Below are 72,089 nucleotides of genomic sequence, written 5' to 3' on the forward strand. Positions count from 1 at the left end.
ATAACAAAGTTAGTTAAAGCATTAAAGAGGTCAACCAAGGTAAAAGATAGGAGGGTCATAAGGAAAAAGAAGAAGTCAACTCAGATTGAAAGAAGCAAACCCGGAGTGGGATGATGCACATGAAAAGCCAAATGAAGAAAGGAAGAATTTAAGTTTATGAGGGAGTTTGTTGGGATAAACTTAAATTTTAGGGTTTTATTAATAATTTTGTTTAAATCTTATTTTATTAGTTTTTAGGTATAGTAATATTTAGTTTGATTTGATAGAGATAAAATAGGGATACGTAGTTATGATTTTCGGTTTATCCAAGTACAATATTATTTTATGATAGATGAAGCAGATTTTATTTTTAAGATAGTTGATATTTTATTTTTATTCTCCGTAATATTGTAAGTGTTATGGCTATTTAAGCCCTTCAATTATCAATGAATAGTAAGACTCAATTTCAGAAAAATATCAGAGTGCGTATATTGTGAGATTTTCTTATTAGTGGTATCAGAGCCGATGGTTTGTCTTGGTGACCGGCTCAGACGAGTATAATGATCCCTATACCGAAAGTCTTCCTGACAAAGGGTATCCAGGTAAGTAAGTTCCGTTAAGATACGACGGTTGGAAAGGGTTACTCGTGGTTGTGGTTGATTGAGAATGCTTTCGCTGGAAGGATAATGTACCTATGTGGAAGGGACTCACCCTTGAGGGGAAGATGTTGGGTATCCAAATCTTGAGTCCAAGTCTCACATTAGATAAAAATGAGAAAGTAGAGTAGTATATAAAGATGAAAGACCCATTAACCTATTTTCGTATGTTTTTTTTTTTTTAAATATGTAGATCCCTTATATATTTTTAACTTTGGTACGGTATATACAAAGACGAAGGATTAACTGCTTCTGTAGATTGGTACGTTGATTTGTTTGGAGCCACACTTAGTGGCGATTTTCTTTTTCTTTTAGGTGGCATGTGTCATCGCTTTCCACCCTCCACTGATCCACTTAGTCTTCATTCACCATCAACCATATTCTTTTCTTTCTTGCATTTCTATCACTTTAAGTTTATATATCTTCATCAGCACTATACCCACCAAACCCAATATCCCAAAACAAGAAAATTTTCAATTTTCAAGAAAAGGGCCAACTCGTAATTTTATAAAAAGAGATTTTGTTCATTTTAAGGGAAATTACTTTAGAAGTAAGAGGGGGGAAAAATGGAACATTGCCATTAAGGAACTGAAAAGGCTAAGGAGAGGTTCGGTCTAATATTCTGAATAGATGTTTCTAAAAACTAGCCAACTTAACTTATATATATATAATGTTTGAAAATAACCTTTATCAGAAATTTAATGACACAATCTTTAAAATAAATTGCACACCATAACAACTTAAATTTTAAAAAAATTCAGTTAAAATGATTAAATAATGTATACTTTATTTTACAACTATTATTTTAAACTTTAACTAAATAGAACAAATCAACTAAACATAACCTTAATTTATTATATGTCAGTTATTTAGCTCTATAGCATTTGTTTAGGACAGAGATGTTAATTTTGAATAAAATAATCATCAGGAAACATTCTCCTCAAACATAAGATAAACTGCTGTAATATTTAATAATTCAATTTTTTTATTATATATCTAATTCACTATAAAAAAACCTCACAAAAAAATGAGAACATTTTTAAAATATACTTCTGTTAAGCAAGTCACATGATTTCTAATGCATTAAATATTTGATTTTATTTTTTATTTATATTTTTGTTCAAATTGTACTACTTCTATTTTGTTTTCAATTTTAATCTGGTTTAGTTTTTACCAGTGGTTGTTTATATTAAGTCCAAAATATGTTTATCTTTTATATTTTATTTTAAAATGCCATATTGACTAAAACTTGAATAAAAAGTAGTAAATATTTGAAATTAAAGTTTTAAAATAAAAATATTTTTAGTATAAAAATTAATAGAAAATATATATGAATATGGATATCATTTTATTAAAAACATAAATTAAGTAATTACCATTTAGTAAAAATATGATGATACTAAATATTTATTAAACCATGGTATGTCCTTTTATTAAAAAAATACAAGAAAAATAGGTATTTATTTTAACACTACAAAAAAATTATTAAATAGCAACCAATTTTATATACAAAAAATAATTAATTATTATATTGACCAGGGTAGGTAATATTTTATAAATTAAAAATTATTGATATCTAAATTATGAATAGAAAATTATAATTATTTTTTGTAAATTAAAGTTTAAATCGGTTTCAAACTTTAAACCAAAGTTTTAGTTACTAATCAATAATAATAAATATAAATGAATTAATGTTTAAATTAGTTTCTAATTTAAAATTAGATACTCTAAGGGCCTTTAAATGAATAAGGGGACACTGGGCCTTATGTGGAGCAGCCAAGCCCATCAGCCTAAGGTCAGCTTAACCTTAGGAAAGGCTCCTCAGAGTTCTTTTTCACTTTCCTGAGCTCTTTCTCTTTCTCTCTCTAAGCAAAAACCATTTTTCCTAAATAATTCCTCTGCCTTCGCTCTAAAAGATCCAAACACTGAACCGTTTAAATTTTAATTTGAAGGTGCCTAAATGATCGCGGTGGCAAGAGCTTCATTTTGAACCGAACAATTTCCTGTTTCGACCGGTAAGTTCCCTTTTCCCCTTCTCTTTCACTGTTCTAGAACCTAGGGCATGCAACTTTGCTGGGTTCACGTGCCTTGTACGTTTTTCCTTCCATTCTCTGTTTATTCGAGCTCTAAGAGCTATGTTCTATCACCAATTTGGTGATCTGTAGGTTCTGTCAAGTTCCGCTCTGTATGGAGGGTACTCTTAGGGCATCTACTGTGAATTGTATTGAGCAACCCAAAAGAAAAAGGTAAGGGGAGCTAATTATTTTTGGGTGTGTATTGATGCAAGAGAAGAGAATGATCGCTTATGCCTCCAGACAACTCAAGGTGCATAAGAAGAATTATCCCACTCATGACTTAGAATTGGCCGTAGTTGTTTTTGCATTGAAGATTTGGAGGCATTACTTGTATGGGGCTCAATTTCAGGTGTTCAGCGACCATAAGAGTTTGAAGTATCTATTTGATCAGAAGGAGCTAAACATGAGGCAAAGGAGATGGATGAAGTTCCTCAAAGACTATGAATTTGAACTCTTATACCACCTTGGGAAAGCAAATGTAGTAGCAGACGCTTTGAGTAGGAAGTCGGTGCATGTTTCTTGCTTGATGATTAAAGAGTTGGAGTTGATGGAGAGCTTCAGAGACCTGAGATTTCAGGTGGAGTTAGAGCCTGACAGCATCAAGTGTAATAGATTGGTGGTGTCTAGTAGGTTATTGGAGCGGGTTAAAGAAGGGCAATTACTGGACCCCGAGCTTCAGAAGACAGTAGCCCTGATTGGTACTGAACAAGGAAAGTACTTCAATACAAGGACGGATGGACTATTACGATTCAATGGTAGGACGTGTGTTCCTAATGATGGAGAGCTAAAAAGATTGATACTAGAAGAAGGACACCGTAGTCGTTTCAGTATACATCCAGGCATGACCAAAATGTACCAAGATCTCAAGCAGTCTTTTTGGTGGTCTGGAATGAAGAGGGACGTGGCCCAATTTTTCGCTTCTTGCTTAACGTGTCAGAAAGCTAAGGTGGAGCACCAAAGACCTGGAGGTTTACTGCAGTCGTTGGATATCCCGGAGTGGAAATGGGATAGCAAATCCATGGATTTCGTCACCCATTTACCCCACAAAGTGCGAAGTCATGATGCTATATGGGTGATTGTAGACCGGTTGACCAAGAACGCTCATTTCTTGGCAATCAACCTGAGAATGTCTATGGCGAAGCTGGCGCAACTGTATGTTAAGGAGATAGTGAGGTTACATGGGGTGCCTTCGAGTATTGTATCAGATAGAGACCCGAGGTTCACATCCAGGTTTTGGAAAACCCTTCAGAGTGAGATGGGAAGCAGACTACAAATGAGTTTGGCTTATCATCCCAGACGGATGGACAGTCTGAGAGGACGATCCAATCGCTTGAAGATTTGTTGAGGAGTTGTATTTTGGATCACCTAGGGGTATGAGATGAGGTATTGCCACTGGTTGAGTTCACTTATAATAACAACTATCAGGCCAATATTGGTATGGCTCCATTTGAAGCTTTGTGTGGGAGGCGTTGTAGAACACCCCTTTGTTGGTTCCAGGATGGAGAGGCAGTGCTGACCGGGCCAGAACTTGTATAGCAAACTATGGATAAAGTGAAGTTGATTCAAGAAAGAATGAAGGCGTCTTAGAGCCGACAAAAATCATATGCTGATCAGAGGCGGAAACCGTTAGAGTTCGCAGTTGGGGATCATGAGTTCCTCCGAGTGACTCCTACTACTGGTGTAGGAAGAGCCATTCGTGCTAGGAAATTATCTCCTAAGTACCTTGGTCCTTATCAGATTCTGAGGCGTATAGGATCGGTCGCCTATGAGATAGCCATGGCGCCTCAACTTGCAAATCTCCATCCAGTATTTCACGTTTCTCAACTCAGAAAGTATGTGCCGGACCCTTCACACGTATTGGAGGCTGAAGATGTTCAAGTTAAGGAAGACTTGTTTGTGGAGGTGTAGCCAGTTAGAGTTGAGGAAAGCTAAACCAAACAACCCAGGGGGAAGACTGTCAGACTCGTCAAGGTAGTTTGGGATGCTAGAACAAGCGACTCTACTTGGGAGCTAGAGGACAAGATGAAGGAATCTTATCCCCACCTATTCTCTGGTAAGTCTAATTTTCGGGGACGAAAATTTCAAATTGTTGGGAAGAATGTAAGGGCCTGTAAATGTATAAGGGGCCACTGGGCCTTATGTGGGGCAGCCAAGCCCATCAGCCTAAGGCTAGCTTAACCTTAGGAAGGGTTCCTCAAAGTTCTTTTTCACTTTCCTGAGCTCTTTCCCTTTCTCTCTCTAAACAGAAACCCTTTTTCCTAAATAATTGCTTTGTCTTCTCTCTAAAAGATCCAAACACTGAACCGTTTAAATTTTAATTTGAAGGTGCCTAAACGATCGCGGTGGCAAGAGCTTCATTTTGAACCGAACAATTTCCTGTTCCGACCGGTAAGTTCCCTTTTCCCTTCTCTTTCACTGTTCTAGAACCTAGGACATGCAACTTTGCTGGGTTCACGTGCCTTGTACGTTTTTCCTTCCATTCTCTGTCTATTCGAGCTCTAAGAGCTATGTTCTATCACCAATTTGGTGATCTGTAGGTTCTGTCAAGAGTCGCTCTGTGTGGAGGGTACTCTTAGGGCATCTATTGTGAATTGTATTAAGCAACCCAAAAGAAGAAGGTAAGGGGAGCTAATTATTTTTAGGTTGAATCTGTTTTATGTATATGTATGCATGTTAATTTCGGAAATGATATGTTTCCTACAACGCGTTTCTATTTTATCAAAGATTTGTGCATCTAATATTTAAATTATGTGGTTACCAAATTTGAATGATTTGGGGTATAAGAATTAGGAAGTGTGAGCGGACTGTATGTGTGAAATATAATAATGAGGTACATTGGTTGAGGGGTTTTATTCCTGTAAGAGATACATGAACGTGTGGTCTATGGGTATATTAAAATATTATTTTTAATTGCATTGGAATTGGCATATGGGTATGTGAATAGAAAGGAACGTAAATTAAGCATTTCCATATAAAAAAAAGTGGGTTACGTAGGTTGAGTGGAGAGAAACTTGGAGGAATGTTGTTGTGTGCGTCAGGACAGAATAGAAAGGAAGAAGGGGTTTCTTTATAATAATATTATAGGTATGTTAGTGGTGGGGTCCATCCTTTTTGTTAGTAAAAGAAACTTTAAGAAATATTGGAAGCATGAAATTTTGCATGCATAGGAGGGGTGTGTGAGTAGAATGGAGCCATGCAACAGTGGTTAGTTTATGGAAGAAGTGGTGGAGTTAGAAAATATATAGTGTGATATATATTATATTAATATAATAGGAATATATATAAGATGCACGGGAGTAAGTTTGATATATATATATATATATAAAAGAAAGTATGAGATAGATTATATTAATATATTTTATACAAAATATGCAAGAGTAAGTATGATAATAAATTATAGGTTTAATGTCTCAATATGTTCCTATTTTCGTCCAGAATCTCAAATAAGACCCTTTCTTCTTTTGCGTCTCAATTAGGTCCTTATTTTTGTAAAATTGAATCAAATAGGGCCTTTTCGTCAAATTGATCAGACGGCGTTAAGGAAGGTGATATGTGACACGTTGACGGTATAGTTTTAATTGACGTGGCATTAAAAAGGTGTGTGAAGTGTATTTTTTTAATTTTTGAATTAAAAAATAAAGTGCACATTAGGAAAATAAAATTTAAGGGTAAAGTTGAGATAATAGATGAGTTTTAGGGTTCTGGGAAACTTCATTCCCTTTCTCTTTGTTTCAGCGAGCAAGTTGCTAAGGTAGCACCTTTCTTTTCTTGAACCAAAAACTCCTGCAATGGGAGTTTGGCGACGCACACAAGAAAATTCTTTCTCTTCCTCTTCTTGATTCTTCGTACCATGGTTGCAGCCTTGTGGGGAGAAGATCTGATTGTCGTTTTCAGCAGTGGCGCGTTTCGCTTTAGAGCTTGTTCCTCCTTTTGACCTTGTTCGAACTCGCGGAGTAGGAAGAGTAGACGTCTTCCTTCCTTCTCTTCTTCTTGGTTCTGCTAAGGGTTTTGTAGGTAAGGGATAAGCTTACCGATGGCTACGACGCGAACCCTTCCACGTGGCACGGTGAGGGTGCGACAGCGATGGCGTCCCGGCAATGCTCTAAGCGTGGGCGTTCTCTGGGCGATGGGGGTCGCGGAAGCTTTCCTCCTTCGAATCAACCCACAATGGTGGACGCGGGTTCAGTTCTGACCGAGCCTATGTGAGATCGGCGTTGCGGTGGTGAGAGAAGACGACGACAATGCATCAAGAGTGATCTTCGGCGACAACAGCGAGGGCGAGTGACTGCCTTATCCGGCGACGACAACGTCAATGACGAGTTGTGATTGGGAAATTCTTGACTCTGCGATTTAGGTTCCTTTTGTTATCTGATTTTGGAGATTAGGGTTTGTTGAAATTGGGAAATTAAGAATTCTTTGGTGTAATTGAAATTGCAATTTGAATTGGGATCTTGATTTCTGTTTTCGTTTCTGAGCTTCAAATTGATTTCTCAGTTGCTGGGTTGCACTTAATTTATTTTTTTTTGCCCACTTTACCCTTTAAGTAAATCTGATTTCCCCTGTCTAAATCTGATTTCCCCTGTTTGCAATCTTTTTAAATACAAAATACAATTCAAACACGTTTATAATGCCACATCTAATTAAACAATATATTGTCTATGCCACATAATTTAATATTAAACGGCCGTTTTCCCAATTTAACGGTAAGCCTGTAATTGATTCAATTCTACAAAAACAAGGATCCAATTGAGACGCCAAAAAAGAAAGGGTCCTATTTGAGATTCTGGACAAAAATAGGGACCTATTGAGACATTAAACCTAAATTATATTAATATAATATCATTATGTATATAAAATTAGTAACAGAGAGTACATATTCTATTAATATAATATAATTATATAAAAGAAAAATGGGTTAAATTTGTTTTTGATCCCTTAACTTTTAGCGAAAATTGGAATTAGTCCCTCTTCTAAACTTTGGCCTAATTTAGTCCCCAAACTTTAGAAATGTGTGAATTTAGTCCTTTTAACTAAATTTTGTGAGGTTTATTTGATGTTTCAAGTGTGTTTCATGATAGTATTTGAGTTGTTTACACCGTTTGACACATTTTTGCTTTAATGTTCACTGAGAAATGCGTTTAAAACATCAAATAAAGTTAACAAAATTTAGTTAAAAGGACTAAATTCACACATTTCTAAAATTTGGGGACTGAATTAGTCCAAAGTTTTGAAGAAGGACTAATTCCAATTTTCGCTGAAAGTTAAGGGATCAAAAACATATTTAACCCAAGAAAAATTAATAGGTACGTATGATATGTATAAAAGAAAATGGTGATAGTTGGTGATGTTGATAATAGTTTATAATATTATAATATGAATGAATGTTATTGTGTTGGTTTAATATGAAAATTAGGAATGCTTGGTACACTTACTGATTTAATATAAATATTATAATAGAATTATGGTTAATATAACTATTATAATAGTACTAAAGGAAACATGTTTTCAGTGTATATGAGTGTAGGCATTGAAAATAAATTATAAAGATTCTGATATTGATAAATTTAGATTAAATTTATGGAGTTGTTACTTTTATAACTTCTAACGAATGAGTTAAAGTATATTGTTGAGATTATGTATATGTTGATTGTGGCAAAAAGTATATGATTACAAAGTTATGAAAGTACAATCCAAGTGGTAAACCAAGTTCCACCTGTGTAGAATCTCTTGGTGAGATTCTTAGTGGTTTAGAATGAAAGTAGGAGCTCAGTCTTGGGGGTCTTCCTGACGCTCCAATGGTCTTTCTTCTCACGTAGGGAGGATTGAACCATGTGGTGAGGAGTAGCAGGAGGTCTTAGTCTCGGAGGCTTCCAATATGCTCCAAGGCGCGAAACGGACTAACCTCGTGATTGTGGCAGGGTGGGGAACCCAAGTTTCATAAGCCACCACGGGTGCATGACCCGCCATAGCTCGACTCTCATTCTAAAGTCCGGACGAGTCAAGTCTAGTGTTCAACATGTTAGGATACCTGTCTTAATCTATTTTGATTTGAGAATAACTCTTGTAGATTCTATGCTTCACATGATGCATGTTTTTTATATTTAATTAGCTCACCCTTGCTTGCTTGTGTTTGTGCATGTTGTATGTGTTTCCTTTTGCGATGATCATCCACTTGGGTGAGAGTAGATGGCGAGGAGGATACTTTGGAACTAGCTCTTGATGGGGACGGCAGTGCTGCAGCTTAGATTTGCTAACATGAACTCATATCATTTTTGAAGAACTTTAGTGCATTTAAAGTTTTAAATTCTCTGTAATTTTCAGGGAGGAACTCTAATACTGTAGTTTTCAGTTTCACACTATTCTAAGGATGAGTGTAATCCTAATTACTCTTGACTGCTTTCCTATATTATGCATGATAACGTTTTTATTATATGTATGTTTTTTCTATATGTTTTGGGACGTCACAGATACTATTTTAAAATTAATAATGATAATTGGTTAAGACTTTGATAATTAATATTAAAGATTAATTTAGATTGTAATTCAGAAATTAATTATATATTTTTTATTCATAATAAAGATATTAGAAATACTAATAGTTTTTATTTTAAAAAATGACATTTAATATAATTAATATAATAATTAATCATTTTGTTTTATAAAATTTATTGCAATTTAATATTTTTAATGTAAATTTAGAAGAGATATGACGTTAGTAAAAATGAAGAACGGGTGTGTGGTTTCTTATTGAAATTAAATGTTAAAATGAAGTCTTATTTAACTAGTATAAAACTATTATATATTAATAATAATTAAATAACAATTAAAACTATTTTTACCTTCATTTTATATAGAAAAATTTATTAAACTAAATATGTTTTTAATTATAAACTTTGAAACAGAATTAAAATTCGTTATATTTAAAATTTTAATATATTTTAATCTTAAACTTTAAAAATAATAAATATAGTTCTTTTAATTTAATTATTTATTTTAAATGTTATATTTAAGTTGTTTATACTATTTTACACAATTTTATCTAAATATCATCTAAGAAAATATGTTTAATATGTCAAATAAATTTAATATAACTGAATTAAGAAATTAAAATAATTATATTTATTTATTTTTATATTTAAAAAGATAAATATATCAAAATTTTATATATAAATAAATGTTAATTCTACATTAAAGTTTAAAACTAAAAATATATTTATCTTAAATTATTTAAAATTTGTAAAACATTCTTAAAATAAAATAAAATATTTTACTGTGCCATTTGCCATTTATGGGATCAATGGTGTGAGTGTGTTCCAACACTATCTATCTCTCTCTCTCGTGAATATAATTTTAGTATTGCAAGGGAAGGTACACTTCAACGCGGTCAGATAACACTTTAAACGAGCTTTTTATCCTTTCGCTTTCTGTATCATGCTTTAGATCATAAAAAACAACACGTTTATTATTTTTGTCTAAAAAATCTTACACAATTTGTCATGTCATGCACGTTTATTTAATCTCAACCTTCCACGCGGAGAGGATAAATAAAATAAATGGATGAAAACAAATAAAAGAATTAAAAAGAAAAACTGTTTTTTTAGAGAGATAAAAGAAATCAGTAAATAAATAAAGGACTTAAATACTTACTTCGTCTTCATGTTAAGAGGTAAATTTCTGTCAATTTTAAAAATGAAGACATTGCGTCTCTATGTTATGAAAAGTGTATGAATAAGGTCCTATCCGTTAAGTTGACAACAATGACGTTAAGTCCATGCTGATGTGGTCGTACTTTTTCTTTTTTCTTTTCTGCTGTCCAGCTTTTTTTCTTTTTTGTTGAACTTGTTCTCTCTTTGTGTATTTTATTCATATACTTTTCATAACATAAGTACCCAATATCTTTATTTTTAAAACCGGATACTAAACAAAAATTCAACTCTTAACGTAAGGACGAAATAACTATTTAAGCCATAAATAAAGTTTATAGTATAAAATAGGAATATAATCAATTATTTATTTATTTTCTACCTAATATGCTAATTCAAATTTATCATCTAATTTATTTTCGGAATCAAGGATTTGGCTGTAGGAGAGTTGCATCCATTTAAAGTAAACATTACAGTTCACTTCACCGTCAGTCTTAATTAATGCTAGATACAGATTTTACTGCCAAACTTAGTTACATAAATTTTCAGGAACCCTACAATTTATTTCAATGCAATGGTTGTTATCCAAATAGTCTACTCAGCACATATCGAACAGATTGTATCAATAATCTGGTTTTGTATCGTAATTTGTGTCTATCCTTATCCATTAATCATAACTACTCTTCAATGTGTATTTCAATTTTTAAAATTTGAGAAAATATTATTTAAATATGGTTTTTTCATTATTTTTTTACTAAACAATAATTTTGTTTTAATTTAGTTTCCTTATCCATTAATCATAACTACAATTTTCAATAATTTTTTTACTAAACATTTATTAAGATTACAAAAATATTTATTCCATCTTAAAGAATCATAAATAACAACTTAAGAAAAATGAAGAGACGTTTACAAAACAACTGGAGAATAGGGAGGAATTATAACCCAAATAACCTCATTGGTTATGGTTGATTAGCCAACCGCGTGCCACATGGCTTAACTAATTCAAACACAACTTTTTCTCTTGTTTATGTTTCCAATTTTTTTCTTCTCTTTTCCCTATTTTTATTTAATAATGATACTTTAACCATATTTTTTTTACAATTTATATGTTATCATGTTTATTATTATTATTATTATTATTATTATTATTATTATTATTATTATTATTGACAATTTATATGTTATCATGTTTATTATTATTATTGATTATAAAATAATTTTATTATTATTGATTGTAAAATAATTTATTAACATATAATAGAATAAGTATATAGATTATGTTAAAATATTGATAAGAAAATATTATTATCCTATTTTTATTGTACTTTTAGGTCATAATTTTCAGAAATAGTACCATAAGATACTTTTACATCCATTTAATACATGATACAAAGATAAAATAGTCTACAAAATATAAAGTTTTATATTTTTTTAAAAAAGAAAAAGAGTGAAAAGTAATATGAAATAAATGTTATGGATTTAAGTGTGTCAAAAGAACAATTTTTTCATAACTTTTTTATATTATATTTAGTATAAGAAAAATGATTCTTTTACGCTTCTAAATAACTTTTTACTCTTTTTTTTTTTAAAATACAAAATTTTATGTTTTTAGACCATTTTATATTTATATTATATGTAAATGAACGTAAAAGTTTCTCGTATATAACATCAACCACCGAGTATCTCAGACTACTTCACAGTTAGTGGGAACATATCCGACCAACGATCCCTTCTCCATTCTGTGTTTCCTATATAAACAAGTTTCGACTCAACTCAAATCACTTCACCACCCTTTTACTCTTCAGAAAATTTCTCACTACCGAGGAAGCCAAAGTGAGCTTAAATTTAGAATATTATAACTAAATTAATATTAATTACTGTTATCATGGTGGAGCAGGGTGGCAGCGAAGATCAGACCACGACGTTCAACAAATATGCCTTTGCTTGTGCTATAGTTGCTTCAATGGTTTCCATCATCTCTGGTTACGGTAATTTTGCATTCTCTCTCAACTTTTTTATTCTTTTTCTCTGCGATATTTCCCCCTTTTTTTAGTTTCCTTACTGCAAATTGAAGATGTATATATAAATGAAAGGAAAAGATAGAAAAAAAAAAGATGAATATAAAGAGAAGTTAGGTGTAAAATACATGTATAGTTTAAACTCTGTTTCATTGTTTCAGATACTGGTGTGATGAGTGGAGCAATGATATTCATCAAGGACGATATTGGAATCAGCGATACCCAGCAAGAGGTTCTTGCAGGAATCTTGAATCTATGCGCGTTGGCAGGATCATTAGCTGCAGGAAGAACCTCTGATTACATCGGTCGTCGATACACGATTTTGTTAGCCTCCGTTCTGTTCATGCTGGGTGCAATTCTGATGGGGTATGGCCCCAACTATGCAATATTAATGGTTGGAAGGTGCGTTGGTGGTGTGGGTGTGGGTTTTGCTCTTATGATAGGACCGGTTTACTCGGCAGAGATTTCCTCTGCATCATCCAGGGGTTTTCTAACCTCTTTGCCGGAGCTTTGTATCGGCATTGGCATCTTACTTGGCTACGTATCGAACTTCTTCTTGGGAAAATTGACCTTGAAGCTTGGATGGAGGTTGATGCTTGGTGTTGCTGCGCTTCCTTCACTTGCATTGGCTTTGGTTATTCTGGCAATGCCAGAGTCGCCAAGGTGGTTAGTGATGCAGGGTCGTTTGGAAGGTGCGAAGAAGGTGCTATTGAAAGTTTCAAACACCACACAAGAGGCGGAACTTCGGTTCAGCGAAATAAAAGTGGCTGTAGGGTTTGATGAGACGTGTGGCAAGGTCCCTGAGAAGTCACAGGGTGAAGGCGTTTGGAAAGAGTTGCTTGTGAGGCCCACACCGGAAGTTCGTTGGATGCTGATTGCAGCAGTAGGGATTCATTTTTTCGAGCATGCAACTGGGATTGAAGCTGTGATGTTGTATAGTCCGAGAATCTTCAAGAAAGCTGGTGTGAGAAGTAAGGATAAGCTCTTGCTTGCGACTGTTGGAATCGGCCTGACTAAGATAATTTTCTTGTTGATGGCTTTGTTTTTGCTTGACAAAGTTGGTAGAAGGCGGCTCTTGCAAATAAGCACTGGGGGGATGATTTGTGGGCTGACACTTTTGGGTTTTAGTTTGACCATGGTTGATGAATCCAGTAAAAAGGTATTGTGGGCATTGAGTCTTAGCATTGCGGCCACATATGCTTATGTTGCTTTCTTTAACATTGGGCTTGGGCCTGTGACTTGGGTCTACAGCACGGAGATATTTCCTTTGAAGTTGAGGGCGCAAGGGGCTAGTATAGGAGTTGCCGTGAATAGAACCATGAATGCTGTGGTTTCCATGAGCTTTCTTTCAGTCTCCAAAGCATTCACCATTGGTGGCAGCTTCTTCATGTTCGCTGGTGTATCTGTACTCGCTTGGTTCTTCTTTTACTTTTTTCTTCCTGAAACCAAAGGCGTGCCTTTGGAAGACATGGAAATGGTTTTTAGCAAAAAATCCTGCCCTAAAAATGTAGTAACAAAACCTGATCCCAGATAGAAACTATTGTGTTGTGGCAAGAGTTATAATATTCTTGAAGCCCAAAGGTGGGACAGTGTACCATTTTGAAGTAAATGTTGTTAAATTCAACAGACAGGGTTCTATATTTAAATCTCTTTTTAGCTTATTATTTTCTATCATCTTTAACAGTATAAAAAATACTTACAAAACCTAAGTGCCTAAATAGTTAAAATAAAAATTCTGCCACTCTGGCTCAAGTGGAATTAGCCATATTCAAATTTCAGGCAAAGTAGGGTTAAGTGAAATTCAAATTAAACCTCATCATTAGGTTTTAAGACAATAAATAGTGAGATGAATAACTTAACAATTCGGAATTGGTTAGGTCTTGCTTACTTAATAAGATTAATGGGACTTTGTATTGTTTTGCATGAGATAAAGAGTATATAAATTGATGAAGATGAAACTTGAAAGGCGATGATAGAATGAAACGATTTTTTAGATCATATTTTAGGCATTTTCTAAATAAGAAAATTTAATTTCATTCAATGTAATAAAGCTCAAACATGATCAAACTGAACAAGTCGAAATGATAAAATAAATTTCTATACAAAAATATAATATAAAATAAATGACCTACTATAAATTATAATAAAATTCCTAAAACAAAAAGTAATCTCAAATTAAAAGCATTGAATCAAGCTGCCTAATTAAGAACTGGTTTAATATCCAATTTTTAATTAAAAAAAAACAACTTAAAATCCAGGAGAAAAAAAAAAGTTCCAAAGCTTACGTATTTGATACAGTTTATGCTATCTGATTAAATTTTATTTGTCTCATCTTAAATGGGCTACATATTTCAAATATAAAATTCTAAATTTAATTGGAAAACAGTATCAACTATTTAAAATAGTTTTCTCCTTAGAAAAAACCGATCTGTTGAGTCTAAAATTAGTAAAGGAACGATATATTAAATTTATTTGAAATAGTTTTTTATTTTATATTTAAAAAAAATATATATTTATAAAATATAAAAATCAAGATAAATAAAGGTGGATGTAGAAAAGTTATTTGCTCAATTATTATTAATTTCTAACAATACATAACATGTACTTGTATTTGCTTTTTTTTTTCATAACACTTTATCATTTATATAAATTTTCAATTTTACGATTCTAATTTCTCAAAGTTTTAATTTTAATTATTATACTGATATTAAATATTGAATTGGTGTATTTAGTGAGGAAAAGTTTGTGTAGACTACATTAGACGAAAGAGGACTCGACTAAATTTGTAGTTTTAGCATTTAACTAATCGTTTTAAGCCCTAATTTAAATGTAAACTAATTTGAACTTTAAGCACGATGAAGCACTTGGCAAAGTGGAAATGGTTAATGGATAAGTGTGACGAAAACGGTGTCGTCTATGTGTCGGTTGCACGCGGTATCGATGTCGGTGGCTTAAGTCTAATCAACGGTCATCATTGATCCATCTAAAACAAAGGTCAATTTATCTTAACGAAACACATATTATTGCGGTATCCCACTCTCCAAACATACCACGATTTCAGAATTCTTTTCACTAACTAAAATAGTAATAATCACTGTTCAGTGTTCTTCTTCAGTTTAGATCGGCTTCATTTCCCCTTTGGACAAATCTGAGTCTGAACGATGAAGCGAATGCAAAAGCACCCACCACAATGTTAGAAGAAAGAAGAAAAACGTAGAGCTAAATTCCATACCCAAACAAAACCCGACCAGTTTTTTTCAATTGAAATCCAAGAAATGAAGGATGAAGAGACACTCCCAATTGCGAAAAAGGAAACCCTAACTTCAGATTCAGGTTTATTCGGAAGAGGAAGTTACAAATTTTGGGCACTGGCGGCCATTTTGCTCCTCGCACTGTGGTCCATGTTCACCGGCACCGTCTCGCTCCGGTGGTCGGGCACGCTCAACACCTTCTCCCATGACCTCCACGTGCCGCTCCACGACCACCTCGACGTCCTCGTAGGTTTCCCTTTTGCTCTTTCCGCATCTGGGTTTAACGGCATGTGTGACCTAATAATGGGTAAATGTGAGTGCAGGAAATGGAGGAGAGAGAGAAGGTGGTGAGGCACATGTGGGACGTGTACACGAATAACCGTAGGACCAGGTTGCCTCGGTTCTGGCAAGAGGCCTTCGAGGCTGCGTACGAGGATTTGAGCAGTGACGTGGCGGAGGTTAGAGACGCTGCCATCGCCGAGATCGCTAACATGTCTCTAAGCTCCTTTGATATTCAATTGCCTCCTGTCACACATTCTACGGTTTTTACTTCTCCTCCTTCCTATTAAAATTATTGAACTCGATTTATCTGTGCCACTGCTTTTTATTATTATTATTATTATTATTATTATTATTATTATTATTATTATTATTAAGTATTATATAACGAGTGATCTTATGAAGTAAAGATTGGTTTGAATTCCGATCAAAAGTCGTGTCAGATATAACTTTTCAGGCAGTTGTGGTTAAAACCCTATACACTAATGGTGCATTTATTGTTTCCTCTTTGAACCGTGTAAACATGTTTTACATTATCATTCACTTTCCTTAATTTTGTTGACTTTTATTTTAACTATTTTAATAACATAATTTCTTATTAGCAGTAAAAGCTTTTTTATACTAACAATGATGCTTATTGTCCACGTATCTTTTATCCTTATTAATTGAAATGAATCCTTTTGAGGAGGAACTTTTCTTCAAGTAGATGGTTTACAACGTGGCCCCCTGTCAGGGGAAGAAAGTTTTGTTTTGTTCATTTTGTTGGCTTGATTACATGTTTTGTTGCTTGTCTTGCAACAGTTCTTTGATCTCTGCTTTGATTCCATTTCGACTCTCTTGGTTGTGTTCAAATGTGCAAATTGAATTGCCTCTCGTGGCACTGCTGTTTTTTAACCAAGTCTGAGAATTTTAGCTTAGAGCTTAATTCCACCCCTCGGAAACTAACATATACGGTGAGGACTGTCCACGTTTTGTATACTTATTTACACTATATCTTAGTCGATGTGAAACTAAATAACCTTTCCAACATAGCAAATTAGGCAGCTCAAAGTAGCCACAAGGCAGGGGTGACCACAATTAAGGGGACTTTCCAATCACTGAGATATTGCTACGTAGGGAACATTTACTGCTACTGAAAAATTATCTGTTAATGGGGGATTTAATTCCCATCAACTTGAAAAGCTGGTGCATAGCATTGTTGAAATAGGAACTGGGCGTCCACAATAATTAAAGGAGACAGATACGTAGGCCTCCCCTTTCTGCCCTGTCCCGGTGCTCCTTGCCTTGCTTACTCGTGCAAGAATTGAATCCCATTCCGCGCATTAGTAAGAGACAAAATTGGACAGTATATGGATTGTTGAATTATTTGATACAATTAAGATAATGTGGAACTGGTGTGGTCAGGAGGAAGGACTGCTTGGAAAAGAAAATAAAATGAAAAGGAAAAGTATCTTGATAATTGTTGAGATTGAATTTCTTATTTAGTCTAGTTGTTATTGAATTTCTATTATTACTGGTTGAAAGAGATCCTTGGTGCGACCATTAGAGTTGCTGCCATGTGACTAGGAGGTCAAGGTTCTGAGTCGAGGAATTAATCTCTTGAAAATGCCAAGTAAGTCTGCCTGCGATATACTCTTAGTGGTGGGAGCCTTTAGCACTGTATTCTGTAGCCTCTTTTTCATATAATTATTAGTTAATTTAGGTAGATTGTTTGAGTATCGTGACTGGTGGTGACTCTCAAGGATGTAAGCGTTTACAGAAAACAGACAGCTGTCTGCAATTGTAATTTGTGATTTAGGTTAGCCGGCATAACATTGATATTTTAGTCTAAATTAAGTGTCCCTCCTTGTCTGAATATGTTGAGGACATTCAACATTAGAGTATTATTTCACATTTTTCTTCCACATAAAAGGGTAAGTTAATGGGTGAGTTTTACGAGTGAACTTGTTTGTATGAACAATGTGGGGATCATATATGATCAGAAGTGTTGGTAAGGCTTATAAATAAGACATAAATTCACTTGTGAGTTTTGATGTTGTTGGTAAGTTGGTTTGATGTTTTTCTCTTTGTTTACATTTTTTGGGTATTAAGGACGGGTAAATTAGCTTGTTTATGTTTATACTGAATTTTTTAAGGGAATGTTGAAAACAACATAAATTTATATTTTATACTTCTTTAACAAAATCAAGAAAGCAGGAAAAGAATGTAAAAGTTCATCAAGAAATGCCCCAACACCCTTGTCTTAACAGGTTTCTTTGACTTCTTAGAAGCTGGGGCGTGACAGAAATTGTATCTATTAATGCTTCAATCTAGATGTTTTTCGAATGCATGTCTCACTGCATTTATGTACCATTTCAGAAAGCACAGGAAGTTGATAAGAACCGCGAGCAATTGGAGAAAGGTAAAGGTGTAACCTCCAAACGTGCATAGATATTGGAATGTGAAGCAACCAAAGGGCCGTGTTACCTGAAGCTTATCTTGTGGTTCCCAGGCGGAGTCATACTCCGGTTTTCATGCATCCGTAACACGGAAAATTATGTACTTTATTTGGTTGTGATTCTTTCAAATTTTGCAGTCAACTTCATAATGTTCACTGTACTAGTAAATTGGAACGTGATAAATCAGATTAAAAGTATATTTCTGGTTTGATTTCATTTATATACTTGGTTTCTAATTTGAAAAAAATTGTACTAGGTTTCAAAAAATGAAGAAAACAAATACTCATTTCAATTTATGGTTATCCATGTGCAGTACTTCTGACCCATACTTGACACTCAGGGTTCCAAAATAGAAATAGATCAAAAATTATTTCCAAGTTCTTGCTTAGGAAATAATCATTTCAAATTGATTAAAAGATTCTGATGGTCTTCGTATAGAAATCTCAATTTGTTTTTTTTTTGTTCTAAGTTGTTTTAATTGGATTTTCAATTTAAAAAATGTGACGCAATTTAATCTTTTCTGTTAAACGATGTTAATGCAATTTGATTAATTTGATTCTTTCTATTAGATGACATTAATTCAATGTCATGTGTCAATGGTTTTTTATTTTTTTTAATTTTTAATTTTATTTTAATTCTTTTAGAAAAGAAAACTTTGTTACATATTGAATGAGATTCTGACCTGGCACAGATAGTATGACATTATGAAAAAATGTCAAGTATGGGAAAATGTCAGTGGAAAATCTTAGTATTTTTATTTGAATTTTGTCTTATTTTAATTCTAACTTTTTAAAATTAAAACAATTTTCTTTTTTTCTAAATTAAGATCAAATTTAACTTTTTTATATATGATAATTTTATTAAAATTGATGTTTTCACTAAATGTTTTCGATTATATTAAATTTATATTTTACATTAAACTTTATTTATATTTTGTTTTACATATTTAAATATTAATAAATTCTATGCAAATATTAGGGTTAGTTTAACTATTTATATAAATAAAGTTCGATGTAAAATATAAATTTAAATATTATTTAAATAGATTTAATATTGTTAAAATTTTATATTTAAATTTATGATATTGTTATTTTAAACAAATTCTAATATTTTTGAATAAAATTATTAATATATAATAAAATTCACTATAAAATATGAATTTAATATTATAAAAATATTTAATAAAAATATCAATTTTAATAATAATATACATTTATATAAAAGTTAAATTTAGTCTTAAAAATGATATAATTATTTTAATTTAAAAAGAATTAGGACGAGATTAAAACAAAATACAAATAAAAGGACTAAATTGAAATTTTTCATATGACATTTACTATGTGACCGTTTGATGGTAAATCTCCTAGCCATAGTCAAACACTTTCAAGAGAGTGGAAGCTATGTATGAAGATGATATCAACTTTAGCTTGTGGGTCACCTTTGGAGCCATCATAGAGCATGAATTGAAGAAGAATGTAGAACATCTAGGTCAATGTATTCGACCATGTAGTGTGGGTTTGTTTAAAGCTTCTATTAAGGTCTAAGTAGCGTATGATTTTTCCTAAGTTAGACATCTAAACCAAGTGAAAAGTGTGTGCCATGTGTCATGCTTTTTAAAAGTGGCCACATGACACCTAGGAATGAAGATGATTTCTTTTTGGTAGTGACCATATGTCTGTGTGTTTTTTCAAGGATTTAGTCTTAATTGATTCTCTATTGTATCAACTCGATGTGAGTTTTTCTTTCACATAGTCAACAAACACTCATTTTTCAATTTAACTAGAGTGTTTTCACGTCTAAGTATTAAGGAAAGGGATTAATTTCACGTAAATTTTACTAATTTCATGAACAAATTTCATCCAAACATTTAATGAATTTGATCTCCCTTATACTTCAATTTCAATGAGAATCTCGTGTATAAAGTTTGTTATTTTTTCTTTTGGGTTTCTTTTAATGTAAATGGAAATGAAAATGAAAATGAAAGAACATTGGATGAAGTGCAATATAAAGATGGTAAAATTCAAGTGGTAGTAGGTGAGATGATAGAAGAAGTAGAAGAAGTTATTGTAAAGTAACAAGAACACTTAAATAAATTGCAAAAAGTAAATTACAAACGAAAGTAAAGGAACTTGTAATAATAAATCAACAAAAGTAGTGACCACAAAAATTAATAGGTTTAATTGCTTACTTTGTCCTTAGTTTCGTTACAATGTGTCAAGTTGGTCCTCCCTTTAAAAAAATTTACAATTTCCTATATACCTGGTATAATTTGCCTGAATCAAGTCTCTTTTGTGAAATATAAAGAAACAGAGTTAATTGTTTCTTGATGTGGCAAAAAAGTACGGTAACATTTGATTTAGGGTTTCGATTTGAGATTTTTTTGTTGCGTTTTGATTTGGGCTTGGGGATAACCATTTCTTCCTCTTCTTTCTAGATTCAAATTGGATTCCTGCTTTTGGGGTTTTTGCATTTTGCTCGTATTTGAGACGTGGGTTTTCTGAAATTTGGAATTTAGGGTTTTTGATTATGCGAGTTAGGGTTTTAATTGTTCTCTAATTTTGGGCATTTCTGTTTTGTTATCTGAGTTTTGTGAATTGGGATGTAGGACTTTCATTTCAAATAGTATTTTTGGGATTTCTGTCAATGCAAGATGAACAACACTGATTCAATGATGTACATACTTGACTTAGGGCATCACATATACCTCCCCTTTGTAATCACTTTACATTACATTTAAACATCTGTAAACCTTAAAAAATTAGTTTTGCCATGTTATCATACTTTTTTACCACATCACAAAACAGTTAACTCCGTTTGTGCATATTCAACTGAAAGAATTTGATTGAGACAAATTATACTATGTGTGAATGAAATTGAAACTTTTTTAAAAGGAAGGATCAACTTGACACATTGCAGTAAGGCTAGGGACAAAGTAAGCAATTAAACCAAATTAATATTGGATTAGTCATTTTTCCTATTCGCGACATTTTAAAATGTATATTTTGTTCCACAATTTGTCACAATTGTAAAATACAAAATAAACCCTATTTATATTTTCTGACATTCCTCATACACTTACAATATTTAAATTCAAATTTGAACAATATTTACATATAGTTGTCCTAAAACTAACCTTACCAGTTTCAAAGTTCATGTAGCTTGGAAATTTGATATTCGCTAAGTTTTCTAGAGTAATCGTTGCTTTGTCCATTTCTTCGATTTTCTTCTTGGTTTCGATCAATAGTTGCTCCATGACTTTCATTTTCTCTCGATCAACTTTTAAACAAGAGGTTAGTAACTAGCTTTTAACGAGTTACTTACCTATTTTATGACATTCATCTCATTAAGAAGCACTTGATTAATTGTGTCTTCACTCACCCCATCTTTGTAGAATATAATCATTTCTGGTTCACAACTAGTGAAGTTCGGAAAGCACACAATTTTTTGATAACTCCTGAAGACTTTATTATCCTTCACCAAAAGTGTCTCTATAAAATTGGGAACTAACAGCAGAATAAGAATCTGATTAGCTTTGAGACCTACATTCACTAAGGGTGCAAATCCCAGACTTGTGTATAAGCAAGAATATCTCAATGGTATTGACTACACTTTGATAACATTATTAGTGTTTGGGAGATAATATACTTGAAAATGTTTGGCAGCACCCCTAACAATGTTTACCTGAAAGAGTCGAAAAAGAAAACAGTTATACTTAGATAAAGATTACGACTCAAGCTAAATGTAAAAAGAGGTGTATAACTTAATATACCAAAGCAAAAACAAAATCAGCAAAAAAATAAAAAATTCCATCTAACCCTGTAAAATACAAAAAAAAAAATAAGAGACAGCAAAGCAGCATTACCTTCACAATATCACGATCATTCCATGGCCTTTTACTAGATCTAAGACATCCATCTTCTCCAAGACATGTACACGACCCACCTAAAAGTTCTGGCAACTGGCAGTGTACATATTTACAAACCACAAATTATTAGACAACAATTTGATTAAAAATTACATGTAGACCCAGGTTCAAGAACCTGCAAATGGTTTTCGCATCAAGAAACTTCTGTGTAGCAGGCCAGAGCATCTTCTTAAAGCCCAGACCGGCATTGCTGAGATACATTCGGTTTAATGTCTGCAATGAATATTGATGATTCTAATGCACACATGAAGATGAGGGGAAAATAAATTGCTTTGGGAAAGGGAAGGATGAAAACCTCACGATAGTAATTGTATATATTTTTATGGCAGCTAAAAGACTTGCAGCAATAGGAGAGAAATTTTTTATTGCCTATATTACAAACATCATCAAGTTAAAATTGAAAAATGTACAAAAAACGATGAAGATACTGAAATTGTGAAATACCTTATTAAGTACAACAAACTATAAGGAATAAAAACACCTTAACCATGTTTCATTGATGGGTCACATAATTTCAGAATAAACTTGAGTGATACAATACGAGTTACCAAGCTCTGTACGTCCAATATTGTTGTGGTTGATGAAATCCTTCTTTTGGCTGCAATGGAACATGCTGAAAACTTTTCTTATAGAGCCCTCTCAAACTCTTGGACATCGCATTTCAAATATATATCTATTGTGGTGATACACATCAACCTACTTGGATGAGCTTTCCCAAGCCTTTCAATGTAAACTGGTCTACCTTCCTTATTAACTCTGTGATACCCGTGAGGGTAATGCTGCAACACTTCTTCCAACTCTTCAAATTCAAAATTTAGTGATTCAATTGGCCAAACATTGGTGACTCAGATAGCTACAAATATAAAACCAAACTAGTTAATTCATGTAACTAAATCCGCCAATTTCAGAAAAAAAATTCAAATAGGTCCAAGCAAGGATTATTGAAAACTGGACTAGGAAAGAGGAATTGGTTTGCAGATGCAGCTTTGGATTCTTGTCAAATAATTAATTTGGACTGTACTAGTTACAATGCAAATCTCACAGCTGCAGGGTGTATGTAATATGTTGATTTTCAATGTTTACTCAAACTGATATTGCAAAGGCAGCAAATCAGATTTGCTTGCTACAGTCCAGTTCTGTCTTCGTGCTGGTCGTTTATCATTTTCCTTACTTCCTAAAACTCTACCAGTGATAGATGAGGTCTCTGAACTGACTACGCCTCCAAAAAAGCTCACAAGAACACAATTACCACAATATTAACAACAACTAACACTACCGTAGCACCAAATAAAAACTAGAAGGACTGCACCAGCACTGACCTTTGATCAAACAGTTTTGGTGCTCGAGTTTCAAGAATTTGAAAATAAGCAATGAACAGGTTATGGAACAGGAAGGTACTTAAAATGATCTTAAGATAGACTTTAGAGTGGATTACAAAAGCAATAAAAGACAACAAGTTGCAGCTGAAACGAAAATTAAACTCACTTTTCAGATTTCCCAAACTGTTTGAGAAAATGCTTCAAAGACAAATCAGTTTAGGAGTAGAAATTCTGGTTCTTGTATGTCAGATTTCAAAAAAATGGGTTGCACTGGTCCAATTAGCTTCTTACTTGTATTCCATAATCTTTTGAATGTATTGTTTATGTTATTGGAACCAGGATTTTGCTACAACCCTTACTCAAAGATCAATGCACATATCAGCTTTAGGAAAATCTGTTGCAGCAACTTGTGTTTACCAAAATTTGCATAAAGTGGATGAGTTGAGTAGTGAAAATGCACAAGACAGTATAAACTCAAGTTAATTTTGTATGAACATGTTTATTTTATGAAAACAAAGTTGTTTGAGCAACTTTTGAGTTCAGATTCACCTTAAGTGACATTTTGACTTATCCAAGTCCTTATGAATTCAAAACAAGAAACATTACTATCCAAATTTAGGCACAGAAATTCAAATGCACTTTTTACAATTAATTTGACTGTAAAAAAGCAATTTAAAATTGCTCGATTCAGCAGAATGATACAATAGATGGTTAGCAATGATTTGAGTGCTAAAACCAGAATTGAACATAGCAATCAGATTTAACAAATATAAAGGAGATTGGCCAACTGTTATACCAACAACTTTGAGTGCTTTTCTCAAGGTGCAACCAAGCTCTTGCTTTAGCAACTCCTAGCTTAATTGGACTGCACCTATTAAGTACTCAGACCAAAAGAACAGAACCACTTCTGTAGTGATGCTACTGGTTTGAAATTTTTTTTTGAAAACATATTATAGAAATTATCCAGCAATTAAATCTGATGATACTAGTTAGGCATCCCTATATACGAATATATTAGAAATTTCTTCCATGGAGCAAAAGTATCTTTCTTCTAACATTCACACCCTAAAAATAATGTAAGTGGGTGTTAAAACATAAAAAAAGTGAAAATAGCCAATAATTCTTAATAACATCAAATAGACAGTGAAGATAATTTATATATACATAGGCAATCTTACTTATCAAATACCTCAACTGAATAGAATCATTCTATCACGTTAAATCACTTACATATTAGTCTACACCATCTAAAGGGGCACCTAATTTTGGCAACTAACAGCAGAATAACAATATGATTAGCTTTGAGACCTACATTCACTAAGGGTGCAAATCCGAGACTTGTCCAATAAATTCAAATTTTGACTCAGTGAGTCACTTAAGGAATACTTCACCTTATTATGCTTGAAACCACATAAAAAGCATAAGAGGTATGAAAAAAAGAGAGAAACAAAGCATGTAAGAAAAGACTAGGACACTCATATCCTAAACACACCATATGTGACTTTCACCTTCATTTCTTCTTCGTCCTTTTCTGTAGATTTTGCGATGTTAAATTTCATGAATAGCTATTTTTTTTTATTTTGAATTAAATGTAACTCACTATATTTATATATAATATTATATTACTCTTCTCATTTATGTTTATTTTTTATTATGTTCTGTTCAACCATAAATTAGTCCAAGTTATAAGAGGTTACAAAATTTTATGAACATCTAATACGAGACAATCAATAAATTATTTTTCTAAAAATGAATAATAACTTAAAACGTTTCTTTGTTTTTGAAAGAAATGGTTCACTTTATCTCAGGTTATATATTGGTTGGGGAACTTTTAAAAGCTATTATTTTTTTCAACTTTTTTTTTTCTGCATGTGGTAACTCCTCTTTACATTTTATAAAAAGGTATTCACAGAGTATAAATGTGTTTAATATCTTCAAATATATAAAAAATGAACACTTTTCTATTACTTGCTTTACTTCCGTTGTTGCAAAATGAACAGGTAGAGCTCTCTCTTCAACTGGGAGGAAGAAATTCAATTATGAGATCTGGTTTTGGCTGTTAGCAAATGTTCTGGTATGAATTTTTTGTTTTAAAATTAGACATTCCAATGAATTATAACTTTTACCATTTTTTTTTGAAAATATTTATTTACATTTCATCTTTACTGTTGTTTAGATTATTTTAATTAATATTTAAATATTTATATTTTTAAATTTCTCTTTTAGTATACTAACTCATTGTTTTTATGAAAATCAATGTGGCTTTAATACTTTTGTAATACATTGTCTCTCCAACAATTGAACGTATAGGAGCTGAAAGATTGGTATATGAAAAAATTAAGATCAGAATGAATAGTTAGATTGAGATTAAATAGTTTTATTTAATAGTTAGATTGTTTTGGAAATCACAATTTTTATTCTTTATCCATTTGTATTTATTTTCATTACTGTATTTATATCTATTATAAATAAAAGAAATTACATTATAAGTCTCATTTTTTTTACTAGTACATAATCAAACCAATTTTAATATTTAAAAAGATTTAAAAAATTACGTCTTACAATTATATTTTTTAATTATATGATAATTTATGATGATAGTAAAGTCCAAAACATTAGAAATAATTAATTCAATTTAATATAAATATATAATTTAAATTAAATTAATTGATTAAGTAAGAAAATAAAATAAAAAGATAATAATACATAAAGTTTTCTCCAAACGCTAAAATATTATAATATAAAATATACAATTTTTTTATACTATATAGGAGTAGTAAAATACTGATTTAGAAAAAGAATGAAAATAAAATAATATGAAATAGAAAAAAACTCTTAATTTTAAAATTCAGCAATAACATAAATATATAAATAATAAATAAAATAAAATAGTCACATGAGATGGGTTTTTAAAGTCTGTAATACTGCAAGCAGACACTCGAATTCGCCGTGAAAACTGTCCATTGCTTTTTATTGGAGAGCCAAAACCAAAGAGATGATAAGAGAGAAGAAATTTGATCCTTTTAAGGTACCCAATAGAAAAAAAAGAAAAGTAATATCTAAATATGAATTTTGTATATCTGATTCAGGCAGTTCACGCTCCGCGTGAGTGGTATTTTGGTAAATGTGGTGCCCAAAAGATCCAAATATGAAGCCTTTTTCCGATATTTACATAATCAATGACGTGTTTGAAAATTGCTAGTCCAACGCGCTACACCCTTCTCGAAAACAAACACAGAAACCCCCAATCTGAGCCGTTCAATGTTTCCACGTCATCGATCCCCGTCTCTCCGAATCCAACGGTGGGTATCGCTACAAGACAAAACGCCCCGAACCACAAAGGCTAAGCCCACCTGAACCCTAGGTCAGACCCAAACCGCGAGCCCGTTTGCCCAGACACAATGAGAAAGAGGTTTATCCCCCCAATTCGCCTCCTCTCTTACCAATGAGAGAGAAATTATAAAACACACCTAGAGAGAGAAACACATACAAACCTAAACTCTCCAAAAACACCAAAACCAAAACCATCACCGGGCTTCAATTTCCCACACTGCACAAACCATCCGGCGCTCTCTGCACTTCAATCCAATTTCATTCATCACCAATCTACGAGACAAACGCGCTTTTGGGGGTTCATAAAAGCACTCCAACTCTCACCCTTTTTCTTTTCTATTCTACCCATGCTTTGCCAAGGTTGTGCCTGAAACGCTTGCGGTGTCGTTTTGTATGAGACATAGGATTTCCTATTTGATGGACGAGATCTGGGAGCGGGCTGTGGAGACCGCCTTAGACGGCGAGAAGGACCATGCGTCCGCCCGGACGCTAACCCTAGACGGCGCCGTTAAGTGCGTGCAGGGACGCTTACCTCCTCCGACCCTACTTGAAAGGTTCCAGAACCTTCAGCACCTTTCCATCGCAAACGTTGGTGTTTCAACGTTGGAGCAGTTTCCGCGGCTCCGGAATCTGCAAAAGCTGAACCTCTCCGACAACCGGATCGCTGGAGGGTTGGAGTTTCTTGTCCAGGCTGGCCTCGATTCGCTGCGTGACCTTGATTTGTCGAACAATCGGATTCAGTACATTGAGGATCTCGCGCCGCTGGCGCAGGTCAAGCTGGTTTCGCTGGATCTGTACGAGTGTCCCGTGACGCGTGTGAAGGATTATCGATCTAGGGTTTTTGGGTTGATTAAGTCGCTCAAGTACTTGGATAAGATGGATGCGGAGGAGAACGAGAGGCCTGAAAGTGATGATGAAGAAGAGGAGGAAGAGGAAGAGGAGGAGGAAGATGACCCTGGGAGTGGCGAGATTGACGGAGAAGAAGATCGACCTCATGGTATTAACAATGGACACAGCGAGGGCGTTGATGGTGTTGTTGATGCTGATGAGGAGGAAGAGAGTGATGCGGATGAAGAGGAGACGGAGACGTCGAGGCGGGTTACCAATGGCGATAATCACCGGGAGAATGGATTCCGTGTTGTGCCTGTAGAAGGGGATGACGTGGAGGAGGACGATGACGAGGATGATTCTGGTGAGGAAATTGATGAGGAGGAGGGCGATGATGATGATGATGTGGTTGAGGTTCATGAGATTGAGGATAGCGACGATGAGGATGGAGTGGAATATGATGAGGACGATGACGATGATGACGACGATGAGGAGGAGGTGGATAATGATGAGGGTGATTTTGCGGAGCCGGAGAGTACTGGGAGGTTAACGAGTACCGAGGGCGAGATTGATGGACATGAACAGGGGGAGGAGGATGGAGATGAGGATGATAATGGGGAGACTGGGGAAGATGAGATGGGGGTTGAAGACGATGGCGATTTTGAAGATGACGATGAAGTGAGATATCCCTTCTGATTTACTTTGATTTTGTTTAGTGCATGCTATAATTTGGTTTTAAACTTTTATTTGTTTCATTGTTTGGAATTTTTCTGCGTTTTTTTATATTTTGCTGTTTATTTCTGCTTCTTTTGATGTGGTCAGATTACCAAGTTGGGGGTGGTCTCTATTTGCTGATGCTTGCTAACTGGATTCATTGTTGTCTGTTTGGTTTAATTTATTTACACTGTGATGTATATTTCCGTGCGTGGAATTTGGGTTGATGTTTGTCTTGCATGTTTTGTACTTTAAAAATTAGATATTTTTTTATATTATCCTTTATAATTCGATGATCTTGGATATTTGTTTTTTTACATTTATTGCTTATTTACATATGTGCTATGTTCAAGCATTTTGTCATTGCTGTATCTATTTTACAAAATGCATGTTACTGTTGCTTTGCTACAAACTTTATTGTTGATATTTGTCTGATTCCCACTGCCTTTTCCATGTTTATAGTTCACATCAAATGCAGGAATTGGAATGGAGTGGACTCTTGCAGATAAGGGAAACAGTGTAGTAGTATTAGTTGCAATTGAACTTTTGATTATTAATGACATTATTTTGATATTTTTAGATCTCTTGAAAGCTTCATAATTATTTATATATTTAAAATAACTTTCTGATATCTTAATACTTGAAATTCCTCTAAGTTATAGGTATATCTTTCTTATGTTTTAATTGATGTCATTGTCATAATAAAAAGCACGTATTTTACCGTCATTTTTAAGAATTTTTACCATTTTTATGTCTTTTTTTTTCCTCTAAAACATGAAAAGTGTGCTAATGCATCACTATAGGGTTTGACACCACTAGTCATACCAATCATTTACCACACCGGTGAATATTTTAAGCTTTTTTTTTTATTTGGGTTCTTTGCTCTTTTTCTTTTCATAAAATGCAACACTGGGTACGTGTTTTCCGTAAAGTAGTTTTTTTGCTGCCCATATAATTTTTTTGTGTGTTTAGGATTAGGATGTTCTATTGTTGGCACATGCTCAGCCTTTCCCAAGTCTGTGCTATGTCATACTGCTTCTGATCTGTTACTTGGTTTCTTTGGAAATTAAGATATTTAGATAATTTGGTTTGGGTGCATATTAGTATTACTCTGGATGGAAGTCTAGAGTTTTCATCTTTTTAGTTTTCTGATTTTACCATGTTTCATTTCTTCTTGTCTAACCCGCGTGATAATTCATGAATTTTATAAATAATGTTTGAATGGCGAGCTTGTAATGTAGTTATAAAACGTTCATTAAACATTGTAGTTATTTTGTTTGGCGGTGTTAATGTAAAATTTATGGACGTATGGGTAAGGGTGGTGAAAAATATTATTTGTTTTATTTACTGTATATTCCTGATTATTGATGGAAGTATCTCAGTTTTTTAACCAGACTTTTAATGTTGTTGGAATCACAGGAAGAAGACTATGGTGGTGGGTACCTTGTTCAGCCAGTTGGACAGTCTGATGCTCTGAATTCTGGAGTTGTTGCTGATGTGGATGGTGGAAATGATGAGGGTGAAGAGGAGGATGAAGTTGATGATGACGATGAAGATGTTCAGGTGTTACCTCCTGACTCATCACACCTGAAGAGGAAGAGGAATGATGAAGAGGAGGATGATGAGGAGAGTGACGATGAAGATGTGGTAGCATTCACTAAGTCATCGAAGAAACATCATTGAGCAACATCATTCTTAATATATAAAATGTTCTTGTTCTGTTGATGGCTTCCATGTGTGGGAAGCAGAGAAACCTCAGTTTTAGATAGAACAATGATTAGCTTTTAGGAGTTTAGCTGTGATGGACAGAGGACACATTAGGGAAAAGAATTGTATGATGGGTGGAAATATGTTTAGTTCAAAAAGTCGTTAGTGTTTTTTCCCTCTTGCCTTTCACATATAGCCGTTACTTTATTAAATATTCAAATGGCAGTTATAAGAGGTTTACCGCTCATGTGCTCGATGCTGGTATTGGCTTGTAAAGGAACTGGCTGGTGCCTGGGGGAAAGGGTGGGAACTTTTTAAAATTTTTTCAAATCTCTAGTTTATTGGAGTACTTTTTTGGTGAGAGAAAAGGGGAAAACTTGTAAAAACCTGTAGATAGTTCTTATGAAAATGATTCTTATCTATCAAATTTGGTGACTTACTATTGTGTAATGACGTGTCTTCTTCACAAATTATTGCTGTTACGTGGATTTATTCTAGTTTCTGTTTGCATTTATTTGGATTGCAATCACCAAATTTTGGTCCAGTTGGAGTAGTCAACTACCAGGTAATGGGTCCCTACTATTGGGTTTTTATCTAATTTGCCAATTTCATGTTTTTATCCATTCCTTCTATTGAAAATTACATCTTGCCACGTGTTCATAATCTTCATTTGGACGGTGAGATCAGTAGTGTTTATGCTATTGGATTTATTTTTCCCAATGGAACCCATCCAATAAGAATCTATTAACTTGTCGTTCATACCACTCCTCAACACGGCGTTTCCTAAGTTTTTATATTTTGGCGTTTTTATATTTTGGCATCGGACCATCTTGTATTATAAATAATGTGATTAATAAATATGATTCAAAATTATTTTAACTCACTCTTGTCAACTTGGAAATCATTAGTTAAATCATATTAACTAAAATAAAATATAAATATCTTAAATAAATAGATTGATATAGAAGTGGGTGACATGTTCTTAGCTTACATCTAATCAAAATGGTAATTGTTCAACTTTTTAAGCTGAATTTGTTATATGTGAGAAAAAAGCTTCACTTTGTTACTTGGTCAAAGATAGTAGGTTAATTGATTAAGTGAAAGATGAGATATTGGCTCAAAGAACAGTCTATTGGATAATCTTCTTATGCTGTCAAATATATCTTACAAAATCTTTCACAAACAATTCAAGTCTTTAAAGTATTTGATATTTTCAAAAGTACTTATTCTCTATCAGTGGGATAAAATAATTGTATATTTACAGAAGACAAAGTTAATTAATATTATAATAATAAACGTTATAAATATATCTGGTAAAATATATTATTATTCTTGAGTTTTTACTTGAAGAAATTTGGATCATATATCTAATTATATGCTAATTTTAAATTAATTTTGTCAGCTTAATTGTAACAGTTTGGTTGACATAATTTCATACTAATTTAATAAGTATAGACCAGATATATGTAGAGTTAATAAGTTGTATTCGGTCAGAAACAATAAGTCATATATTAAAGAAATACTTGGACATATCAAATACGGATAATAACATTTGTCACAAAGGCACTTTTGCAGCACTTCACACCTGATGATTCCATTTCTTTCTTTCTTACTCTCTGCCTCTTTTCTTTTTTAAGTATTGTCTTTATTTTATTTTTCCTCTCTTATTGTACTATGACCATAAGTAGAAACAAGTCTCACTATCTTGACCTATTTAGAATCTGGTCAATTTTATAGTTTTAAATAAATAGACCATGTTACATACTTTTAACAAAATCTACAAAGTTTGATGTTCAGTCCTCAATAGAAAATATTGTTTATAATTAAAATGAAAGAATTTAATATCTAATATTATATTACTAGTTTAACGACTAAAATACCATGTATCTAACTTGTGCCAAATTGATACAAAATGCAATGTTTTGATTGTTTTTAATGTACTATCTTAGTTATTCTTTAGTAAGTAGTTTCAAAATTAATCTGATAATTGAATAATTTAAAACATTGGTTATTTCAAATGGAATATTAATAATTTATAATTAAAAATGTACAAAATAATAGTGAAGATGCAGTGTCATAATTTTATGATTTTCAAAACTAAAATAAAACATAACTTTTTAAAGTTTAAAAATGCACAAAGGTGTAACGTAGTATCGTCTACTATTCCTCTTACATGTCTCCTTCTCTTCATATCCTACATTATCATATGTTCTCAAAAGTTCATGATCATAACAATATAAAAAAAAATACATAAAGTAAGCTAAAGACAATTTAAAATTTATAAGTTTTAAATAAAACAAAATTATATATCTACATATAATATATACGAAATAAAATCTATAGATAAAACAATTTTTATATATATGAATTTCACTTGAGGTCTTTGGCATTCAATTTGATGCATTGTCCGGTGTGGTTTATTATGCTTAATAATTGTTTAAGACATCATTAATTTTCGATTTAGTTTTGGTGTTGACATGGTTTTATTGTGGCTATGTTATTTGAAGGGAAGAGAGGCACATTCTGAGAAATTTTATTCTGCTTATTCTTTTGTTGGAATTCATTGTCTCTTTGACAAGTGCAAAACATATGGTAAGTCCAACCTAAATTTGTTGTTTGTTACCCTAGTACCAGTCTCTGTTTTACTTGGTTTTTATGGTGGAATAATTCTGAAAATCTGTCTAGTTTCGGTGTTGAAGTTTGGGCACATGAGTTTTGATTTACTTGCTTATGAGGTAGCTGATGGAACTTTGACTATCTGCAATGTTCCAGAGAATCTTTCTACTAATGAGATATAATGTAGAAAAGAACATAACTTAAATTTATTGTATTGCTGTCTAATTCAATTACTTATATTTTCTATTGTAGCCACATATGTTCGGAGTAGCATGCCTTGTCCAAATGATGTAATCGAATCAAGTGGTCGAATCAAAACATTTTAGAAGATAAAAGCTTTAGTTGTAGAATTGCAATGAACTAAGGTTAATTTTTTTAATACTCAAACATGGTATTTTGATGTAATTATTTTATCATGTTTAATGAGAGATACTGTTTGCTAATTTATTTTGTAGTATCATTACATTTTTTATATATTTTAAATTTTTATTATTATTTTTTTTGTATTATAAAAATATGTGGATAATAATAATAATAAAATATTTAAATTATGACTTTTGATAATAGTAAGGTATATTATTACATACAGATTTGGAAATAAAAATATATAGTTTTTGATTTGAAAAAGTATATTATCAGCTACAGATTTATATACAAAATAATTTGGATGAAATTAACTCAGCATTAGCTATGAAAATTTTGTATGTAACACATCTAACATTATTTATGTAATTTATATACTAATTATTCTATATGTAATATACTCAAATAATTTAGGTGAATAATGAAGTATTACAATGGATAAATATTTTAAAATAATGAGATCGAATATATTAAATGATTAAAATAATTTAATAATATAAATAAAATTCGTTAAACACGTCTTATTATCTAAAATATTCACCATCTCTCTAAAACTTATTTTCTGAGTTCTCTCTTCTCTCTAAGATTCTTAGCTCCTAAGACATCTGTTTAGGAGGTGCTTAAGAGATCACGATAGTAAGTTCTTCACTTTTAATCGACCAATCTTTCATATAAAGTAAGTCAATTTCTGCTCATTTTCTTTGGTTTTTAGTTTAATATACATGTATAGAGGATTACTTGCACATGTCATTTGATATCTGTATCTAGTTCCTTGTCAACTAGTGGTCATAATGACATACTTTGATCATAATTTCGTTGTTTGTAGGCATAATTAGTGTCCTTGGATTTGTTGAAGCTGTTTGAGGGTTCTATAGAGTTGTGTGTCTTCAAACAGATAAGGGAAGCTAATATTGTCCTTAATTTCGTGTTATGATGCATGAGTTTATGTTTGCTATGTTGTGAGGATGTATGCTGGTTGAATATGTTATGATTGAGATGATTCTTGTGTAATTTTTATATGCTGATGAATAATGTTGGTCATGTTTGAGAATTGGTATTGGTTTGAATGTTTCATGCTTTTGTTTTAGAGTGTAAATGGTATGGATTGATGTAGTATTGGGAAATAGAGCGTTGGCTGAGTTATAGGTTGGTTTTTGGTTTTAAAAAGAGGTTTTGATAGGTGAAAAGTTCAGATAATAGTCAAATGGGAAGACTGTGTTTTTGGGTCTCTTTTATAGTCATTTGAAACTTGTTTAAGCTTTGAGTTAAGTGAAATCTGATGTAGAACTAGTATGTAGTTGATAGGCTGAGTTTGTATGGTTTTTGTTTCATTTTTAGGGGTTTTGACTAGTGAAATTCTAAAATAGAGGGTTTGTGTTAAAGAAGAGGGTTTGAGGTATGTTGTTAGATCAATCTTGACTTGTTTAGACCCCTAGGTTTCCAAGTTTTGTGTTAGAAAGTATGGAATTAAGTTTAGGCACTTTTGAGTGTTTGAATTGGTTTAGTTCACCTAGTTTATGTTCTAATGAGCAAAGTGATATTTCATTTTAACCATAAAAATGTTTTAACATCAATTCTAGTGTTTACGGAACCTATTTGATATGTTGGATGAGTCACAGGTGCAACCAAACCAGAAAAATAATGTTAAATGTCAAAACTAACAGGGATAGTCGATTATCTTACTTAATCGATTATTTCAATCAAAATGTCATCTTTTCTTCAAAACTCTCTAAAATAATCGATTATCACACATGATAATCCATTATTTCATTTAGAAGGTCTCTTTTGCATGATTTTTCTTTGGAATAATCAAGTATCAAATGTGATAATCGATTATCTTTAAAAAAGAACTTAAAAATTTAAATTTGTTGGGCATTTTGTTTCTAAGTTCTTATATGTTTCCTTTGCTTTAGAATCCTTATTTGGGTGAATTAGTTTATAAATTTGTTATAGTTAATTGATTTGAATAAATGAATATTTATGGTTTATGAACATTTTATGTATATGTTTATGATTGATGAATATGATATATGATATATGACGATGATGATTGTACATGGTAAATGGACGTATTTCCACGACTCTCATGGAGAGATTCCATGGTGGTGTCCTGTAATGTATGTATTATTGTTGGAGTTCAGTCTTGAGAGTTATCCTGACATTCTAATGATCATTTATTCTCAAGTAGTGAGGGATGTCATGTAGTGAGAATAAAAGGAGGTCTTAGTCTGGGTGTCGGTACCATTGGCAAAGGACGATTTAACGGACTAATCTTATGTGGTAGCTTTGGGAGGGGGGGGGGGGGGGGGGGGGGGGGGACATTTGTTCCACCACCACAAGTGTACAACTCGTCATAGTTCGACAATAATGCATGTATCCAGATTTTAAGTCTAGATGTATTACCTATTTAGGTGTTGGGTTTAGTTTGAACTAAAAATATAATGTTACTTTGTGAATGTTGTGTTAGCATTTTAATATTACCTTACCCTTTTATCTTTGTCTGTTTGTTTTCTCTTTTTCAATGATTACTTTAAATGGTGTGAGCTTGGAGAGAAGTCCTTCCAATTGATTCAACTAGGACTGCGGGTAAAACAATGACATAGTTAGGTTTTAGTTATTTAAATGTAAGTCTTTAACTTTAGAAATAAAAAGGTTTCTAGTTAGTTATATACCACTTATTTTAATAATTTTATATTAGTAAAATAAGATATTACATATTGTTTTGGAGGTATTTTTTTACGAATTTTATTATTTGTGAAAAATTTTGTATGTAATATTATTTACAGAATTTTTTTTTATGTAAGTTTAATTATGCCTGATTTAGTTTTTCCATATATAATCCGTAGATAATATATAATTACTTATAGATTTTATACTTACATCTAGATTTTGTTTCCGAAAAAAATCAATTTCTTTTGTAGTGTTAAATCCAGTTATAAAAACAAACAAAACTTTAAAGCAATTCTTCAACTATCAAGAACAATAAGAGATAGCTGCAGAATTTAAAAGCAATTAAAAAAACCACAAATTGGACAAGAAACATAAACGGTAATGCAGAAAGATAAAAGAAACAAGAATTAAAGGCAAACACAAATTAAATGGCAGTATTTAAAGACAAGAGAAATTAAAGACTATTAATTGGAAAAGAAATTTAAAAAAGAAAGTGCATTCTGTATTGAATTTGAATTTTACATAAAATTGGAATGTATACAAGTTTTATTGAACCTCATCTTTTTGATCTTCAACCTTAATTAGTTTAACATTTTCGTAACATACTTTACAAATGAAGAATAAAATGGAGAGAAATTGAAGTTAGTCAATTATAAAGCAGTTGAAATTGTTATAACCTTAATTCTGAAGCATGTTTAACACAAAATGATAGAAATAACAAAGATATACTTCCATAAATGTATGTTTAAGACTCGCACAGAGAAGGAAACCTATGCAATATATTGATGTGCATCATCATTTATGGTATCTAACATTCAATATACTAATGTATAGGAGTGTTTTTTTCTCTCTCTCTTTATTTAGCCACTCATATATTTTGTAAATTTAATAATTAACGTTGGCACTTACGTGTATAACAGGTAAAACTGTTTTCCATGAGTATTTTTGAAGCCATATAAGTTACAAGATATGCAAAAGAAGCAGAGAAGAAAAATATAATGAAAAAGTTTATTTGGAATTGAAAATTTGGGGGATGGGAGGTTGAGAAATCTATTTGTGGTTAAAATTTGTAAGGTAAGATGGATGATAGAAGGAAATGATGGGTGTCGATGATAAAATAAAGACCAGTCAGAAAATGGTAAATCTATAAATGACATGAACTAAATAAGAGGTGCTAAGGGCCCTCCTTTGTAGGGAAGGAATTGTGATTGATTCCTTTTGTATTACCATGCAATAGTTTCTTCCATTTCGTTCTTTCGATAATCCTTCCAGGTATTACCATTTCTCTTCCCAAACCATTTTCTCATTTCTTTCTTTTAATACTCTTTTCTTGTTCACAGGGCTCAAGCTTCGTGAAAAAAAGGAGGGGAAATCCTGGTGTTCCGGCATTTCGTGGTTTTCAACGTATAAACCATTTCGCCGGAACCCAAGGAATAATGTCTTCCCCTAATAAGAAATCTGAACCCCATAACAACACACCCGATGACGCCACCCCCGACGACTCCACCCCCGACAACTCCACTCCCGATGACTCCACACCGGACAATGCCACGCCCGACAATGCCACGCCCGATAAATCAAATGGGTCACATAAAGGTTCCTCATCGTCCTCCACTCATTCACCACCGACCAAAGAGGCACATAAATCGCTGTCGCATGAAAAGCTGACAGAGTCAAAGAACGAGGATGGCACCAATAAAGCAGCATTGGGAGCGGGGATCGGAGTTGGGTTTGTCATTCTGGTGTTGCTCGTTGTGTGTTTGGTTTGGTGTTGCAGGAGGAAGAAGCGAAAGCAGAATAAAAACTACTATTACGCATCTCCTTCTAAAGGAAAAGCAGGTAATATTTGAATTTAGATGTTGTATTCACATTCTCACTGATTATTACATTGTCTGAAATAACATTGGGTTTAAGTTAGTGATTGATGAGTAATAAGGTATAAAATGATTTGTGCAGCTAACAATTACTACAACACTGGACAACAATCTCTTCCTCATTGGCAACCAGGAGCTGGTCCTCATATGGGGGAGCATGTTGTGAGGGTTCAACAACAGCAACAACAACAACAGGGGATGGGGATGGGGATGCAGATGGGAATGGGAATGGGAATGGGTCCTCCTAGTGGTGGCTGGGGAACATCACATCCTCAAATGAGCAGTGGTGATATGAGCTCTAATTATTCAGCGGGTATGGGTTCCTCATCGCCAGGCCTTCCTCTCACGCTCAAGAGTGGTACCTTCACTTATGAGGAGCTAGCAGCTGCCACCAAAGGTTTTGCCAATGACCAGATTATTGGACAAGGTGGCTTTGGTTATGTCCATAAGGGAGTTTTGCCTAATGGAAAGGAAGTGGCTGTTAAGAGTCTAAAAGCAGGTAGTGGACAAGGAGAACGCGAGTTCCAAGCTGAGATTGAAATCATCAGTCGAGTTCATCATCGTCATCTTGTGTCACTTGTTGGATATTGCATTTGTGGAGGCCAAAGAATGCTGGTCTATGAATTTGTTCCCAACTCAACTTTGGAACATCACCTTCATGGTATCAACATAATTTATTGTTTTAACTCTTGTACTGAAAACACTTCTTGTTATGATTATTTATGATGAATAATAACAGAGCTTATGATTTGATGGCCACAGGTAAAGGTATGCCTACCATGGATTGGCCTACTAGAATGCGAATTGCGATTGGATCTGCCAAAGGGCTTGCCTACCTTCACGAAGATTGTAAGCATTACATTTCAATTTCTTCTGCTTATCATATTTTTTGTTTTGCTTCATTGTCTTTCTCATATTTGCAACATTTATAAATGAACTCAGGTAGCCCTCGAATTATCCATCGCGACATTAAAGCTTCTAATGTCCTTCTTGATCTAAGCTTTGAAGCCAAGGTTGAACAACATACATTTACTATTTTTTAACTACTTTAGTCGTATATATCGCACATATTATACAAGTAAGTTTACACTCCAATGTGCATCTTGGTCAGGTGTCTGATTTTGGACTTGCAAAGTTGACCTCTGATACTAATACACATGTCTCAACTCGTGTCATGGGAACATTCGGGTAATTCTCCCTTCGCGCTCTAATATTTGTCGAACCATAAAGCAAGTAGAAAAGAAGAATATTAATACTTTTTCTTATATAAATACAAAGTGCTTTTCTATAAATAGACATAATTTGTCAAAGCAGCCCTTAAAAGTGATAACGTCATTAAATATTTGTACAATGTCTGACCGAATACACGATATATCGTGTGTGGTTATCCTTAACACTCAATAACTTCATTAACTAGTGTCTTTGAACATTATACACTTACAAGCTTTTGCATAAGATAATTTGCATGAACACTGTTGTTTAAATAACTACAGATGTTGTTGATTTCACAATGTCAAATCATTCAGCATGCAGAACATATAGAAAAGAAAATAAATTCTTTTCCAATGCATGGTCTGTAAAAAAAACAAGTGGCATAAAATCATATTCATTAATTAGTCCAACTGAATAGTTTAATTTTGTATATTAAAATAGGTACTTGGCACCAGAATACGCATCAAGTGGAAAATTGACAGAGAAGTCTGATGTTTTCTCATTTGGGGTCATGCTTTTGGAACTCATAACAGGGAAACGACCTGTAGATCCAACAAATGCCATGGAAGACAGTTTAGTGGATTGGGTTAGTACTATATATTACATTTCTATCTACAATAGTTTGAACTATAAATATATACATTTCTATCCTTTTATCATTTGGAAGAGATTTCAAATATACAGTCCATTAATCTCCCAAAAGTATAAAAGTATATACATGATGGTTCTTTTTAAAAAGGTTTATTAAGAGAAGATTAATATATATCACATAAGTTTTTAATATAAAATTGATATATTAGATTTATGAGTTTTTTTTCTTTTACAGTATTTAATTTTGTTATTTTTATCTATTGTATGATTTAGATTCACATTTAAATATTTCCAAGTTCGTCCATATTGTCCTGCAACTTTTTTTTTTTTCAATCCAAATGTGAATAAAAAACTATATGTACCGAGCAGGCTCGACCACTCCTGAATAAAGGATTGGAGGATGGCAACTTTGGAATGTTGGTGGATCCATTTTTGGAAGGTAACTACAATGCCCAGGAAATGACAAGAATGGCAGCTTGTGCAGCTGCAAGCATTCGTCATTCTGCTAAGAAGCGTTCAAAAATGAGCCAGGTATATATATACACCTAGATCTGTTGATTATTGTTTTATACCATTGTAATTACCAAGTATATATTGTCCTCATGGATAGTACCAGAACAAGAATATGTATTAATTTAACGTATGTATGACTTAACTATGGGCAGATTGTGAGAGCACTGGAAGGAGATGTCTCATTGGAAGACTTAAAAGATGGAATGAAACTTACAACAGGGAATGGGAATAGTGGTGCCTACCCTTCTTCGTCTGGAAGCTCAGAATATGATACCATGCAATACAATGCTGATATGGCAAAGTTCAGACAGGCAATAATGTCGAGCCAAGAATTTAATGACAGTGGTGAGCTTTCCAGTAAGGAGATCGGTTATCATTAGAAACCTAAACCTAAGTTTGGAATGCTGAATCAAATGAACCAATTCTCAGCTAAATTTGGGTCACCCTTCGCTTACTTAACGTTTTGCTAATCTCAAGTCACAATACCAAAAAAAGTTCTCAACCATATAGGAAAGTAAAAAATACATCAACAATTTTATCACTGGGGATGTTATTTTTTTTTTATCTATTTCGTTGGTGTATATGTGAAGTGAGATCTCATACTATATAGGAAATGGGGGAATGAATGATTTGGTTTTGTGGCCCTATTAGTATGTTTGAGATGCACGTTACAACGCGCTATTATAATGTAACATTCTTTTAATTGTTGATTTATCTTCTGATTTGGCATTATGTTCAATTTTTTAGAGATTGGTAAAAGTGTAAAGTCCATTTAGGTATAACTAGCAAGATTTGTCTAACCCACGTTATTGTTGGTGGTTATACATGTAATTAATTGGTGCTTTAAAAATGATAAGAGTTAGTCTATAATACTTATTATGTTATTCATAATTTTCTGTTGCAGCTACAAATTTTGTTACTTACGAAATCAACTGTTACACTTTAGGATATATAAAATAAATCATGTTTATTTCAAACTTTTTTTAAGAAAAAAATAGTTTATTTTTCAACCTATTTTAAGATCCGATTTACTTTGATTTAAACTATTCAGGCTCATACAGTCAAAATCTACAATTATAGTAAATATTATAAACGCACTTTCAAACTATAATTAAATGTGCAAGTAATTAGTTGATAATTACATAATAGATATATAATTACATAAAGAGAAACAAATGCAATAAAAATTCATATGTTTGGTCGTTTTTCCATTATATGATATTTTTATACATATACATAAGGGCTACAAATCCTAATGTGAAACACAAATATTGTATACTGTACTTTAAGAGTTGCTCTGAAAAAGTGAAAGTTTTATATCTGAAAGAAACAAGCATAACATAAAAGAAGAAAAGAAAATCTTACTGTAAACTATACATAAGTCTAAAACGTATCTTGTCAAACTATCATGTGGAAAAAGACATTTATTATTGCAGAAGACCTTTCATCTCTACAATGGAATATCCCGAAGCTCCATTCACCACTTTGTTTATGTCTGGCAAGAGGTAAAAAAATCTTCAATTTGAGATTGAATCAAATAATCTAATTACATCTATTCGGTACGCTAATTAAAAGAAAAATGTTAACACACCCAAATCTAGAAATGTTGAGAACTTTTAAGAAGTATCAAAATCAAGCAAAGTAAGAATAAAAATATACATTAAGAAACAAAATTTCACAAAATATTGTTCTTATTATCATTTACCAAATCATTCTATAAATATAAATAAGTGTCTCAAATCTCCTCATACATAAGCACAATTAACTTCCCTCCTTCATAAACTTCCCCAAAAATTCTTATTTTTCTTCTATAAATATATTTACAGCATATATCAATTTTTATAAAAAAAAATTACATTAATAATAAAAATGAATTATCACATTTTTATATTAATTATTATTATTTTTAATCTAATAGTTTATGAGTTTATATACACCACTAAAATTGTTATTAATAAATCGAATTATGAAATTAAACTTAATATAAATTTATATTCGCATACAGTTTAATTACTAATATTAATGATTAATATCAATAAAATATAAGTATGATTTTAGTCAATAATAATTTTCAATTCAATTCACTGTATATAAAATCAGAGGAAGCAAAACGATCAAATAATTGGCGAATTAACGAATTGAAAATACCCAGATTTTGCCTTATAGTTCCTCGGAGTGGGGACTCATACTGTATATAATAATTGCAAAAGAAAGTTCCTTAGGAGCTTGACTATGGTTATTTCATCTTGCAACTTGTTTTCAGGATTTATGGAAAGAGAAAGCAATGTTATTTGTTTTCTCCTTCTGTTGTTGCTTTGCTATGTAAGTCAATAAACGATAAACGAAAACTGAGAGAAAATGAAATTACCATGAAGCTTCATAATTTTCCGGTGTTTATCTGTTGGGTTTGAGAGCTACGTTGCTTTAATGAAGCTTCCTATATTGTGATTTTGATTATCTCGTGATTATATTCCAATGTCTATTTCGTCACATTCACTTTTCTTCAATTTGCTTCAGATGAAAAGAAAATGTTGGACCAAAACGGAGCAGCCATAGCCGCTGCACTGTGTATCACCATCTTTGCTTTATTCTTTGACCAGATAAGATTCATGTTAAATCCAAACTAACACGAATTGACTATTTCTTTGTCTTCAAACTTTTTACGTCCAACGGTATTTATATGCATTCAACCTATAAAAATTCATTTCCGTAGGTAATAATGTGTCAGCCATCAACTAGATTAAAATAGTTATGATAAAAAATTAATAAATTGTTACGTGCAATAATTTTTAATTCAATAATAATGTTTATATCACAGAAAAGGTCGAAAAAAGGAAAGTGTGTGAAAGGCAAAATGTTACTAGTGGCTTTCATAAGACATGGGTGCATACAAAGTAGTACTGTGAAGAGAATCTTTTAGAATTGATGCCATTACAGAACAGAGGAAGGAGCTAGGCAAGGATAAATAGTGACATTGAGTTGGCCTAAAAGAGGGAGAGAGAACGATGCTATTCATCAATGTACTCCTTAGTCCTTAGCTTTCGTAGTTTCCTCCATCAACCATACTTGTAGAACCTCCATAAAAAAATAACCACAGAAAAAAGAAAAACACGTTGAGAGAGAGAGAGAGAGAGAGAAGTGTAGCATTGGTCTTTCTACATACCCATCTACCATGGCCATTGAAATGAAAAAGAAGACTTCAAGAGCAGCAGCAACCGCAATATGGCTGGTGTCGTGGAGCATTATCATGGCCTACAATGTGAGTTATGCAGAAAGAGTTTTGAAAAACCAAACCCACCAGAGTTTTTCTGCAAAACAAAGACATGGAGCTTTGAATAGTATAATTGATTTCTTTTGGAACGATGGAGGAGATTCTTCCAATGACCGTGTTTGGCCTGTGAGTTTATCAAACACATTTTCACACATTATGGAGTATGTTTGTAGTTACTTATTCCTTTGATGTTGGTCTGAATGCAGGAGATGAAGTTTGGTTGGAGAATATTGGTAGGGTCAATCGTTGGATTCTTTGGAGCTGCGTTGGGAAGCGTAGGAGGGGTTGGAGGTGGAGGAATTTTCATCCCAATGCTCACTTTGATCATTGGTTTTGACGCTAAGTCTTCCACTGCCATTTCTAAGTGTTAGTATATTGCTCTATTCTTTTTAGTTTTCCACAAGTAAAACACGGCCACGCTTGAAGGGGTCTTAAACATCCTCTTATTGATCTACAAAACTTAATATACGTTGGCTCCAAACTCAATTTGGAGACTAACTTCATGTGTGTGTGTGTGTATATTGTTTGGGTGTTTAACTGTTATTATTTGGCAATTGCAGGTATGATTATGGGAGCAGCGGTATCAACTGTATATTATAACCTGAGGTTTAGACACCCAACACTAGATTTGCCAGTTATAGATTATGATCTGGCTTTGCTATTCCAGCCTATGCTAATGCTAGGAATAAGCATTGGTGTTGCATTTAATGTCATGTTTGCTGATTGGATGGTGACGGTTTTGCTTATCATCTTATTTATTGGTAACATTTACTTGCCATAACCTTTTAAACTATTAAATTGTCCTGGAGCAGTCTCAAAAATCTGTGTGGGTGCGTTCTTTCTTCTGAAACTGCTACGCTGTGTCTGTGTTTTTATTTGGATTCCTTCATTTAAGATCCTATTTTCATGGATCTTAAAAAATGTTAATCTATCTTTTGTAGCCAACATGTTACTAGTTTTTTAAGATTATTAACTAGCTTATGGTACATAGTACACATGACATGATTTACTTACTGTTCTATTCTGAATATCTTACAATAATTTGTCTGATTTCTAATGAAACTAATCGGTTGTAGCTACCTCCACAAAAGCTTTGTTCAAAGGCATAGATACATGGAAAAAGGAAACAACTATGAAAAAGGTAAACTTGCCTATGCACTGTAAAGCTTCTGAAGCACTGTTGTTTTTAACTTGATATCAAGATGATTACGCTACCGAAATTTCAGGAGGCAGCTAAGATGTTGGAATCAGATTCTTTTCCTGGTTGTAAGTCCCTGCAAACCTTCTTAGAAAATAGAGAGAAAATCTCAGCAACTACCTAAAAGATTACTGCAAAATCTGAACTACAAGAAGCAAAAAAAGAAAAGAAAAGCACAATGCTGAAAAAATACAGAGAAAATAAGATTTATCAGATAAGAATGTATGAACATATTAATTTCTCCTACTAGGGTCTATTTTAGGCATTAAATCAGGGTTTCAAATTTGTAATAGGGGAGAAATTTGGCTTCTTTTCTTTTTGGTTTTACTTGCAGGATTTAAATGGATAGAGAATACATATTTCACAGAGCAGGGACTCCCAAATTTTTTCACTATTTTGCCATCACATGTAGAACTTGATTTGAGTTTCTTCACAACAAGTTTTTGTGATTCGTACAACTCAAGGAAATATAAGGAAAATGATTCTGTACAACTTCATTTCGGAGAACAAGTGACTGAAAACTCTTGACAAATTGATGTTCATTACACACAAGGATTATGAAACCTATTTAGTTCATAATTATCATTTGAAAAATCTAGTGAAAAATCTGTCTAATATATCATTGAAACATTATTGCCCCTACCCTTAATGCAGATGATTCTGAAGAAGACTATAAGCCACTACCAGCTGGTTTGACTGATCCACGAGATGAGAAGGTGATTCCAACGGCCATCCAAGGCATTCCTCACAGGAACCTTATTGAAGTTTTATTTAGCCTTATAAGTTGCATTAAATTCTGGTGTGCAGGTCCCTTTACTAAAGAACATCTACTGGAAAGAATTATTAGTCCTTGTCTACGTTTGGGTGGCTTTTCTCATCGTTCAGATCATTAAGGTAGTTAAGTTTTTACATTTTGTTGGCTTTTCTAATTCAGTAACTGGCATGCACTTCTGGGTTTTGAAGCAAGACCAAGAGAAAGGAGTTTCTCCTTGACGATTTGATGCAAAAATGAGCCCCTTAAGCTTGATTCAGTTCCTAGAAACTTTTTGAAAATAAAGTTACACCCATACTTCAACTAAAGTCTTTTAGCTTAGTGATAGGAAACTAGATCCAGCAATTAACGCTATATGTATATTGAATATGCACCTCTTTGTTTCAATGCAGACATACAGCAAAACTTGCTCCACACTGTACTGGATTCTTAATTTACTACAGGTAAACATTCTACTTTGATAAATATTCCAGCAATTAACTGTATCTGTGTACATGAGAATCTGAATGAAGATATATATATGAAGTTATCTCTTAGCTTTTTTAGCAACCAATTATGAAATATAGTATGCAAAGGCTGATTTATAAAAATTGAATTATAGAATTTCTCCATATGGTCTGAATGAACTTTGGGTTGCCTATTTGTCACTTAAAGGTGCCTATTGCAGTCTCTGTTACGCTTTATGAAGCCATATGCTTGTGCAATGGAAGTAGAGTGATTGCATCAAAGGAAAAGGAAATAACAGATTGGAAGAAGCTTCACAAGATCTGCCTTTACTGTTCCTGTGGTATAATAGCTGGTATAGTTAGTGGACTGCTTGGTCTTGGTGGTGGCTTCATTTTGGGGCCACTCTTTCTGGAGTTGGGAATTCCTCCTCAGGTACACCTTTTACTACTCTTGAGATTTTCCACAACAATCACACATGCTTTCATAATTTCTCCTCTTTTGCAGGTTGCCAGTGCTACATCAACTTTTGCTATGGTTTTCTCTTCCTCCATGTCAGTCGTACAATACTATCTTCTAGAACGCTTCCCAGTTCCCTATGGTAAGAACCAAAAAACTATAACTAAATAAAACCATTCCTGAATGGTCAATGTGTAGCAGATTTCATGAAAGATACTAATGCCTTTCTTCTTATGGGATGACGCAGCTTCTTACTTTATTTTGATTGCAACCATAGCTGCGTTAACTGGGCAGCATGTGGTGAGAAAGATAATAGCTATCTTGGGACGAGCATCCATCATCATCTTTGTTCTAGCTTTCACCATTTTTTTGAGTGCAATAAGTTTAGGTACTTTCCATGATTTTCATTGCAAGTTTTGGCCTTCTATTCCGTTAATTTTTTCCTTTCCCTGATTAGTTTATCATTCAAACACACTTATTTTCTCTTTTTGGGTATCTCAGGTGGAGTGGGAATTGGGAACATGGTTGAGAAGATGGAAAATAACGAGCATATGGGATTTAGAAATATCTGCCATCAATCTTAGCTGTGTTTTGCTTCTATAGATCACTGATGTGGCCACCTTTTTATGCCTATCAGAGGAACACACTTCCTCCTAAATTTTTTTATTAGTAGTTCAAATTTAATGAAAGTCAATATGGATTTTATTCTTGAATTTATCTGTTTTTTTTTCAGTTTTAATAAGTTTTAACGAAAAATGTATTAGAAGAAAGTGTGTAGCTCTGTTGTCTCTTTCCATTCCAGTAAATAAATTATTTTCCCTCAAAGTTGTATTCAATCTGAAGGTATTAATACTTCTCATATTAGATGCACTAAATATTTTATCATTTTTTACCAAACTTTTTTAAACATTGGGGGTAGTGAGAATACACAAAAGATTAATCATTAGCTCAAATAATTATTTATCATTATCCTTAGTGACTAAATGACATGTACAAAATCGAATACTCCATTAAAAGAATTATGGTGCTGGATAATATACTCTATCTCAAACATGCATGAAGTATGACAGATTCAATGGTTTCATGGATAAACATTCTACAAAATAAAGCTAAAAATCAAGATGACCCTATCAAAGATATGATAACTCTTGAAGAATACTTAAACAGTAATTTGACGAGAATCCATTGACATAATTAAATACTATACATAACATTGTGAAAAAAAAAACTTAAAGTCCTAATAATAATGAATTACGTTAAGAATGAAAAATGATGCAATCAAAATGAAGTCAATATTGACAATTATTAGCTAAAATTGGAAAATGTATTTTAGGTAGAAACATGATTTCAAGGGTGAATATTTGTGGACTTACCATCCTTTATATCTGAAGTGTAAAGCAATAGTTTATTGAAATCAAATAATAGATATGAAACTATAATATATATGAACCACAATTTGTTGCTCGAGGGTTTTCTTACAAAGAATTGACTTTGATGGTCAATTAATCATACATTGTTTGGTACAATAATACCCATGAAGAGATGTAAACTTATTAGAACCATGCAAGACAAATTATTTAAATTCAACGTGTCTTGATAACAATATATTGTATGTTTTAAAGATTAAGTTTATATTAAATATAATCAATAGAAGTATTTGTATGTAATAAAATGCGCATGAAATGTTTTGGTTAGTCCTCCAATATATATGAACATAAAGATCTTTTTATTTATTTTATTTTTTTGTCAAAGCAGATAGTTTACAAGCTTATATTTTTTTATTTATTCGATTAACATTTTTTTTCCTATTCATAATATTTTTTTAAAAATGAATTTTAAATTCCTAGAAAGAGAAAAAACACCAAAAATAAACCAGACAGACTTATTCAGACTTTTCAACTGGTAATGGGCTATTTATGGTCCATACACGAATGGGCCTATTTGTTACTATTGGGACATTATTGGATAATAGATGAATCCATTGGTCAAATTTAAAAAAATGCTAAAAATTTCCATTGCCGGGAATCGAACCCGGGTCTCCTGGGTGAAAGCCAGATATCCTAACCGCTGGACGACAATGGACTTTTGTTTATAATTCTCTTCTTTTCTTATTTGTTTGTTGATTCCTATATTAATTTTCCTTTCATAAACTAAACTAACCCGAAGAAAATACGTGTAAGATATAAAAGAATAGAGGATAACATTAGGTGAGACTTTTATATAAAAGGGGCACAATCATTAGTTACAGAAAATTATAATTTTTATTTTGAATTTTGTTTAATTAAAAATTTAATTTCTTTTTCCGATAAATATGTATTTTGCTGATCTCATGAAAAATATCAGTTTTAATTTCTTTAAATTACTTATCAGTGTTAAATAGTGTGAATATATTTTTAACTTTTTTTGCATAACTTTTTAATTCCTTGAATAAACATTTATTATATCTTTTAATATGTAAGAAATATTACTTTTGAAATTTCTTCAAAAATATATTTATTTCGTTTTCTAATGTTTTTTCAATAATTTTACAATCATAAATAATATAGTGTCATTGTAATATATACAAAAGAAATTTAATTTATTATTATTGTTTAACATTATAGTGACATTTAATTTGAAAATTATCGGTTAAAATGGTTACAAATAATGATGGTTGAGATTGATACCATCATCATAATTGTGAGCTTAAATTAAAAAATTAATTTAAATGTGAATAAATAACGATTTAAACATTATTTGTTTTTTAAATCAAGAAATAATGACAAGTATAGTAAGAAACGTTGTGGTATGTAGATTTTTGTTTTGGTTGGAACCTTTGATTTCCAAAGAATTTAATACCAAACAGAATAATATTTATAAATACAGCTATTCACAACTTAAGGAATGATCAAACATAATTATAAATCAGTTCACAGATCACAAGATGACCTCTAACCTCGGTTGTCAAATCAATAAATTCTTCTTCATTTTGGTACTTACTTCTCAAATTTAATAATTTAGACGTTCGTCTTATATAATTTCTAAGAAATTCATAACACAAATACTTTTTATTTTAGAACGATACAATTTTTTCTTTTCAAACATTTAGTGAAGGATGTTTCATTTTTAATTTATTATTAATTATTACTAATATTATGTTGTGTAAATTATATAAATTAAATTATTTTTTCCTGTCGTAATGATTATTTATATATGTTGAATTAATTCAACTTTAACACACATATATATATATATATATATATATATATATATATATATATATATATATATATATATATATATATATATTTATTTATTTATTTAGTATGTATACTAATGAGACTATATTTTGTATAATACCAATAATTTGAATTGTTTTTCAAGTGACACAAAATTAAAGTGATAACATGACATCTTTACAACACAAAAATGTAATAAATCAGTGATATGAAATATAACTTACTAATGAACTAATAAAAAGTTATTGATTTTTTCTCACAACACAAAAATGTAATGAATCATAATATGAAATATAACTTACTAATGAACTAATAAAAAGTTATTGATTTTTTCGAATTATCAAATGAGAAAATTTAAAATTTAATACATTTATTTAGTATGAGGATAATCTCAATTTATTTTTAAATAAAACAAAACAAAATAAGAGCTCTTTAAATAGGTGTACTACATAAATTTTATATGAGTATAGAAGAGAAATATTATTGAAGTTGCAAAGCATGAGGGGGAAACAACACTACCATGCATGACGACAATGTGCATGAAGAAACAACAACGAAATTAAACAGTGTTACTAAAACTAGTGTCACTACAAAAATGTGAGATTCTACCATAGGTTTATTTTCGACGGTTTCGGAAACCTCTGGTATGTTTTGGCGGTTTTCTTCAAACCGCAGTTAAATTATTAATAATTTTTTTAAAAAAAACTATTTCCTTATTTTGGTTAACCTAATTTAAGAGCATGTTTTTATTTTCCTTCACTATCGTTTTGAGTTCATCTCTTCATCCCTACTTCGACCCTTCATCTTTCTCGGCCATCATCTCCTTCACGCTTTCAGTCACCGTGCCATGTTCAATCTCCATCTTCTTCATCTTTAGCCACCACCTCGTGCCTGTATCAATTTCTGTCACCCTCCCACCAGTTTCTGTCAACCACGTAGTCAGTCATCATAATCTACAACAATGTCATTTTTATTCCCTTATTGAATCAAAATGCAAAGCCCTAAATCACCACCACAATCTATGAACAAATCAACCACAAATCACAAATCATGACTTGCAAAACCCAAAAATCGTGCCACCATGTTTGTTCACAGCCTCACCATGAGCAGCATCGCGCCACACAAATTGTGAAAACGCAGTTCCGTCTTGAAGAAAAGAGGTTGGAAGGGTTTTCTTTTTCTTTTTTAAGGGTTTTTGCGACTCACCTTTTCTTGCTTCACTCAGTTTTTCATGGTTCTACCAACGAGTTTCATGACTTACCTTGAAACAGTGTCGTTGAAGTTGGAGGTGGAGGAACCGCTGTAAGAAGTGCATGCTCCTCTCAATAAGCATTTCAAACCTTCATCCACTTCACAAGAGGTTTCTCATCTTTTTCAATATCATTATACTTTTTCTAAAATAGATAGATAAGCTTGTGCCAACAATTTTAATCTTTGAATGAGCAGTGACAATAATATAAACCTGAGATCATAGAAGAACATGCATTTTTCATATCACAAAATGTTTTTAAAAAATTTGTATTATACTGTCATGTTAAATAAGTATTTAAGAATGCAATATCAAACATATTAGTTCAAAATTCAAAAGATTATATCCTAGGATTTCAACAATAGAAGTGTTAGCAGAACATTCTAACTCACTAATATTGGTTGAAAATTTATTAGAAACTATAAAACTATAAGTGAGGTTTCGTAAAATACAATGTGATATGCACACAATTTTGTGATTTTAATAAGTTTCAGTCAATTATATGTTTGTTGCTAGCATTCCTCTTTCAACAACATTTCATTGATTTTATACCTTTTCCAAAATAGTGGCACACTTCTAAAAGTACCAGCTTATTGAACTTCTAAAATGTTAGTGCAACCTAAATATTGAAGTTTCCCATGTGAACATTGTTGAAAGAGAGACATAGATGGAAGAGATGCTGAAAATTTTGTATTACTAAACAAAAAAAGTTCTATTTTCTATACTCAGACGACAATAAATATGATATACTTATAAATCATATTCTAATAAGGTATTCCTGTAACAATAAAGATCTAATTAAATAAGAAAGATATTAAAAATATAGTAAATTCTAAGATACATGTTAAAATAATTAGTACAAAAAAATTCAAGGAAGATGGGTACTTTTTGGTACCATGTTGAGAAGAGAGAAATCAAAGTTCCAAACAGAGGTAAAGTTTTCCTTTGAAATGTATTTGTTGTGTCAAGCATATATTCTGTCAAGCATTTGTTGTGAAGTAATGCATCATGTGCTGATAAAGTATAATCAAATGTTTACCTCTTTATTATATTCCAATGACTCAAATCTATCTAGCACAAGCCAGCTAATTAAACTACTAGTAAGCAACACCATATTCAAGAAAATGGAATGGTGGATTCGTTTAGTTTGAGTTTAGCAAATTAGGAATAATAATAGTATTGAAAGATACACAAAAGAAATAAGGACAAGAATAAGATGATAGTTAAATGATTCAAATGTGTTTATATTTTAAAAGATATGTATCATGTCACTTTTAATGTATAAACAGGGCATAAAATAATTTTACGTTAATCATAAATCTTGATGATGGATGTCTTGAACCGCATGAGTAAAAGACTAGTTCCCAGATGAACTTGTTGTATAGGTCCAATTTGTATATCTTATTGAAACAAATTTTCCTCAAAATGAATTGTGTTATGTTTTCAATTGTTCATTCAGTGGTCCATTTTGGAATTGGCTTCAAAGTCCATTATATCATTCTTTGCCTCCTCTACAGTCCAAGAATGTACAAGTATTAATTACATTTATCATTCTCTGCCTCCTTTGATTTGTTATAATTGCTTCTCAATTTATCTTGTGCATGAACTTGACTCACTCATGTTTCAGTTAAGTATATTTCAAATGTTTCAATATGTAAAAAAGATTTATAAATTAAAAAAATACACATAAAGTCATTTTGATTCATAAAACTCTTAATTTCTTTCTTTCATATATAAATATTTATATCTGATGTTGCATGTTCTTTAGTTGAGCTTGAGATGGCCCCTATTGTCATTTATGTTCAAATAGGATTTGATGTGATTTCTCTTCTTAAAATAAAAGAACAACTATAACTTTTCTACTATATTTATAATTTAGTTCTGTTGTAGTTCAAATATAGAAGATATCAAATTTAGTTTAGTATTGGAATCTTGGGTTTGGTTAATAATTATTTTATTGCAGTTTTCTCTGTCTAGATTTTTTATTATTTTAAAGTTTTTTATTTCAATAGTCTTTCTTCAAGATACTTGTCATTTGGCAAATAAATAGAAGGTATTTTCTTTATTGTTTTTATCTTAAACTATTATGCCAACTAAATCTTTGTTTATTTTAGGTTTAATCCTTTTCGATATCCTTATTTGTGCAGGATTGTCTCAGATAGGTCCTCGTTTTCTAAAGTGTGCCAAAATGGTCCTTAATTTTGAAAATTGAAATCAATTGAGACCTTCCCGTTAAGTTGGCTGGACGACGTTAAAATTGAGCGTGCGTGGCAGGATGACATTACTGACGTTGCAGTGTACGGTTTACTGAGTTGGATTTGTTTGATTTACAAATTAAATTTTATTGAAATAAAATGATTCAAAACACAATTATTAAATAAAAAACAATTAACAAATGATTAAACCTTTCCTAAATCAGAATCATTTTAGAACCCTAATTTAAAATTTGTAGAGAACCCTAAATTAGTTATCTTTGTATCGCATATGGTTTCTGCCATCATTCTTGGTTTTTATCATAATTATAATCCTTTTGAAACCCTAAATTTGAGAAATGGCACCTTTTTTTTTGAACCCTAAGAAAATTCTCAATTTTCTAGGGTTCCTTCTTCTATGCGTGGGAGACCCACATCAAGAAGCTTATACTTTTCCCAGGTTCAGCTCGTGCAGATGCAGGCAATGGCAAAACCCTTTCACTCGCAAATCTGGTATCGCGTTCACGCTACAAAAACCATTTGTACATGCGTCTGTCCCCTCACCAGCTTGCCAAATTAATTGTGATGGACAACAATAGGTTTCAAATTCAAATTCAACTAAACGTTTCAAATTCAAATTGTTATTTTCTATCAAACAATTCAAATTAAATATTTTGTTTCATTTTTTTTTTCTGACTAATATCTCTTCAAAATCAAGCACATCAGTCAAATTCAAACCGTCATTCTCTTTACCGTTTATAAGTGGTGTTCCATGAAATTCCTTTTTCTGGTTGCTTTCTTTCTTCTCCGGTGCTTCCATGGAGGAGCGACTTCCTTTCGTTCTCGCTGGTGGAGATGTGAAAGCTTCTTTCGTTCTTGCTCTCCTCAGGCATACGTTTCATTTTTGGGATTTCAGTCTTCCAATTTAGGGTTTTATTCAAATCCCTTTTAATTTTCCAAATTCCCCCAAATAATTAAAACGTTCTTCACTCAATTAAAACACAACGTTTTTATTTGTTAACTGTTTTTTACTTAAACGTTGCGTTTTGAATCATTTTATTTAGGGATTCCTTCATTTAAAACATTCATTTATTCTGTTAAGATTTAAAAATTTAACTTTTTTAAATATAAAAACTCACCATTAAGCCATGTCAACAACAGTACTATGCCACGTCAGTACCATTTGGTCATCTCAGCAACCCACGCATTAATTTCTTTAACGCCGTCCAGCCAACTTAACGGAAAGGTCTCAATTGATTTCAATTTTCAAAATTAAGGACCATTTTGGCACACTTTAGAAAACGATGACCTATATGAGACAATCCTGCACAAATAGGGATATCGAAAAGGATTAAACCTTTATTTTATGTCTCTTTAAAAAGTCTTTCATTAACATGATTATTGATGACCTACCAACATATAACTCTTAAAACAATCTCCTTACATGCAAGCTCTTGTTCAATGTGAGACTATGCTTACTGATTTAGGTGTTACCAACATTGCTGTAGATGACAGTGCTGCAGCTGCTAGGGTATTTTACAAATCTTCTCTACTCCACTTAAAACAAGCACTGATTAGGTTGTAGAGTTTTATGCCCTAATTAGGATTTGGACATTGTGAGCAGGTTGTGGCCTTAGACGGAAGAAGGAACATGGGAGCTATTGCAAGTTTAAGGGCAGCAGAACTGTATGGCCTCGACATTCTAGCTGAAGGAATCCAGGTAGGACTTCAGTTACATGTTTTGGAAGACTCAACTGCTACAACAGTTACAGTTACTCTTTGGCTTTCTATCTTGTCGCAACATGTTTTCATATTAACAATGAGATCATTGGAGTTTGGAGCTTATGCATATTCATTCATGATTAGCATCTTCCAAGATATTTCGTTTTCTTCAAATAGTTACGATTATGCTTATTTACTATTTCTCAATGTTTACGCCAATTTTTTTAAAATGGTATCATTACCCATCCAAATAAGGCTTTCCCTACCCTCATCAATAAAGTTTCTTAAATATCATTAATGATAATGCATTTGGCCTCAACATAGTATTTAGGGGAGCATAGTATTATAGAAGATATCAAACATAGTCCTAGTGTTGTATAGCATATCAATCATAGTCTTGTATTTCTGCCCCTGTCAATCTCAATATTTGCCACTCTGCTTTTAAACTCTTAATATTTGAATTTGCAGTGATACTGATATTTCTTTGAACCGTCAAGTTTCGTCTGATCCATCTGTTGAGGTGTTGGTTAAGGCTCTGCTTATGATGTCACCACTCTGAAACATGCTCCAGATTCATTTGTCAAAATATTACTTTGCTCACATCATCCACGTGTAGTTGGTAGTGCAAAAAGAGATGTGGTGTGGAAGGTAGCTTTTCTTCATACTTGTGTGTTGTCCTATATAATTTGCACTTAATTAGTTTATTTTTTGGCAATTGGTCTATCTGTCTTTCAAATTATTGTTAATCCATTGTTACTTGAATTTTGATAACCAAATAAAAGGGAAAAGTGCATGCATATGTATTATTGTTATAATTATAGAAAAAAGAAGTTGAACCTGTATATTATATTTAGAGCTGTCAAATGAGCACCTTTAATAAGATTTGGCCCTAGCCCATGTGGGTTGGAGCCAAAAAAGCCCACAAGGTCAAAAAAACTCTTTTTTAAAAAAGCCCACAGGGCTAAAAATCCCTAAAGCCCTATAGGCCAGGTCCAGCCCATGGGCTTTCCTTTTTACAAAATTTAACGTCCAGAAACATAATATCATCATACAAGTAATCACAAATCATGTGTATTTTTTATCCAGCTTTCATTTTATTTTTGTTAGTAATAACTTATAACCATAATTGATTCATGTGTAATTATATTTTTTTACCAATAAAATTAATTTTCTACTTCATAACTGTTTCTATATTAATTAGTTTAATAATAATGCTTTTATACAATTATTCCTTAATTTCCAAATTTTGTTTTGATAATTTTTTCATCTTAATTTTGGTTTGTAAATTTGACAGTTTAGAGATATCGACATAAAATAGGTTTAAAAGTTAAAAAATTTAATTTAATTTGTAAAATTTTGATGGACTAACGAATTTATTTATAGATGGTAATCTATTTTGTCACTAGTTTAAATCAATATCATTCGATTAAGATTTGTGATCAAAATTACATTATTTTTAATTAGTGTGAACATGTTAAAATTTTGACTTAATAACTTTTTAACTTTTTTAATTTTCCAAATTTAATAAAATTAATATTTATTATTTATAAAGTTATATAATTCTTTTAAAAAAAAATTATGAAACGTATAATTTAGTCATTTACATCAATTTATATATTTTTATGTCTTTTTCATATATTTTATATTATATTCATTTGTCTTTTTTATTAGTTTCTTATTAAGAGACATTGATGTAATTTATTTATTATAATAATTATTATAATTTTTATTTATTTTATATGTTAATAAATAAATACAATAATAATTTTAATTTTAGTATTATAAATTATAACATTATATTTATTTAAAAATATTGTATCTATTATTTAATTATTTTTTATTACAATCGGCTCAATTATGATAAATAATTCAATAAAATTGATCTTTGTTGGATAAAGATAAGTCTGATTTTAAAATATTAATTTAATCTAAAAGGTTAGAAAAAAAAAATTGATTTTATAACCACTAGGATTACATCTAGATCTTGTATACTAACATATATGATATTTATAACAATTTTGTCTAACAAGGATTTTCACTAAAAAGTTAGTTCTTTTATTACGTGAAATAAATTTTAAACTTTATAAATTTTGTGGTTTAATTTTTTAATGTATATATATCTATACAAAACATTCAACAAAAAATTTTATATGACAAACTATAAAAAATAAAAATTTTACACCGATATTAAAAATTCATCTAATCAGTATATTTGAATTTAAAATCTATCCATAATTAATATTTCAAATATTTATATAAATATCAAAATTTGATTATTGAAAAATGAAATTTTTAAATGTGTTACTTTTATAATTTCTTTTTTGAAATTTTTTTCATTTTCTTTTAAATAAAAATAATAATAAAAATTTTCTTTTTTAACTTTCCAAAATAATAAAATTATATATTTAAAATATACTTATAATTAAAAAATTATTTTAAATAATTTTTATAAAATCAATATTTATACATTTATATTTAATTAAAAAGATATTAAATATCATGTAAATTTTGGAAATTATTGAACTTGTAAAGTAAATAAAAGAAATAACTAAAAAAACATTAAAAGTGAATTAATTTAGTTAGGGGCCTAGCCCCATCCTAACCCTACCCCAACCCACTTTATGTGGGGCTTTAGGGGTTGGGGCTTTTAAAAAACCCCCTATTAAGTGGGCTAGAAAATTGGGGCTTGATTTTAGAAGGGGTCAGGGTCAATCCATGGAGCAGGGGCTCAAATGAAACCTCTAATTATATTGGGAACATTTTTATTTATTCCCATAACATATCTTTGTCATTAGAGAATATGAAATCTCCTTTATTTATTTATTTTATTCATGTTCTGTTAATATAAATAAACCTGTGTTTTCTAAACTGCACACTCTTTTAACTTAATAACATGATATATAGACCCTCTTTTAAAACTGTGTTGGCTAGATGTTGGGAACATTTTTATCTAAATTCTATAATAAAGAAATCTATATTATATATGTATTATTAGAAACAATTTTATTTATTTCTATATCTTATCTTTTTGTTAGTATTGGATATAAAATCTCCTTTATACATTGTATTGATTCCATTGTCTTCATAGTTTGTTATGTTTCAACCATCACCGATAATAATTGTTAAATTTATTTGTATGATTCTTTTTAGGGTTAAATATGTTTTTAGTCCCTATACTATCATGCGATTTTGGTTTTAGTCCCTCTTTCAAACTAAGGTACATTTTAGTCCTCCTCCTTAAGGAAACTTTGATTTTAGTCCTCCAAAATTAACACCGTTAAAAACCAGCTGACGTGGCTAACGGTAGACTGACATGATTTTCTTTTTTTGCGCTGAGTCAGTGTTTCTCACCTTTTCTCCCTCGTCTCTTCCTTCCATCTTCTACCCACCCTCTCCATCCTTTCCAAAAAGGTCATTGACGCTGTGCAACTTGGGTGGTCTGCGGTGGAACAAACAAATTAGGCTGTTGAGGTTGCTGGGGTGGAGCAGGAGCACCATAACCGTATTGTCCATTAGTATGTCCCTGGTTTACTTTAGAACGAATAATCATATCCCAATTCTGAGTTTCTATGAAGTCTCTTGTCGATTTAGGTCTTCGCATATCCCAATTCACGAGTTACCGAATCCGAATATTATTGAAACTTCCTTTTATATGGGTTACTTGTAACTGATACTTTCAGATAAATAGTTTTCTTTGCAAATGGTTAAAGCTTAACTTTGTCCTCTGTTTTTTTCATCAAACATTTTCTTTAAAGTTCTTATCCACAATAAACTAAATTCACAAGAATCAGGTGGAATTGTGAGTATCTTTAAAATCTTATTCTTGACAAATAATATTTAATCAGACTTCCGATCAATCATATTCTGCAACTAATTTGATTTATTGAAGGTGTCCAATATTTTACTTATACCAAGTCATCATATAAACTTACATGTGAGAGTATCAATATAATAACAACCTAATCCTACACTTTCAGATAAGTCGCACTCTCATGAAGGAGATATTTTTGCTTGGAACGTAGTCAGCCCTATAATGAAATATATTCACTGGAATCCAAAACAATAAATCATATCAATTAAAAGAATTACAAATGAGATTGAAATAATAAGGTTTTAATTTAAAATAAATATCTACTTTCATGTAAATAATCACTTACCGTCTTATCATCTCAACTTCTGTAATAAACCACCATAATGAGTGAATTCTATGAAACTATTGGTTTTCTGTTTTGTTGGTGGGAAGAGAGTGATTCAAACGCTCCTTTCCACCAGGCTTTGATGAGGCATTAAAAGGCATTAAAAAAAGAAATGGGGCATTCAATGAAATTATTCCATGTGTTTCATCATCTAGGAGTCAGTACCCATTCAAGTGCAGGATGGTGTTTCTGAAATTTAATATCCTGATAGCTATCAACAACCATTTGATCCTAGATACGGAAGAGGTTATGGTGCTCCTACTCCACCCCAGCAAACTCAACAGCCTAATTTGTTTGTTCCACCGCAGACCACCCAAGTTGCACAGCGTCAATGACCTTTTTGGAGAGGGTGGGGAGGTTGGGTGGAAGATGGAAGGAAGAGACGAGGAAGAGAGATGGAGAAAAGGTGAGAATCACAGACTCAGTGCAAAAAAAAATCGTGTCAGTCTACCGTTAGCCACGTCAGCTGGTTTTTAACGGTGTTAATTTTGGAGGACTAAAATCAAAGTTTCCTTAAGGAGGAGGACTAAAATGTACCTTAGTTTGAAAGAGGGACTAAAACCAAAATCGCGTGATAGTATAAGGACTAAAAACATATTTAACCCTTCTTTTTATTAAATATATTGTTGACTAACTATATTATGTTATATTATAGGTATCTGATCAAGCGAGCATGCCAAACAATGAAAGTAACGAAGATCAAAATTAGATATTGTTTCCTTTTTAGTAATGTAATGAACATCTCAGTCATATTTTTAGTATTTTAATTTAGTATTGAACATCTTTCTATTTAATGTATGAACAATTAGTTGTATATGAACATATTAATATATTGAACAATATAATTTATTTTATATATAATATTCAGTTTTAGTTTATATTATTTCATTATCTATTTGGTTAATAAAATAATTTTATCATAATATCATTTTATTACAATAAAAAACAAAAAAAAAATTGTACACATTTCCGACGGTTTTTAAAAAACCTCCGCTGATACCGGCGGTTTTCCCAAAACTCCCGCTAATACTGGCAGTTTTCTCAAACCCCCCTAATACCGGCGGTTTTCTCAAAAGCCCTACTAATACTGGCGGTTTTCCCAAAAACCCCGCTAATATCGGCGGTTCTCCAAAAAATTATCGGTAATCACTTAGCGACGCAACTTTTCCCAACAGTTTTTCTAACCGTGGGTAATGCACTTTTCGGGGGTTAAAACCGCCGGAAATGAGAAAAATAACCCCCGAAAAAATTGGAAATTTTTGTAGTGTGTTGGTTGTTGACAATAACATTGTAGCAATAAGAACCTCCAATAGACAAATAACAAAATAGTAGTATAGATCAACAATGAAACTATTGAAAGGTACACAGTTTGGTTCGTTGCTAGATGATACACATAAATAGAAAGAATTGATTATATTTACACATTCTCCCATATAGCTAAGATGACCACAATGAGATAACCATTTTCTCTAGCTTCATATCTTAATTGACAATTATAAAAATTGGACATCAATAATGCTTTTTTGCATGAAGAATTAAAGGATGAAATTTACATAGAAACACCCCTTAGTTTATATTCAATTAGGCCACGATAGGTTTGTAAATTACAAAGAACTTAAGCAAGCTAGTAGAGAATGATTTTCCTGATTGTCTTTATTTTTCATCATTGTTGGATATAGACAATCTATGCATGGTTATTCACTTTTCATTAAATCTTTTGATGGTTCTTTCACTACTACTTTGGTCTATGTTGACGATATCATCTTGACAAGAAGTGGAGAGTGATGAAATTGTGCACATAAAACAAGTCTTAAATACTTCCTTTCAGATCAATAAGTTAATTGAGCTAATTTTTTTCCTTGGCCTTCAAGTGGCAAAAATCAAACAGAGAATTTTGATTAATCAAAGTAAATATGCCTTGAAAATATTGTTTGAGGCTGGTCTTTTAGCTTGCAAGCAAACATCTACTCCAACTAATAATGCAAAGAAACTTTCATCTTGTTCTAGAGAACTCTACTATGATGTGTCTGCATATATATATGTATTATAGGATGACTCATGTATATAACAAACACTCGATTTGACATCTCTTGTTTAGTGCAACACCTAACACAATTTCTTTCAAAGAAACTCATGATCACTATAATGTTTCATTAAGAGTTCTTTGTTATATCTAGAATGCACTAGGCTTGAGCTTATTTTTTCCATCTACCTTACCTCTCCAATTGATAGTGATTGTACTTCATGCCTTGATACTAAGAGATATATTATTGGAGATAATGTTTATCTTGGATCATCTCTCATATCTTGGAAATCCAAGAAGAAAACTACAGTGTCTACGAGTTCTTATGAAGCATAATAAAGAGTAATGGCAATAGTGACATGTGAAATTCAACAACTCATTTTTCTACTATAAGAATTGCAAATTCATTTCAAGGCTTTAGCTATACTTTACTATGATAACCAATCAAGAATACATATTAAAGTTAATTCATTGTTTCATGTGCGTACTAAACATATCAAATTGGATTGTCATATTGTTAGAGAAAAGACATAAAGTGGTTTGTTACACCTATTGCCCATTTCTTCTTCTTGGCAACTTGCAAACATTTATACTAAGGCTCTTAATCCTCAACGGTTTTGTTTTCTTTGCTCCAATTTAGGTATGTTGAATGATTACTCACCAGGTTGCGAGGGTTATCAAGAGAATAACTATTGGTGTGTATTTGGATAATAGTTTGGACAATTATAGGATAGTCCTTCATTAGACAGTTGTAGATACTCTTTTGATTTCTTCATACAATTTTTAGATTAGTAACATAAGCTTTGTATGTATATATACGAGGACTTGTTCTTCCTTTTTATAAGGAAGAAAAGAAAATTTTCATAAATCTAGTTCTTCCTTTTACTATTATTTATTCTTTTCATTTTTTTTATTAGTATTTATTAAAAAAACTTCTAAGAAAATATAGCTATAAGAGTTATCCATAAACTCTAACTAGACTAGGTTATATTTAAATATAATAAAAATAAAAAGATTTAATTGTTTTGAAAGAAAATAAAAATGTAACTTAGTAACTACTCTGTTAATAAATAATAATTATGTTTTCATAAAAAGAAACACTTTATTAAATAATTATTATATTTTCAAATTTATTTTTTTTATTAATTATTTACGTCATTAAATAAATAATGTATACAAAATGAATAATAATTTAAGTCACTTGAAGAGGAAGATCATTGTCTACGTCTTTATTTCTTAAATTATAAAAAAGAATAATATATTTTTAGTTAATGAACTTTGAGGTAAAATTATAATTCATTTTTTTTCAAAGCTTTTATACATTTTGGTTTCTAAACTGTAAAATGAATTGATATACTCATTTTAATCAATTATGTTAAATTTTTTTTGCCATGTCAAATGCATTTTCATTCTGATATTGTGTAAATAACTCCGACGCCAACATGAAATGCATTTGACACGTAAAAAAAACTTAATGTAATTGTGTTAAAAGATCTCCTTTATTTTTAAAGTTTAGGGATCCAAATGTAACAATATTTTGGATAAAGCGAATTCCAATTTTGAATAAAAGTTTAAGGACTAAAAATATATTTAACACAAATAATAATTATATTTTTATGGATAGAAGTACATTATGATTGACTAAGGGTGTCAAGCTTGTCAAATTCAGACTGGGCAGAGTCATCCTAACATCAATAAACAAGTTAAAAAATTGAAGATGTCCCATCACTAGACAGGCGAACTAACATGTAATTTTTTTCATCCCTCAATCACCTATTTACCTATCACTCTTTTCTTCTCCTTTATCATAATCAACCTTTGTTGGTTTCCATCATATTCCCACCTGCATGACATGCAGACTCACATACACATAATATATAAGCATAAGATCGATCATCTTCATCTTTGCACTAAGAACCTAGCTCATGTGACAAAAATCTCAATCTGGCCAAAAACTCCAATATGCAAAAATCATCACAACCATAAATCTCAATCTACAAAACCATTACAACAAAAAACCAACCATAAAACAACGTGTGGAGAAAAGGAACAAGCCAAAACAAAACCATAAATTAGGGAACCACAAATTAGGGCAAATGAATAGAAGAAGAAAAACAAACTTGTGTTGCCTTCGTGGGTGAGCTTCGTAGAACGAAAAAGCTTAGCAAATTAATCAAAGAAGAGAAATGAACCTATCACCATTGGGGTGAGCTTCGCCGCTATGGGTGACCTATGCCACCAAGAGTGAGTTTGGTCGCTGATGAGTCTCACCGTAAGTCTCAAAGTGAGAAGATGAGTATTGATATATTTATACATGTAGGTCTCTCTTTGGGGTGAATGAAGAAAAAAAAATGACACATTTAAAACGGATTATGGATCGGCTTGACTTAACAAACTAACAAGTTCGACTTCTCCAAGTTGATAAATTTGAATAAGTAATTCGGTCTACCATTTTTCTCTCGAGTTGGCCCAATAACTCCAACCTGTTTTGACTCTTTGAATCATTGTAAACGAGTTTTGTAGATAAAATTAAGGTTAAATATATCATTTGGTCCCTAGTTTTGGGCTTTTTGTTCGAAGTCATCTTACTTTTTAAAAAAAGTTCAGTAAGACCTCATATTTCGTTAAAAACGGCTAAAAATGGTCTTTTTGGCTTACGGCGTTAAAAGCATAATGGTGCAATTGCCTCTGTGGCCAAAAGTGAATGTTGTGTACAGTTTTGCAATATGTGGCATGTTTGATATATTTTAAGGTGTAAATTTTAAAAATAAAATTGAATGATATGGAAAAAGTTTAACTGATGGTTAAATAAAATTACAATTAGGTTAGAATCGATTCACGATTTGGGGTTCAAGAATATGGTGAAAGTGATCTTCAATTTGGGTTCATGGTTCGTTGAAGGTGCAATTGGAAGAACCCACCTGCCAACAACCCGTTTCAGCATTCATAGTCTCTCTTTCTTCATTCGTTTTTCAATTCAATCACAACAAAAGACAGAAGGAAACCTACCGCACCCACCTCCATCTTCTTTGCGTGAGGCCACTACAACACCACCTTCACCCACGACTGCACTTTTCTCGCCTCGCCGTTAACGTCGAAGCCAGACATGATCGTCGATGTTGCTGCATCTTTTCCAAGGCGCGTCGTTGGCTAGGAGCTCCACCAAAGTTACCACCGACCCTTTTTCTCAATTATTGTTCAACCTTCTTCCTCCTCTTTGAATGAGTTTTTTCTGGTTGTGGGTGTTTAAGGTGAAGAAGAAGACAACGATGGGGTGTGGTTGCCGAAATATTGAGAGAAAGATGGAGTTTCTAATTTTTTGTAAATTGCAAATTGACAATTAGGGTTTCTGATTTTGCACATGATGTTTTGAATTGTGAATTGACTGATTTTGAAAATTGCAATTGGGGCTTCTGATTTTACACATGATTTTGCAAAATCCCTAACCCTTTTCTTTTACCTAATAACTTCAACTTTTTAACATTTCCACATACCTTACTAACTTAATTCACCTCACTTTGCCACATAATCAAAAATTGCACATCATTCAGTTTTCACCACGGAAACAATTATACCGTTATGTTTTTAATATCATAAGCCAAAATAACCATTTTGAACTGTTTTTAATCAAATTTAGAATTTTACTTAACTTTTTTAAAAGATAAGACCACTTTAAAAAAAACCATAACTAGACACCAGTATTAAAATAATTTGACTTACTTCAACTACTGTAAAATCAATATCTAGCCTACGTCTCGATTCCTTCAATTAAGATGAAAACAAATAAATTAACATGACTTTTAAATTTATAGGCCAGATAATGCAAATTAATGAAAAGCTGCATGTTCTATCTAATAACTTGATTTCCATGTTTCATATATATAATAATTCATATTGGCAGCACGTAGATATTGACTATATAAAAATTACATTAATGATTATACACAAGTATAGTTTTAGCAGTGATTAAATTAATTAATATATAACATTTCTATTTCAATTCATGTTTTATAGCTGCACCGATTGGGCCTATTGTTTTATTAGGGAAGTAAAATAAATTACAAAGCCATTAACAAAAAGTGAAAAAATTCCATTGCCGGGAATCGAACCCGGGTCTCCTGGGTGAAAGCCAGATATCCTAACCGCTGGACGACAATGGATTTTTGATATTCATCATCAGAATAATATATATAATACGTGAAGCAGAGAAAGAAAAACTGAACAAAATTCTTATGGAAATAGTGTGAACAAAGTTAAATTTAATTTAATTTTTTTATAATAAAGATGCTTATATGATAACAACTAATTCGCAACAATAATTGATCGAATAATATGATTGTAACATGTTTATAGAGGTCCACCACCAACAGACACCTTTTGCTTTCTATTTTGTAAGTTCTATAATAAGCTGATATTTAAATGGCATAAATAATGTGTAGATTAACAAAGTGATACATAACTTTTAGAATATTGAGCACTGTGACAGAAATCAGGTAAGAAAGGGTTAACATAAACAAAATTTAATTTTTATAAATACATTTTAATAATTTTATCTCTAAGATATAATATTTGTCATTAAACCAGCTCTCTACCTGTCAACTGACTTTGCTTAGAGGATACAACTTGTATAATTTGTCTTGTATTAAACTGCCTTTTTTCTTCTTATAACAGAGTTAAAAGATCTTCTATAGAATTGAAAATTGATTCTATTATAATTAAACACCTGAAAATTTTATCGTTATGTCGCAGTTATCACACTTTTCATAAATACCTAATTATACATTTAATATATTCATACTATAATATAAAATATAAGTTATTAAGAATAAAATTCAGTCTCTATCGAATAAGAGATCAAGGCATCACTAAATATAAAATACCTTTGACGCATGGCATGGCATGGCATGGCATGGCAGATATATAATACAAAAGAAAAAAAAAACAAATACTCACGTGCTTCATACTCATGGCATGGCAGATATATAATATTAAGATTATCAACCATGCAGATTAATAGAATTATCTTATAATAACAAAAATAAAAGCTTCAAAACCTGACTTCTCTTCTACTTAGTGCTCAGTTTTTTTCTTTCTGTTATTCTGTTAAGATTATGGACCATGCGTTGTGTATATTTTCCTTTCTTTTTTTTCCTTTGAACATAGGTAGTTTTTCACTGCGTCAATATATCAAATGAAGTGCTATGTTGCACGTCTCTGAACATATTTTTTTTCTTTTTTTTTTCATCTTTCTTTTCATTTATTATGAGTAAAGAGTTTTTTTTATAATATCTTTGTATCTGTTAATAGTCAAACCATTTCTTTGGTATCATCCGTGTTCGACATAAAAAATTATCATTCTTGGAATGTCTATAGCTGTTTTCACTGCTAAGAACAAACTTAAATTCATAAATGAAACAGTGCTTGAGCCAGAGAACCATAAGAAGACTTAGAGGCAATGTAATAACATAGTAATATCTTGTACATTCTGTTTCACCCACCATTTGTTAGAGTATTTTATGGATAAGCGAAGCTTAAGATATCTGGAAAGATATCAAGACTAGGTACTTTCAACGCAATTTTATTCTTGCAAGAATCAATGTCCTTATGGTGTTTATGTCTTGAAGACCAGGTCATGCAGTTCCTCAAAGACTTGAATAAATAATATGAAATCACATGTTCTTTTGATGGACCATATGCTTTCCTTCAACAAAATTTTCTCCTATGTCGCCCATAGGGACAAATCATAGAAAGTAACTTATTCAATGAGACTAAATTCATGGTAAATGATATCAACAATCAAACAAGCTGCACCTATACTATGTGTTTCGGTATACATTTTCCTGTGTGTCTCTGTTGCTCCTGGATGTCTGGGATGCTTGCATTTCTTCAACTGTTGTCCTTTGTATTCACCAAAGGAGGGGGAGGTACCTGCAAAGATACTCCGACGTTCAAGTCAGATATGAGTTATGGAGCTGAAACTCAGAAGAGAGTAATTGGATACTGCTCTGAAATATTATTCAGGATCTCTAGAGCCTAAAGAGAACGTACCTGGACTTGGGTCCTGTCACTGTATTTATAAAGAATAAACGTAACCACCTTACCTAAAAGTGTGGTTAGTGGCTTTGACTGATATTTTAACTGTCTAAAATATCTAAGATATTTATGTTATTACATAAATATCCTTACTACATAACATGCCCCCCAAGTCCGAGTTAACCGTTGACGTGGTAACTATAGGACTTATGAGTTTGAGGGAGGCTGTCTTTACTGTAATTAGAGAGTGGGTTCCTGGTCATTGCTCACGTGTGGATTGAACGTGACCGAGTGGTTGAATTTTGATGGACCAAAAGGAGGCGAAGCCAAAAAAAAAAAAAAAAAAAAAAAAAAAAAAAAAAAAAAAAGCTGGAACAAGTGAGGCCGAACGTGAGGATACGTATGACCGAGCGGTAGAGGCCGAGTGGCATGCGAGGCCGATCATGAGGACGCTCTTTGACAATTGAATGTTGAGCGTTGAGGCCGAACGACTGACTGAGTGGACGTTCGTTGATAATCGAATGTCGAGCGTTGAGGCCGAACGACTGACCGAGTGGACGCTCGTTGACAATTGAATGTCGAGGGTTGAGGCCGAACGACTGACTGAGTGGACGCTCGTTGACAATTGAATGTCGAGCGTTGAAGCCGAACGACTGACTGAGTGTGAATGTCGAGTGTATTGATAATGCTTTGTGCGACAGTGGGAGTGTATCCTGATCAGACTGGGTGTTCAAGGGTGAACATCGGCCAGTGGGAGTGTATCCCGATCAGACTGGGTGTTCAAGGGTGAACATCGGCCAGTGGGAGTGTATCCCGATCAGACTGGGTGTTCAAGGGTGAACATCGGCCAGTGGGAGTGTATCCCGATCGGACTGGGTGTTCAAGGGTGAACATCGGCCAGTGGCGATCAGACTGGGTGTTCAAGGGTGAACATCGGCCAGTGGGATTGCTTCAGGATGATCGGCTTTCAAGTGTCCGCTTTTATGTACAAGATATGTTTATCTGCACTGTAAGAAATAATATTAAGCATGTAGGCATATGGGTTTTGATCAAGTTGCAAACCTGGTGGCCGAACGTTAATAGGACGTGCCATAGATGGTCGAGCTGTAGATGTCGAGAGGCCGAGTGTGAGGCCAAGTGTTTGGACGCTCGTTCACAATGATGAGCGAATGGCTGAATGGTTGAGGCCATGGATGGCCGAACGTCATTGAGGACCAATGTGCGAACATCAGTTGTAGTAGAATGAGCGAACGCTGGCGGATTCGAGTGGACGAACGATATTGAGCGGGTGGCCGACACTCCATTATCCGACGAACGTTATTGAGCGAACGTTGCGCATTCGAGTGGACGAACGCTTGGGATTCTAGCGTTGTCGAGCGTTAAAGTCTGAGTGCGAGGACGAACGCTCGTCACACGGCTTGTCGAACGTTCGGATCCAAATGGTGAGGGCGAACGGCAAACAACAAGGACGCTCGGACACAGGCTTTGGCGAGCGCTTCTTGAACGCTCGTTTGTAATGGACTGTCGAACGTTGAGGCCGAATGCGGGAGCGCTCGTATTGACGAATGGTCGAGTGGTAGTGGCCGAACGTTGATAATAAGCAAAGTGATGAACCCTCTAGGCCGCACTTTGATGATCACGCGAAGGGACGAACGCTCTATGCAAAGCTTATGCCGAACGCTTGGAACCGAACGTCAATGATGAGCGAAGTTCCGAACGCTCTAGGCCGAACGTCAACGAGAGAGCATTGTTGGCCGAACGCTATTGAAACGAATGGCCGAATGGTTGAGGCCATGGATGGCCGAACGTTGGTGACGGAGTGAAGGAACGTTGATGACCGCTGGAGAGGCCATGGATGGCCGAGCGGTGGTGACGGAGTGAACGAACGTTGAGAATTGAGGGGACGAACGTTGTTGAAGTGGTTGGGCGAGGGCTCGTTGAAACGGATGGACGAGCGCTCGTTGAAATGGATTGACGAGTGCTCGTTGAAATGAACTGACGAGCGCTCGTTGAAATGGATTGACGAACGCTCGTCCACATATTGATTGTCGAGCGTTCGAATCCCATGGGCGAGGCTGAACGCACGTTCACAGGCATTGTCGAGCGCTCCATCGGAAGGGCGAGGATGAACGCCCGGCTTGTTGGACGCTCGGTCACACTGATGGTCGAGCGTTCGAGTATATGCGAGGCCGAGTGGTCCATTGTTTGAACGCTCGTCCACGTTCAGTGTCGAGCGTTCGAATCCGAAGGGCGAGGACGAACGGCTGATAGCTGGAACGCTCGTCCACAGGGATTGTCGAGCGTTCGTCTCCTTGAACGTCAAGGCCGAACGTTGGCTGTTTGGACGCTCGTACATACTGATTTTCGAGCGTGCGGTTCTGAACGTCGATGTCGAACGTTCGCGAGGCTGTGTGCGGGACGTTTTAGGACGAACGTCAGGATCAATGGTCGAGCAAGTTAAGTGGAATGGCCGATCGTCACTAAGGTCAAACGTTAATTGCACTGAATGGTGTGGCGCATCAATAGGGTCGAATGTCCGTGAACCGAACGCGCAAGGCCGAACGGTTGAATTTTGGGGATTAGAATTTGGGTTGAATGACGTGGAGGAAGAACCGAATCACGCGTGGATGGCGCGATTGTTGCGGAAGACGTGGAGAATGGGTCTGCGATCAGTTTGGCAATCTTTTGTGTGGGAACCTTCCGCGCAAAAGGCGAGTTTGCTGATGTGGCTGTGACTGAGTTCAATTTGGGGATTTAGGGTTTTTGATTATTGGGAAATTAGGGATTTCTGGTGTGTGCGAGTGCAGAGAGGCTGCTGGCGGTGGTGCGGTGGCATTGCTCTTCATTTATTGGACGCGCTCATGGAAGATTCTTCGTCCAGTAGGGACGATGCAAGAAATGGAAGAGTGTTATTGAGTGGATGAGCAAGGAACGATGTCGTCAAACATAACGGCAAGAGAAATTCGATGTGCGCTCACGATTTAGGTTGCTGTTGCGATCTCCATGGTGATACGAACTGAGTTTCGCGACTCTGGAAGGGAAGTGCGAGTTTGATAATGGCTCCCTAATTTCTGGGTTTTGATTTGAGAGTCTGATTCCTTGGCCGGTGATGAGCCTGACAAATGGCAGTGGCTCTGGCTTGGTGGCATCAGATTCAAAGATGAACAGCGAGGAACAAACCAGAGATTCGAGGTTTGTTCGGTTAAAAACCGAGGGTTTGATGCGGAAGTGGTTTGAGCAATGGAGAAGTGATTTTAGTCGGTGAGGAAGGATCTAATCGGTGGAGAATGGTCGTGAAGCAGAGAGGAATATGTGGTTCGGTGGATTGGGCAGACATGAGGAGTTTGAGATTCTGAAGTAAAGAATCTCTCGAAGGCTTCGTTGATGAGGAGACTTGAAACGTGGCTGATAAAGTTGATGATGCGACGAGAAGAAATGTGTATGCGAGGAATACTGACGCGTGCCAAGTGCTGCTGGATGGAGGAGAGGTGAGTATACGGATGAGCGAGATTCAAAGAGGCAGTGGAAGAAGTTTCCTCTCATTTGTCCACCATCGTTGAGGGAGGTGAATGATGAATTTAAGCATGTTTTTGTACTGGATCTGACCCACAAAGGGGAGTGATTTCGTTGATCTCTACTGACATCAATGGCTCACGGGGGAAGGAGGAGAGAAACCCGATGGAGGCGTCATTTGATCTGGTAGTGACAGTGATGTCAATGGCTCGAGGAGGGGAATCTTGGTGGCGATTTGATGGAGTAGCTCTATTCGAAGGAGTGATTCATTGAGGCCAAGGCTCTTAACCTTGTGGTCGTGGGTTCGTGCCCCACGGTGGGCGCCAAAATGTTTCGGTATACATTTTCCTGTGTGTCTCTGTTGCTCCTGGATGTCTGGGATGCTTGCATTTCTTCAACTGTTGTCCTTTGTATTCACCAAAGGAGGGGGAGGTACCTGCAAAGATACTCCGACGTTCAAGTCAGATATGAGTTATGGAGCTGAAACTCAGAAGAGAGTAATTGGATACTGCTCTGAAATATTATTCAGGATCTCTAGAGCCTAAAGAGAACGTACCTGGACTTGGGTCCTGTCACTGTATTTATAAAGAATAAACGTAACCACCTTACCTAAAAGTGTGGTTAGTGGCTTTGACTGATATTTTAACTGTCTAAAATATCTAAGATATTTATGTTATTACATAAATATCCTTACTACATAACACTATGGATAAAAAAGCTCATCTAAAATCTAGTTGTTACAGCAAAAATGGATTCTTGTGGAATTAACATAGAAATGGTTTTAAGAACACAAAGTGTTGTTTGTGTTAATTATGGAAGGAATGGTTACACAATAGACTTGTATTATAGAAAAGATGAAAGCATGAGTTTTTACCGACATAAAATTACCAACATAGTCGATAATTAATGATGGATAAATTTTTTTGTTGATAGTTACAAATAGATTAAAATATTTAGTTGATAAAATTATCCATAACACTTTTACTTTTGATAATTTTAATTCATTGATGATTTTATACTTACCGATGATTTCCAAGATCCAAGACTATGTTCAACTTCATTCTTCAAAAAAATGTTTGACTTTCTTTTATGGATTTTGTAGTTCTTTGATTGGGTTATAGTAAGTGTTTAGTAGTGGTGGGTGTTTTGTGTGGGTTTCTTTAATCCAATTATGGATTTGGTAATCTAGAATGCACTACCAAAAGTGTATACTGCATTGAGCAATCAAAATGTTTCAAAGTTGAAGCAGTAGCAAATTCGACAATCTTGTATGTATCTATAAATTTCGGATTCATGAATTTGGAATGTATTATCAAATTAAGTACTGTATTTCGGATTAGCCAATTTGCTACTCGATTTTGATTAGTAAACTGGGCAATCCGCAATGGTTGTATTGGATCCAAGAATGCATTTTAGATTTCTTAATCCAAAATTTACAAGTGTATATACTAGATTGATCAATTCGGAAGAGTATCCTAGATTGGATATTGCAGATCAATTAACCAATATGAAAAGCCCAAGTGTGTATCAGATTGAACAATCAAGAATTCACTTGGTAAAGTCGATAATATATTTTAGATTGGCTAATCCGAAATGTAGAATGGCTAAAAATTATGAAGTAGGAGTTTTGACTTAATATTTTTGTTCTTGTTGGAGGTGTTGAAATTCTTGGACACAAAAGATTGTTTTAGAAGACTATCAAGTGAAGTTGATTAGAGCTGCATAGAAGAATGTGAAATGTTAATGAGAAAAGATGAAATGTAAGAGAATATTATAGTGGACCTTTTATGTT

General features: G+C 32.8%; 4 protein-coding genes and 2 non-coding genes across 7 annotated transcripts; 4 read left to right on the forward strand and 2 right to left on the reverse strand.

Moving 5' to 3' along the window:
- Positions 1–12,062: 12,062 nt before the first annotated feature.
- LOC108328789 (probable polyol transporter 3) lies at positions 12,063–18,562 on the forward strand. The gene is made up of 5 exons (XM_017562684.2): positions 12,063–12,344; positions 12,536–13,905; positions 15,572–15,871; positions 15,949–16,167; positions 18,263–18,562. Exons 1-5 carry the CDS (start codon positions 12,242–12,244, stop codon positions 18,332–18,334), a joined length of 2,064 nt encoding a protein of 687 aa, XP_017418173.1. The 5' UTR covers positions 12,063–12,241; the 3' UTR covers positions 18,335–18,562.
- Positions 18,563–26,931: 8,369 nt separating this feature from the next.
- Positions 26,932–30,343, forward strand: LOC108319121 (acidic leucine-rich nuclear phosphoprotein 32-related protein). 2 transcript variants are annotated; one of them, XM_017550152.2, is made up of 2 exons: positions 26,932–28,425; positions 29,881–30,343. In XM_017550152.2, exons 1-2 carry the CDS (start codon positions 27,313–27,315, stop codon positions 30,142–30,144), a joined length of 1,377 nt encoding a protein of 458 aa, XP_017405641.1. In that variant the 5' UTR covers positions 26,932–27,312; the 3' UTR covers positions 30,145–30,343. The 2 variants fall into 2 exon arrangements, with proteins under 2 accessions (XP_017405641.1, XP_017405648.1); XM_017550159.2 differs by lacking the exon at positions 29,881–30,343 and adding an exon at positions 28,924–29,872 and having other exon boundaries at positions 26,934–28,425.
- Positions 30,344–37,014: 6,671 nt separating this feature from the next.
- Positions 37,015–40,679, forward strand: LOC108328781 (proline-rich receptor-like protein kinase PERK4). Its single transcript, XM_017562672.2, has 9 exons — positions 37,015–37,089; positions 37,158–37,656; positions 37,774–38,352; positions 38,454–38,540; positions 38,634–38,704; positions 38,803–38,879; positions 39,345–39,489; positions 39,864–40,025; positions 40,160–40,679. The coding sequence occupies exons 2-9, from the start codon at positions 37,254–37,256 to the stop codon at positions 40,385–40,387; spliced, it is 1,752 nt and encodes a 583-aa protein (XP_017418161.1). The 5' UTR covers positions 37,015–37,089; positions 37,158–37,253; the 3' UTR covers positions 40,388–40,679.
- Positions 40,680–43,013: 2,334 nt separating this feature from the next.
- LOC108338954 (sulfite exporter TauE/SafE family protein 3) lies at positions 43,014–46,864 on the forward strand. Its single transcript, XM_017576044.2, has 12 exons — positions 43,014–43,404; positions 43,485–43,644; positions 43,839–44,039; positions 44,355–44,419; positions 44,505–44,544; positions 45,131–45,192; positions 45,284–45,370; positions 45,641–45,691; positions 45,903–46,127; positions 46,200–46,293; positions 46,399–46,539; positions 46,653–46,864. Exons 1-12 carry the CDS (start codon positions 43,180–43,182, stop codon positions 46,733–46,735), a joined length of 1,434 nt encoding a protein of 477 aa, XP_017431533.1. The 5' UTR covers positions 43,014–43,179; the 3' UTR covers positions 46,736–46,864.
- Positions 46,865–48,161: 1,297 nt separating this feature from the next.
- Positions 48,162–48,233, reverse strand: TRNAE-UUC (transfer RNA glutamic acid (anticodon UUC)). The gene has a single exon. It is a non-coding gene; the product is annotated as a tRNA-Glu (tRNA).
- A 16,606-nt stretch (positions 48,234–64,839) lies between these two features.
- On the reverse strand, positions 64,840–64,911 carry TRNAE-UUC (transfer RNA glutamic acid (anticodon UUC)). Its single transcript has one exon. It is a non-coding gene; the product is annotated as a tRNA-Glu (tRNA).
- Positions 64,912–72,089: the final 7,178 nt, after the last annotated feature.

The sequence above is a fragment of the Vigna angularis genome, chromosome 1 (genome assembly GCF_016808095.1).
Source record: "Vigna angularis cultivar LongXiaoDou No.4 chromosome 1, ASM1680809v1, whole genome shotgun sequence".
Taxonomy (NCBI): Eukaryota; Viridiplantae; Streptophyta; class Magnoliopsida; order Fabales; family Fabaceae; genus Vigna; species Vigna angularis.

Bases quoted from the DNA above. Each gene is read 5' to 3' on its own strand.
- LOC108338954 (XM_017576044.2), top strand. From the start codon at position 43,180: ATGGCCATTGAAATGAAAAAGAAGACTTCAAGAGCAGCAGCAACCGCA. The intron at 46,128-46,199 runs GTACACCTTTTA...CCTCTTTTGCAG, and splicing joins AGTTGGGAATTCCTCCTCAG to GTTGCCAGTGCTACATCAAC. The intron at 46,540-46,652 runs GTACTTTCCATG...TGGGTATCTCAG, and splicing joins TTTGAGTGCAATAAGTTTAG to GTGGAGTGGGAATTGGGAAC.
- LOC108328781 (XM_017562672.2), top strand. From the start codon at position 37,254: ATGTCTTCCCCTAATAAGAAATCTGAACCCCATAACAACACACCCGAT. The intron at 38,353-38,453 runs GTATCAACATAA...TGATGGCCACAG, and splicing joins TTTGGAACATCACCTTCATG to GTAAAGGTATGCCTACCATG. The intron at 38,541-38,633 runs GTAAGCATTACA...AAATGAACTCAG, and splicing joins TGCCTACCTTCACGAAGATT to GTAGCCCTCGAATTATCCAT.
- LOC108328789 (XM_017562684.2), top strand. From the start codon at position 12,242: ATGGTGGAGCAGGGTGGCAGCGAAGATCAGACCACGACGTTCAACAAA. The intron at 12,345-12,535 runs GTAATTTTGCAT...TCATTGTTTCAG, and splicing joins TTCCATCATCTCTGGTTACG to ATACTGGTGTGATGAGTGGA. The intron at 16,168-18,262 runs GTTTTTACTTCT...GTACCATTTCAG, and splicing joins CTCCTGTCACACATTCTACG to AAAGCACAGGAAGTTGATAA.
- LOC108319121 (XM_017550152.2), top strand. From the start codon at position 27,313: ATGAGACATAGGATTTCCTATTTGATGGACGAGATCTGGGAGCGGGCT. The intron at 28,426-29,880 runs GTGAGATATCCC...TTGGAATCACAG, and splicing joins ATTTTGAAGATGACGATGAA to GAAGAAGACTATGGTGGTGG.